This window comes from Sapajus apella, unplaced genomic scaffold (genome assembly GCF_009761245.1).
Source record: "Sapajus apella isolate SASKATOON/1434 unplaced genomic scaffold, GSC_monkey_1.0 scaffold12, whole genome shotgun sequence".
In the NCBI taxonomy this organism is placed as follows: domain Eukaryota; kingdom Metazoa; phylum Chordata; class Mammalia; order Primates; family Cebidae; genus Sapajus; species Sapajus apella.
Window position 1 is genome coordinate 7,350,392 of NW_022436952.1, and position 68,949 is coordinate 7,419,340.

At 50.3% G+C, this 68,949-nt stretch overlaps 4 protein-coding genes, 1 non-coding gene and 1 pseudogene across 13 annotated transcripts in view; 3 read left to right on the forward strand and 3 right to left on the reverse strand.

Annotated features, from left to right (window-relative positions):
* B4GALNT2 (beta-1,4-N-acetyl-galactosaminyltransferase 2) overlaps positions 1-602 on the forward strand; it is a 29,744-nt gene extending 29,142 nt beyond the window's left edge. Inside the window, exon 11 of the mRNA XM_032279920.1 lies at positions 1-602. This exon is cut by the window's left edge and continues 681 nt beyond it. The gene's annotated coding sequence lies outside the window, so the exon portion shown is untranslated.
* Positions 603-11,159: 10,557 nt separating this feature from the next.
* TRNAQ-UUG lies at positions 11,160-11,231 on the forward strand. The gene has a single exon. It is a non-coding gene; the product is annotated as a tRNA-Gln (tRNA).
* A 16,594-nt stretch (positions 11,232-27,825) lies between these two features.
* Positions 27,826-32,199, reverse strand: GNGT2 (G protein subunit gamma transducin 2). 3 transcript variants are annotated; one of them, XM_032279932.1, is made up of 4 exons: positions 32,040-32,199; positions 30,464-30,573; positions 28,913-29,012; positions 27,826-28,461 (listed from the first exon to the last, which is right to left on the reverse strand). In XM_032279932.1, the coding sequence occupies exons 3-4, from the start codon at positions 28,994-28,996 to the stop codon at positions 28,336-28,338; spliced, it is 210 nt and encodes a 69-aa protein (XP_032135823.1). In that variant the 5' UTR covers positions 28,997-29,012; positions 30,464-30,573; positions 32,040-32,199; the 3' UTR covers positions 27,826-28,335. The 3 variants fall into 3 exon arrangements, with proteins under 3 accessions (XP_032135823.1, XP_032135822.1, XP_032135821.1); XM_032279931.1 differs by lacking the exon at positions 32,040-32,199 and adding an exon at positions 31,521-31,771; XM_032279930.1 differs by lacking the exon at positions 32,040-32,199 and having other exon boundaries at positions 30,464-30,796.
* On the forward strand, positions 31,872-45,839 carry ABI3 (ABI family member 3). 3 transcript variants are annotated; one of them, XM_032279921.1, is made up of 8 exons: positions 31,872-32,481; positions 39,173-39,340; positions 40,692-40,868; positions 42,795-42,880; positions 43,110-43,205; positions 43,423-43,580; positions 44,709-44,843; positions 45,168-45,839. In XM_032279921.1, the coding sequence occupies exons 1-8, from the start codon at positions 32,365-32,367 to the stop codon at positions 45,329-45,331; spliced, it is 1,101 nt and encodes a 366-aa protein (XP_032135812.1). In that variant the 5' UTR covers positions 31,872-32,364; the 3' UTR covers positions 45,332-45,839. The 3 variants fall into 3 exon arrangements, with proteins under 3 accessions (XP_032135812.1, XP_032135813.1, XP_032135814.1); XM_032279922.1 differs by having other exon boundaries at positions 32,216-32,481; positions 43,426-43,580; XM_032279923.1 differs by lacking the exon at positions 39,173-39,340 and having other exon boundaries at positions 32,304-32,481.
* Positions 45,840-45,975: 136 nt separating this feature from the next.
* On the reverse strand, positions 45,976-53,296 carry PHOSPHO1 (phosphoethanolamine/phosphocholine phosphatase 1). Of its 5 annotated transcripts, none has more exons than XM_032279926.1 (3): positions 52,978-53,296; positions 49,216-49,327; positions 45,976-47,608 (listed from the first exon to the last, which is right to left on the reverse strand). In XM_032279926.1, the coding sequence occupies exons 2-3, from the start codon at positions 49,258-49,260 to the stop codon at positions 46,850-46,852; spliced, it is 804 nt and encodes a 267-aa protein (XP_032135817.1). In that variant the 5' UTR covers positions 49,261-49,327; positions 52,978-53,296; the 3' UTR covers positions 45,976-46,849. The 5 variants fall into 5 exon arrangements, with proteins under 5 accessions (XP_032135817.1, XP_032135815.1, XP_032135818.1 ...); XM_032279924.1 differs by having other exon boundaries at positions 45,976-47,732; positions 52,978-53,275; XM_032279927.1 differs by having other exon boundaries at positions 49,216-49,297; positions 53,087-53,169.
* Positions 53,297-64,629: 11,333 nt separating this feature from the next.
* Positions 64,630-64,755, reverse strand: LOC116553619 (annotated as a pseudogene).
* Positions 64,756-68,949: the final 4,194 nt, after the last annotated feature.

Below are 68,949 nucleotides of genomic sequence, written 5' to 3' on the forward strand. Positions count from 1 at the left end.
ACAACCCAGGGTCCTTGCCTTGAGGAGGTTTGCAGCCTGGTTCAGTTAGGTCCAATCACAGAATTAGGCAGCCGAGGTCAGAGGATGAGAGAAGCGAAGGGGTCACCAGGTCCCAGGCAAGAGAGGAAGGGTCGGTGGAGTGAGCTTGTTGGGACCCAGGCATCCAGGCATCTGAGAGGGGAGAAAGGCCCTGGGGCTGTCCCACTGTCTACCAGAACAAAGGCGGTCGGCCCTGGCATCAGACTCGCTCCAGGCCCATTCCAAAATGCCAGGGATTTAACTCGGGGCCCATGCCAAAGTGTGATGGCGAACAGATAGCATGAGTGCGGTGACAAGCCGCCAAGCTTCAGGGACTGGAGGCCAGTTGCTGATCACTCAGCACTCATGTCACTTACAGAGTGCTTCCATCCTCTTGTTGGATAAGCCTTCCTGCTGCCTGGAGGTTGGCAGATTCCGTGACCCCTCCAGCCCTGCCTTCACAGTTTCTGTTTACCTGGAGGCTTTTTCCTCCTGGACGTGGCCTAGGGTAGTTTGGGATCGCTAAAAATGTGTTCTCTGAGATATCAATAAAAATTCCTGAAAAACAGATTTACAGCAAAATCGATTTTGGTGCTCAAATAATTTTGAGAAATTCCGCATGCTGCGTCTCTTTCTTGGCAGGCCGCAGTTCACATTAGTGTAGTAAAGCCTCTGAGAAATCCTGAGGTAAGCGAATCTCTTAATTCAGCATTTCTCAGGTATGGGTAGAGACTCGCAGACATTTTTTATTCTCCCAAAACAGAACTGAGCACGTGCCTGGTTCACTGTATGTCATAAAGATTATATTGCGACAGCTTTAATGGCTTTAACTAACACGCAGAATCCTGTTGTGCAATAGTTCATGCATTTCTGTGTACGCTAACGTCACTACAGTCCGGGCACAGTGGCTCACGCCTGTCCTCCCAGCACTTTGAGAGGCCGAGACAGGAAGATTGCTTAAGTCCCAGGAGTTTGAGGCCAGCCTGGGCAACATAGTGAGACCCCATCTCTAAAAAAAAAAAAAAAAAAAAAAAAAGACAAACAGCCTTTGATTAGAAGGAAAAATAAGCTACACAAGCACGGCTATCTAGGGAAACAGCATTGTGTTGTCCCATTCCAACACAGTCCCATTTGACTGCCCTTAGATCCAAGCAAGAAGAGCCCCTACCTGGACCTTGTGCTCTAGTGTCCCCTGCATTTCACAGACACGCACATTTACTGGACTGACGAAGCCCAGGGCATCTCGGTCACTTAGGATCCTGTGCTAGTACTGCATGACTGGTAACCCTAAACATCCACCCTTGGGACTAATGCTATTCAGGCCCCAGGGGAAATGTTTCTCCACATCTCTTGCCTTGTGATGTCAGAAGGCGATTGCACCTAAATGCAATGAAAGTTTGTGGGCGGTGCTTTGGAGTACTGGTAGGATTTCAGCTACAACGTGCTTAGGTAAAAGGAAAAGACAAATTTTAAATTTGCCTAATTCTGCCGGGCGCAGTGGCTCATGCCTCTAATCCCAGCACTTTGGGAGGCTGAGGTGGGTGGACTCCTCGAAGTCAGGAGTTTGAGCCCAGCCTGGCCAACATGGTGAAACCCTGTCTCTACTAAAAATACAAAAATTAGTCAGCTGTGGTGGCATGCACTTGTAATCTCAGCCACTTGGGAGGCTGAGATAGGAGAATCACTTGAACCCAGGAGGCAGGGGTTGCAGTGAGCTGTGATCCTGCCACCATTTTCCAGTAGCCTGGCAACAGAGTGAGACCCTGTCTCAAAAACAGAAAGAAAGACAAGAAAGTGTCAGCCAGGCACAGTGGGTCATGTCTATAATCCCAGCACTTTGGGAGGCAGAGGTAGATGTGGGATGATTGCTTTAGCCCAGGAATTCAAGACCAGCCTGGGCAACCTAGTGAGATCCTGTCTCTATATTTAAAACTTTTTTTAAGTAAAAAAAAAAAAAAAGTAAAGTTTTGCTATGAAAAAAAAAAAAATAGCTCAACTAAAACTGTGATTAGGGATTCTGGCACAAGCCCCTTATCCCATTGTAGGCTGATGATAAACAGCTCCCAGACCAGGCCTCAGAGCACACTTTAAGTAGCATTGCTTTAGATTAGGGAGCAGCAAACATTTTTGTAAAGAACAGGTAGTAAATATTTTAGGTCACATAAGGTCTCTGTCACATATTCTTTTAAAAAGATAACTCTAAAACTGTAAAAGCCATACTGAGAGCTTATGGTTTCCTTCAAAAACAAGCACAAGCTGCATTTGGCTCTTGGCTGTAGTATGCTGCTTTACTTAGAACTGCTCTTAGAGTACAAATTATATGAAAAATCTTGATTATAAAAGCATAATTAGTGATTTTGCTGACATAAAAGCCAGAAAATTAAATTATGTGGCATAAATATATGATAATTTACAAATTATACATATGTGTGTGTGTCTTTGTTCTTTGTTTTGAGACAGAGTCTCACTCTATTACCCAGGCTGGAGTGCAGTGTTGTGATCTTGGCTCACTGCAGCCTCCGCCTCCCAAGTTCAAGCGATTTTCATGCCTCAGCCTCTCCAGTAGCTGGGATTACAGGCACTCGCTACCATGCCCAGCTAATTTTTGCATTTTTTGCCCACCTTAGCCTCCCAAAGTGCTGGAATTACAGATGTGAGCCACCGCTCCCAGTCAAGTGGTGATTTTTTGAACAATTAAAAGTAGGCAACATATCAAGCAATGGAATTTAATTATTATTATACATACCTTGGAGTTCAGTTGATGGATTATTGATGTTTGGATAAGTAAGAACAAATGACTTGGTGCGATGGCTCATGCCTGTAATCCCAGCACTTTGGGAGGTTGAGGGGGGTGGATCACCTGAGGTCAGGAGTTGGAGACCAGCCTGGACAACATGGTGAAATCCTATTTCTACTAAAAATACAAAAAATTAGCTGAGCATGGTGGCGTGTGCCTGTAACCCCAGCTACTCAGGAGGCTGAGGCACGAGAATCGCTTGAACATGGGAGACAGAGGTTGCAATGAGGTGAGATTGTGCCACTGCACTGCAGCCTGGGCAACAGAGCAAAATTTCATCTCAAAAAAAAGAAAAAAGAAAAAGAAACCCCCACAACTTTACAGTTCTTTTTAATTTTGCCACTATAATGACATCTTTGTTAAGCTAAAGAGGATAGAACATTAAACAGTTTGCTAGCTTTATTTTTTATAGCTTTAAATATTTAGACATAAGGATGTTGGTTTTCATGAGTACTCTTTTTTTTCTTTTGAGGCAGAGTCTTGCTCTGTTGCCCAGGCTGGAGTGCAATGGCTTGATCGAAGCTCACACAACCTCTGCCTCCCAGGTTCAAGCGATTCTTGTGCATCAGCCACCCGAGTAGCTGGGACTACAGGCACGCATCACCACGCCCAGATAATTTTTGTATTTTTTGTAGAGATGGGGTTTCACTATGTTGTTGGCAGGCTGGTAAACACCTGGGCTCAAGCAATCCTCCCACCTCAGCCTCCCAAAATGCTGGGATTACAGGCTTAGGCGCCTGGCTTGCTTAACCTAATTTGAGTTGGTTCCTGTTACCAAAATGTCCTAAATTATACAACCATGCTGTACAACTGCCTGTTTCCAAAACAAAAAGGCATACATAAATAAAAGGTTTTCTGCTTTGGGCTGTTTGGAAGCAAAAATCAGGTCACAGACAGTACCAGCCACATAGGCTTTCCTCCAGCCTTGAGTTTCAGACACAACCAAAGAGCCTGGACCAAACCAATGACAAAGCTATTCTTCCAGGACAGTGAGTGGTCCCCTGATGCTTTCTGCTAAATTCCAAATTTCAGAAAAGCGGGGTGCTGATAGCCAAATAATTGCATGAGCCTCCAGGGGGCGCTCAAGCCTGACCTCTCTGTTTCCTCTGCTTCTTCCCCACCCGCTTACCCAGGAAAGGAAAGCTGCTGCGGTGCTTTTGGAGAGGGCAGATCTTATTGGCTCCTGGGCTACTGGCCTTTTACTTGCCTGTATAGGCGCGTCCATTTCCTGCGGCTGAAGTGGAAATTGGGTCTGAGGTCAGCTGTTTTCAGCATACTCTCTTCTCCACCCTTGGAAGGTTTTTGATTTTTTTTTTTTTTTTTTTTTTTTTTAGTCTGGCTGTCGCCCAGGCTGGAGTGCTGTGGCGTGATCTTGGCTCACTGCAACCTCCGCCTCCCGGGTTCCAGCGATTCTCCTGCCTCAGCCTCCCAAGTAGCTGGGACTACAGGCGCACGCCACCACGTCCAGCTAATTTTTGTATTTCTAGTAGAGACGGGGTTTCACCATGTTGGCCAGGATGGTCTCGATTTCTTAACCTCGTGATCTGCCTGCCTCAGCCTCCCAAAATGTTGGGATTACAGGCATGCGCCACCGTGGTTGGCAAAAAATCTCATAATGTTTTAAGAAAGTTTACAAATTTGTGTTGGCCGCATTCAAAACCGTTCTGGGCCACAGATTGGACCAGCTTGCTTTAGGAACAGCCCCCCTGTCCTTTACCTTCCAGATCCACATCTAGTGGGCAGTGGGCAGGTTGACCTTTCTGAAACCTACACACAGCTTTAATTGCTCACTTCCTGTTAGTGATGTTCACAGGCGTGGGCATGACTGTAGGAGTAAAACTCATTAGCTGTTAACAGTAGGGGTTTTAAGGAAACTGAATTGCCAATGAAATCTGATTGGCAGTTCCTTAGAACTTACAGGTTTCCTGTCACTTCCAGTCACTTCCAGACATCTTGTCTAGACATATTTTTGAGACTGGGGAATCTATTCTTGTAACCACAGGCCACTACCCAGGCCTCTGGTGCTCAGTTAAATGGCTTCTGCCTTGAGGCTATTCACAATAGTCGTCTCTAGTACAGAGGGACCATCTATAATCTGCTCTTTGCCCCAGTTTTTCTTCTTTGTGGGCGGAAAATGTTTAAAGCATTGCAATGCAGCAAGCAGGAGGCAGGGTAAGAACCCAGGAGGCAGAGGTTGCAGTGAGCCAAGGTCATGTCACTGCACTCCAGTCTGGGTGACAGACTAAGACTCCATCTTAAAAAAAAAAAAAAGTGAAAAGGCAAGCCACAGGCTGGGAGCAAATGTTCACCACACATATATTTGATAAAGGACTTATATCAGGATATATAAAGAATTCCTGTAAATTAATAAGAAAAACTTTTTTGTAAGACAGGATCTTGCTCTGTTGCCCAAGCCAGAGGGTAGTGGGACAACCAGCCCAGCTAATTTTTAAATTTTTTGTAGAGATGGGGTCTTGCTATGTCGCCCAGGCTGGGAAAAAACATTTTTTTTCTTCTTTTTTCCAAAGTTTTAAAGGCAGATTTTGACAACAGGGAAAAACACTTTTTAAATGATCAAAGTACTTGAAAAAGTACTTAGAAGATATCTAAACAGCTAGTAAGTATGTAAAATAGATGTTCAACATCTTAACTATCGGGGAAATACAAATTAAAACCATAAAAAGAGATCACTATACACCCAACAGAATGGCTGAAATTTAAGAGATAATAAATAATACCACCACCTGGCCAGGTGTAGTGGCTCATGCCTGTAATCCCAGCACTTTGGGAGGCCAAGGTGGGCAGATCACAAAGTCAGGAGTTCGAGACCAGTTCGGCCCAACATGGTGAAACCCCACCCTACTAAAAATACAAAAATGAGCTGGGTATGGTGGTGCACACCTATAATCCCAGCTACTCAGGAGGCTGAGGCAGTAGACTACTGGAACCCGGGAGGTGGAGGTTGCAGTGAGCTGAGGCCACTACACTCCAGCCTAGGTGATAGAGGAAAACTCCACCAAAAAAAAAAAAAAAAAAAAAAAAAATACTACCTACTAACAAAGATGTAGAACTGGAACTCTCCCATATTCTGCTGGTGGGAGTATAAAATAGTACAAGCGTCTTGGAAAACTGTTTGGCAGTGCCTAATAAACTTAAGTTTACACACAGCCTGCAGCCCAGCAATTCTATTCTTCAGTTTATATCTAAGGCCGAAAAAGGGTTGTACAAGAGCGGTCATAGCAGATTTATTTATATTAGCCCCAAACTGCAAAACCCCCAATGTCCATCAACTGGAGAATGGATCAATAAGTTGTGGTATATTCATACAATGCAGTACTACTCAGCAATGAAAGAACGTACTACTGATATATAAAAAGACATGGATGAGTCTCAAAATTATTGATTTAATTTTGTTGATTGATTTTGTGACTGGCAAAAGAAGCCAGACACGAAATATACTATATGCAAGTGAATTTCGTATATGTAAAATTTAAGAGCAGGCAAAAGTAATTTATGGTGATAGAAACCAGCATAGTGGTTCCAAGGAGGAAGGAGGTAATAGCTGGAAAAGAGTACCAGAGAATTTTCTGGGGTGATGGAAATACTTTATATCTTGATCTAGGTGATGGTCACACAGGTGTATACATTTGTTTAAAAAAATTATTGGTGTCTTAAGATTTGTGTACTTTCCATTATATAAATAATACTTCAATTACATAACATTTAAAGGGATAAGGCTGGCTTCAGTGTAATCCCAGCACTTTGGGAGGCCACGGCAGGAGGATCACTTAAGGCCAGCCTGGGCAGCATAGCAAGACCAGCCTGGGTAATACGGCAAGACTCCTGTCTCTATTTTAAAAAATGAGGCCGGGCACAATGGCTCACTCCTGTAATCCCAGCACTTTGGGAGGCTGAGCTGGGCAGATTACAAGGTCAGGAGTTCGAGACCATCCTGGCTAACACAGTGAAACCCTGTCTCCACTAAAAATACAAAAATTAGCTGGGCATGGTGGCGGGTGCCTGTAATCCCAGCTACCTGGGAGGCTGAGGCAGGAGAATTGCTTGAACTCCGGAGGTGGAGGTTGCAGTGAGCCAAGATCGCGCCACTAGCCTGGGCAACAGAGCAAGACTCCATCTCAAAAAAAAAAATGAGATAGATTATATATATTCTGTTATGGAACAATCCTCGGTATATGCAACATATGGTACTAAGTAAATAAAGTGCAGAGCAGTGTTTTGAATTTTTTTTTTTTTAAGAAAAGGAATATTTGTTGGGCTCAGTTGCTCACATCTGTAACCTTGTCACTTTGGAAGGCTGAGGCAGGAGGATTGCTTGAGCCCAGGAGTTCGAGACTAGCCTGGGCAACATAGCAAGACTGTCTCTACACAAGAAAAGAGAAAAGGAATATTCATATACATGTATATTTGTATAGGAATACAATTTCTCTGGATGGAGACTATTAGAAATTGCCATGAGAATGGAAAATGGTAGTCAGGAAGTTTTATTCACCTGTGCATTTCCTTTTATACAATTTTATTTTTATTTATTTTTATTATATTTGAGACAGGGTCTTGCTCTGTCACCCACACTGAGTGCAGTGGTGTGATCTCAGCTCACTGCAGCCTTAACCTCCCAGGCTCAAGCACGTAAATGGGACTACTAGCATGTGCCACCACACCCAGCTATTTTTTTACTCGGTGTAGAGACAGAGTCGCACTATGTTGCCCAGGCTAATATCGACTCCTGAACTCATGCAATCCCCTTCTGCCCCCACCCCACCTTGGCCTCTCATAGTGCTGGGATTACAGGCATGAGCCACTGGGCCCAACTCTACCTTTTAAATTTTGTATTTTGTTCAGGAATGCCAGACCCTTCTGGGCAATAGGGGTTGAGGTGGAGAGGGCAAGCCCAGAAACTCAGGGCATCCCTCCTCACTCTGCACAAGGAGGTGCTTGCAGCTTGTCTGGTCAGCCGAGATCCCAAGGTAAAGTTGGGGATTTGTGGCAGGTATCACCTAAACTGGGTGATAAGGACACAGAGCAAGATAGATTCTATGTCAGCTAACTGTGAGCAGCTTCAGCATGGACAGAGGAAATGGACTGAACATGGCTATGACAGTGAACAGGAATACTTTCCATTTAACTACTCAGAGCGTTATTGCACCTATGATTCCATCCACTACATATTTACAGGCTTACAAAAAACTTGAGGTCCCTGATCCTGGCCTTCAGGTCCTTCTTTACCCCTGGCCTCACTGTTCTCCCCCTCTGCCTGATTCAGCCCTCAGTCTCGGTGCCAGGGCTGAAGCCACACTGACCCCACCTCCAGCACAGCCTGGGACTCTCCATGCTTCAGGAGCCATTTTGGGAGGCTGAGTCTGTTCTCAAAGACGCCATGGGTTGCCATCTTTACAATGTCATGAACTGTGGCTTTATGTTAATGGAAACTAGCTATTCTGGGGAAGGAAGATTACATCCTGTCTCCCTTTTCTCTCTTATTAAAAAATTAGGTGGCCAGCCACAGTGGCTCAGGCCTGTAATCCCAGCACTTTGGGAGGCTGAGGCGGATGGATCACTTGAGGCTATGAGTTTGAGACCAGCCTGGCCAATATGGTGAAACATCGTCTCTACTAAAAACACAGATTAGCTGGGCGTGGCCATGGCTCACACCTGTAGTTCCAGCTACTCAGGAGGCTGAGGCAAGAGAATCGCTTGGACTTGGGAGGCAAAGGTTGCAATGAGCCAAGATTGTGCCACTGCACTACAGCCTGCACAACAGAGCGAGACTCCGCCTCAAAAAAAAAAAAAAAAAAGAAAGAAAGAAAAAGCTAGGGAATGAGAGTAGGAAGTGAAAGTAGGAAGGTGGAGTCACCTTTACCCTCACACTGGACAGAAGGAACTATCTCCTATACATTGTCAAAGAATATCATCATGCCACTTTAGGGTTTCTACAGTAGCTTTTGAGAAGTTAATTTCAGTGCACTGTCACTGGTGCTCACATAACCCTCGTAAGGAAGAAATAAACAGGAAAGCTGAGGTCCAAAGACGCTGAAGTCATTCAACTTCAGCCATAACAGCTCACCCTTAAGCCATAGGAGCTCAAGGGGAGATTGGTTTGTTTATCAAAATGGAAAATCTTTACTGTTTGTTCTGATAATATACAAGTGTTATAATTTTTTTTCAAGCAATACAGAAAAACAGAAAAGTCCTTATAAATTTACTCCCCAGAAATAAATTATCAACAGAGCATTTCAAATTTGGGCTACCATGCTGTTGACTACAGGCAACAGAAAAGGACTGGGTACATTAAGCAAGAAAAGAGACATTGGAAGGATGTGAGATAGCTCAGAGCACCAGAGGGGCTGGAAAAGTAAACTCGGAAAGATGGGCAAAGCCCAAGGAGAACACTGGGCAGCCAGGACCTCAGGCAACGTCAGGATCCTGGACTGTGTGTGGTTAGAATGCCAGTTCTGCTGCCAGTGGGCATGTCCTGGCTGCCTCCACTGCCCCTGGGACACTGGGTGTCACAGCCACCACTAGCAGCAGAATGAGTTCTAAAATACTCTTGCTTCTGGGTATCAGTCTCTGGATTTTAAGTCTAATTGGCCAAGCTACGTCTCATTCTGACTGCTGAGGACTGAGTATATCTGCCTTGGGGGACAGCTGCTGTCACCAAGATCCACACAGTGTTGGCACCCTCAAGAAAGGGAGTCAGTTGAGAGGCTGAGGCAGGCAGATCACGAGGTCAGGAGTTCGAGACCAGCCTGGCCAACATAGTGAAACCCCCGACTCTACTGAAAAAAAAAAAAAAAAAAAAAAATTAGCCAGGTGTGGTGGTGCATTGCCTGTAATCCCAGTTGCTTGGGAGGCTGAGGCAGGAGAATTGCTTGAACACAGGAGGTGGATGTTGCAGTGAGCCAAGATCGAGCTATTGCACTCCAGCCTGGGCAACAAGCATGAAGCTCTGTCTCAAAAAAAAAAAAAAAAAAACCCACCAACCAAACAAAAACAACAAAGGGAGTCAGATGTCACACGTCAAATAAATGAAGTGTTCATTAACACACATGCATAACTTTCTGTTTGTACATAAGTCATGGGCTATTATACACATTACTATATATCATTAGTATATATTATATATGAATTAGATATTAGTATATATTTTAAAGGGTGTATTTTATTAATATATAATTAATATATGTTATACACATTAATTGGTACACCATTATACATACAATTGGTAAGTAGCTTTTACCTACTATTATATTGTTATACATACTAATTGATATGTATACATACTAATCGGTAAGTCGATTTTATTATTATTATTATACAAATTGGTAAGTAGATCTTTTGTTTAGTCCTGTATATCTTATCATTACAATAAGTTATTCCCTAAATTCTTGCACAATATTTATTGTGTCAATATTGTCATTGTTTAACCAATTTTCACTTGGACGTTTATTTTCTATTTTTTACTATTATAAACAACACAACTGAGAACATTGAACATAAGTCTTGGCACTTGCCTTACTGTTTCCGTAGGTTAACGTCTCAAAGGTGAAACTGCCGAGTCCAATGGCGTGTAAAAATTTCATGTTGCCAGATTGACCTGCAAAAACATCCGTTTACACACGCGCTCACTAAAATGTGGGAGAGAGACCGGAGGGGACTGTCTTTTCAACTGATCTGATTTAATCCTAAAATTAAGGATAATCGCCCAGCAAGGAAGGGTATCTGGGTGTTAATCTCAGCAGTTCCACCTGGTGGTTTTTAATTAGGCGCACTCGCAAGTGGAGGCGAAACTTTGGAACAGTTTTCTCGTGAGCTTCAGCCACGTGGAACATTAGGACTCGCACCGACGCGGTCAGGCTGGGGGCGCAATTATAGTTTCCGTTCTCGCGTCCCTAGGGCACCTGGGGTTTGAACCCTTATCCCACAACGTCCCAGTCCGCTTCCCTCCCCGCTCGGCCAAAATACTCCTCCTAAGGAACTCCCCAGGTAAATAAATAAATAAACAACCCAGGCTGCGGGCGCCGCGCCTCCTGTCCCGGGGCTGGGGCTGGAGCGTGATTTCCCCGGACCCAATCGGGCCCCACCTCGCCGACCTCGCCAGCCTTCTGCCTTTCCGACCTCCTGGCCCCTGGAGGAGCACAGGACGAGAAAATATCCCCGGGATCAGAAACGACTGGAACGCGAGGGACGCGGAAGCCCTCACCGCGCCGCTCGTGGGGCCCGGGCCCAGAGCCCAGTCGGGCAAACCCAGACACTGCCGCCCCTCCGGAAAGGCCGCCCAGCGTCCTCGTGGCTTGAGGAGACTCGCGGCCGCTTAAAGCAGCCAGCAGGTCCCATGGTGTAATGGTTAGCACTCTGGACTTTGAATCCAGCGATCCGAGTTCAAATCTCGGTGGGACCTCACTGAACCTTTTGGTCCTCCAATTCCTGTTTTGCGGACCGCTTCCGGCAGCGGCCACCTCGGGCTGTGTGGGTGGCCCCGTTGACCTACCGGACTGCGGCTTAGGGTCCCGCCCTCTCTCTCAAGATGTTTTCATTTCAGAGCCGTTCTGGGGGTGTCGATGCGCACGCGCGGGAGTCTGGCAGAAAAATAAATGTGCTGAAGGGAGATTGAACGCGACTTTATCCTGGAGGGAAACTTCCGAAAGAACCCGAAGGGTGCTGCTTCGGGCGGGGCATAGCTAGCTCTGCCGGTCTAGGAGGGCCCTGGTTGCCGAAGGTGCCAGCATGTTTTTTATTGGTTTCTGAGCGAGGGCGATTCGTTACTGCTCCCTGAGCCGCCAATGAAGTAGCTCGACTGAACCAAGGGGCGGGGAAACAGCGCCCGCGGAACTCCAATTGGTCACGAACAACAACTAAGCTGCCATCCTCAGAGGGGTGTGTGTTTGGGGGTCTGGCATCCACCCTCGCGTGTTTGTCTTGGTTGTCCGGTGCTCAGTGAGGCCATCTGTGGCTGTGAGTCAGAAAACAGCCCCTTTAGGCCTGATGCGGTGGCTCACGCCTGTAATCCCAGCACTTTGGGAAGCCGAGGCGGAGGGGTCAGCTGAGGTCAGGAATTGGAGACCAACCTGGCCAACATGGTGAAACCCAGTCTCTACTAAAAATACAAAAGTTGGCCGGGCGTGGTGGCGCGCGCCTGTAATCCCAGCTACTGGGGAGGTTGAGGCAGGAGAATCGCTTGAATCCGGGAAGTGGAGGTTGCAGTGAGCCGAGACCGCGCCAATGCACTCCAGCCTGGGCGACAGAGCGAGACTCCATCTCGAAAGAAAGAAAAAGAAAAAAGAAAGGAAAGAAAAGAAAAGAAAGCGGTGGGGGGGGGGGGGAGAGGAGGAGAAAACAGTTCCCTGACTAAGGGACCGGTTCTTCAGCCCGCCAGGACGTCTAAGGGAGTCCTCAACCTGACCGAGCGCGTGTCTTTGGGCCAGTCTGTCCCGGATCCTTGGTTAGGGTGCTGAGCAGGTGCACGTGCTTTGCGGGAAAGGGCGTACCTTTAGCATTGTAAGAGAGAGATGTGTGTGAAGCGGCTGCTTTGGACCAGCATCTGGGTTTTGAGAGGTGCCTGTCCCTCTAGGATAAGTGACAAGGAACCCTCTGACGCATTTATGATCTCCCTACAGGGTGATTGGCACTGTGGTTATACGTTCCCGCCCCCTGGGAGGATGCTATGGAAACAGAGAGGATCCTCGTGCTGCTCTCCCACCTCTCCCCTGAGCACCCGTCCTCCCCACCCCACCCACTCCCTAAACGGTTGAATGGATCTGCGTGTATGAGCAATCCCAGCCTCAAAAATACCTAGCCATGAGAGGTGGAAGGATTTGCTTTACCAGAACTAAAGCTTATTATCAACTGCAAGCTATAGACATTGAGGTAGTTCGGGCTGGGAGCGGTGGCTCACGCCCGTAATCCCAGCACTAGCACTTTGGGAGGCCGAGACCGGCAGATCACCTGAGGACAGGAGTTCAAGACCAGCCTGGCCAACATGGCAAAACCTGTCTCTACTAAAAATACAAAAATTAGCCGGGCGTGGTGGCACATGCCTGTAATCCCAGCTACTCGGGAGGCTGAGGAAGGAGAATCGCTTGAACGCGGAAGGCGGAGGTTGCCAATGCACTCCGGCCTGGGTGACATGAGCAAAACTCTGTCTCAAAAAAAAAAAAAAAAAAAAAGAGAAATTGAGGTAGTTGGGTACTGGTGCAAGAATAAGAAAATATGCCAACCAGACAGAGTAGGGAACCCAGATTCCGCCCCACACGTATCTGGGCAGTTGATTTATGACAAAGGTGGCACAACAGAGGAGTGGGGAAAAGAGCTTTCTTTTCCTTCCATCCTTTCATTCTTTCTCTCTGTTTTCTCTTCCTCTTCCTCCTCCTCCTCCTCCTCCCTCTCTTCTCCTCCTCCTCCCTCTCTTCTCCACCTCCTCCTCTTCCCTCCTCCCCCTCCTCCTCCTCCTCCTCCTCCTTTTTTTTCCCCTTCTCTTTGACAAGGTCTTGCTCTGTGACCCAGGCTGGGGTGCAGTGGCACAGTAACAACTCACTGCAGCCTCGAACTCCTGGACTCAAATGATCCTCCCACCTCAGCCTCCTGAGTAGCTGGGACTACAGGCTTGCACCACCAAACCCGGCTAGGACCTACTTTTTGTTAAATTGTTCTGGGGTGATTGAGTGTCCATATGGAAAAATCTGAAATCGAATTCCTCCCTAACTTACATCAAACAGAGAATAAATTCCATGTGAATTGCAGAATTCAATATGAAGAAAAACCAATAAAGCTTCTGGGAGACAACATAGAAAAATATCTTCATGACTTCATAGGAAGGAAAGTCTTCCCCAAAAAGACACAAAAAGTTCTAAAAATTTTATATACTTCACCATATTAATGTGATATTATATGTTCCTCTTGTCAAAAGACCCCAATAGTAAAGTGACAAGGTCAGCCACAGAATAAGAAAAGATATTTGACTTTTTTTTTCCCCAACAGAATCTCACTTTGTCTCCCAGGCTTAAGTGCAGTGGCCTGCTCTCAGCTCACTGCAGCCTCAACCTCCCAGGTTCAAGCAATCCTCCTGCCTCAGCCCCCCAAGTAGCTGGGACTGCAGGCATGGACCACCACGCCTGGTTAATTTTTGTATCTTTTTTTTTTTTTTTTTTTGAGACAGGGTTTTGTTCTTGTTGCCCAGGCTGGAGTGCAGTGGTGTGATCTAGGCTCACTGCAACTTCCGCCTCCCAGGTTCAATCGATTCCCCTGCCTCAGCCTCCTGAGTAGCTGGGATTACAGGCCTCTAGCTAATCTTTGTATTTTTAGTAGAGACTGGTTTCAGCATGTTGGTCAGGCTGGTCTTGAACTCCTGTCCTCAGGTAATCCACCCACCTTGGCCTCCCAAAGTGCTGGGGTTACTGGCACGAGCCACTGCACCCAGTGTAATTTTTGTATCTTTAGTAGAGATGGCTTTCACCATGTTGCCCAGACTGGTCTTGAACTCCTAAGCTCAAGCAATCTGTCTACCTCAGCCTCCCAAAGTGCTGGGATTACAGGTGAGACCCACCTCGCCCAGCCAGGAAAAGATATTTGTAATGCATAACTGACAAATAAATATAGATTACAATAGAGGAATCCAGCTGGGAGTGTTGGCTCACACCTATAATCCCAACACTTTGGGAGGCTGAGGCGGGCTTTGCTTGATCCCAGGAGTTCGAGACCAGCCTGAGCAATATGGCAAAACCCCATCTCTACTAAAAATACACAAATTGACTGAGTATGATGGTGTACACCTGTAATCCCAGCTATTCAGGAGGCTGAGGCAAGAGAATCACTTGAACCTGGGAGATGGAGATTGCTGTGAGTGGAGATCACTCCATTGTACTCCAGCCTGGGCAACAAGAGCAAAACTCCATCTCAAAAAAAAAAAAAAAAAAAAAAAAGGGAGGGGGGGGGGCATTGGATCAAGCCTGTAATCCCAGCACTTTGGGAGGCCGAGGCAGGCGGATCACCTCAGGTCAGGAGTTCGAGACCAGCCTGACCAACATGGAGAAACCCCTGCCTCTACTAAAATATGAAATTAGCTGGGCATGGTGGCACACATCTGTAATCCCAGAAACTTGGGAGGCTGAGGCAAGAGAATCGCTTGAACCCAGGAGGCAGAGGTTGTGGTGAGCTGAGATCACGCCATTGCACTCCAGCCTGGGCAACAAGATTGAAACTCCATCTCACAAAAATAAAAAGAAAAAAGAAAAAAAAGAGAAGACAGCCTAATGGAAAAATAACAAAAGGCTTGAACAGGCACTTCACTGAAATAGGAAACTGGTAATAACTGATAGACATATGAAAAGATGCAAGAGATCATTAGTCATCATGAAAATGCACATTAAAAACTCAATCAGATACCACTACACACTCACCAGAATGCCAATGCTGATGTTAAGAATGTGGAATAGGCTGGGCATAGTGGCTCACGCCTGTAATCCCAACACTTTGGGAGGCCAAGGCAGGTGGATCATGAGGTCAAGAAATCGAGACCATCCTGGCCAACATGGTGAAACCCCATCTCTACTAAAAAATACAAAAATTAGCTGGATGTGGTGGCACGTGCCTGTAGTCCAAGCTACTTGGGAGGCTGAGGCAGAAGCATTGCTTGAAACGGGGAGGCGGAGGTTGCAGTGGGCGGAGCTCACCACTGCCCTCCATACTGACACCTGGCAACAGAACAAGACTCTGTCTCAAAAAAAAAAAAAAAAGAAAAAGAAAAGTTTGTCCACCAAGGGGAAGTCAGGATAACAATTCTCTCCTTTGGGCCAGTCAAACCACATTTGGAGGATTGAGATCAATTCTAGTTATCACACAGACATTGGTAAATTTAATCTGGCCACTAACTGGCTGGGTAATTTGGATAAGTGATTTAAGTGTTCTGAGCCTCATATGTATAGGACAATAATAGTACCTTTTGCATAGCAGTGTTGTAAGAATTAGTAAAATAGAAATGAAAATTCCTTATATCTACATCTGATCCATAATATAATCAAGAATGGTAACTGCTAGAGAAACAACTAGAATAGTGAAGTCTATGGAAGCTTAGATACTTGAGAAACACAAATACTTATACTAGGAGGAAAATGAAACTCAGAGGGCACAGGATAACTTTCTTAATGTGGGAACTAGAAAAATTCCTCTTCAAAGTTTCCTTTCTTGTTAAAGAACAATAATAATAAATGTTAGAAATAATAGTCTCGGGCTGGGCGCGGTGGCTCAAGCCTGTAATCCCAGCACTTTGGGAGGCCGAGGCGGGTGGATCACGAGGTCAAGAGATCGAGACCATCCTGGTCAACATGGTGAAACCCCGTCTCTACTAAAAATACAAAAAATTAGCTGGGCATGGTGGCGTGTGCCTGTAATCCCAGTGACTCAGGAGGCTGAGGCAGAAGAATTGCCTGAACCCAGGAGGCGGAGGTTGCAGTGAGCCGAGGTCGCGCCATTGCACTCCAGCCTGGGTAACAACAGCGAAACTCCGTCTCAAAAAAAAAAAAAAAAAAAAAAGAAATAATAGTCTCAGCTGGGCACAGTGGCTCATGCCTATAATCCTGGCACTTTGGGAGGGCAAGGCAGGCGGATCACAAGGTCAGGAGTTTGAGGCCAGCCTGGCCAACATGGTAAAACCCCATCTCTACTAAAAATACAAAAATTAGCTGGGCATGGTGGTGCATGCCTATAATCCCAGCTACTCGGGTGGCTGAGGCAGGAGAATTGCTTGAACTGGGACCCAAGAGGTGGATGTTGCAGTGAGCCGAGATCGTGCCACTGTACTCCAGCCTGGGCTACAGAGCAAGACTCCGTTTCAAAAAAAATAAATAAATAAACAGGCCGGGCGTGGTGGCTCACGCCTATAATCCTAGCACTTTGGGAGGCCAAGGTGGGTGGATCACCTGAGGTCAGGAGTTCAAGACCAGCCTGGCCATCATGGTGAAACCCCATCTCTAAAAATAAATAAATAAATAATAGTTTCTTTTAAATACTTTCTTCAAAGGCTTCTTGCTAGTAGCTCTTTGTTAAACTCTATCCTATGTAGCTGTTAGACATACTGACAGGCACGTAGGACATTCTATGTCCTTGTACTGTAACCAAGATACCTGTGCTGGTCATGCTCTCAGGCATTTCCCAGCTCACAGTCTATGCCTCTTCCTTATTTGGACTTCCTTTTTGTTCTCCATTCCTTTTACCTGCTTAGAAAAGTTTTAAGTTGTTAGCCAATCAAATTTTACTTTCCGATTGTGAGGTCTGGCTCCAGCCAGCGGAGATCAGACACAGCAGTAAGGATGACCCCAAATACATAAGGGATAAATATGTCTGCTTTTCCTTTGTTCGTTGTACACTTGTGGCAAGATAGCTAATGAGAGCACCCTTTCTGCAGAAAGTAAAGACTGCCTTGCTGAGAGATCCTTTGTCTCAGTGCTGATTTTTCTTTGTGGCACCAAACATCTGTTTCCAACATTAGTTTATTTGCCTATTTTTTCCTAGTCTGGATTACAACAGAGGCAGAGAATGAGAACTCATGGGTGGAAGTTAGGGGGGCAAAGAGAATGAACTTTCTAATAACTTGAGCTGTCCATTGGCAGAAAATCACCCAGGGGGTTCTTCCTGATCCCTGCACAGACCAAATCAATTCACCAAGACCTCAGCATTACATTAAAGAAAGAGTTCAATTGACATGAGTTCATTTCCCTACCATGTGGGAGATGAAGATATTACTCACATTGGTCTTCCTAAAGGCTCAGAAGTTGGGGCTAGGGAATGGGCGCTGCTGACTGGTTAGGGATTAAATCATAGGGTGTGGAAATGGTCCTTCTGTGCTGCATCTGCCTCTGGATGGGGCCACAGGCTCAGATGAGTCATGAATCACTGATCTAGATGGGGTCTGTCAGTTGCCAGAATGCATTTCAAAAGACCAAGCCTAGTTTTTAAAATAGTGATGTTTTCTATGGGGTCAAATCACAAATCTTGTGACCTCTGGCCACATGACCCCCGAGCAGTGAAGAATTATACAAACTACACCTACATTTTTGGTCCCTGAACAAGGAGGAGGTTAGTTTTAGGGAGGGACTATTATCATCCTTTCTTTTAAGTTAAACTACAAACCAAATTCCTCCCATGTTTAGCTTGCCCTATACTAGGGAATAAGCCGAAGACAGTCAGTCTGTGAGGCTAGAAGCAAGATGGAGTTGGCCATGTCAGATTTCTCTCACTGTCAGAATCTTTGCAAAGGCGGTTTCAGCAGCCTTGAGAAATGCGGAGATGCTGGAGCCTAAAGTCTTCCAGGGAGGCTCAAAGCTCCTGTCAGTTGGGAGTGTAGGAAGATTTCTGTACTCAGATGGAGACCAGGCTCCACAAAAGGTACCCTGCCTTCCTCTCTGAGGTTTGGTTCAGCTGTGAATCCTCATTCTCAGTTTAGGACTTTACTCACCATGAACTTTTTCATTATTTCTCTTATGGCTTTCACCATTTTTTGTTTGTTTGTACTATGACCCTCAGTAAGATATCTATTTTTCTTTTTTGTTTTAGATGGAGTCTTGCTTTGTCACCCAGGCTGGAATGCAGAGGCACGATCTCAGCTCACTGCAACTTCCGCCTCCTGGGTTCAAGTGATTCCCCTACCTCAACCTCCCAAGAAGCTGGGACTACAGGCACGTGCCACCACGCCCAGCTAACTTTTGTATTTTTAGTAGAGACAGGGTTTCACTGTGTTAGCCAGGATAGTCTCGATCTCCTGACCTCGTGATCTGCCCACTACGGCCTCCCAAAATGCTAAGATTACAGGCATGAGCCACTGTGCCAGCCAATGTCTATTTTTCATCAGAAACCAGGGCACACATATACACATGCACAAAACTGAAATAAAGGTTTAAGAAATAATATGTACTCCACTCCCACCACTTCACTTGATTAACCTTTCAAAAACAAACAAAAAAAATAGTAAATTAAAATAACATTTGGCCAGGCGTGGTGGCTCATACTGATCATCTCAGCACTTTAACGGAGCCTAGGTGGGAGGATGAGCCCGGGAATTTGCGACCAGCCTGGGCAATGTAGTGAGACCTCATCTTTACAAAAAATTTAAAAATTAGCTGAGCTGCCAGGTGCAGTGGCTCACGCCTGTAATCCAAGCACTTTGGAGTCCAAGGCAGGCGAATCACCTGAGGTCGGGAGTTCAAGACCAGCCTGACCAACATGGTGAAACCCCATCTTAAAAAAAAAAAAAAAAAAAAAAAAGAAAATTAGCTGAGCTTAGTGTCACGTGTTCCTGTAGTCCAGTGTCTCAGGAGGCTGAAGGAAGAGGATCACTTGGGCCCCGTAGGTTGAAGCTGCAGTAAACTGTGATCAGTTGGCCACTATACTCCAGCCTGGGTGACACAGCAAGACCCTGTCCTGAAACTAAATACATTAAAAAAATATTTACCCTTACACATGCGAAAGTACACTCTGATATTTTTTTCTTTTCTTTCCTTTATTTTTTTGAGACAAGGTCTCACGCTGTTGCCCAAGCTGGAATGTTGCCCCCCACCTCATCCTCTCCAGGAGCTGGGACTATAGGTGAGTGCCACCATACCTGGCTAAATTTTGTATTTTTACAAAAATTTCACTGTGTTGGCCAGGCTGGTCTCGAACTCCTGACCTCAGGTGATCCGCCCATCTCGGCCTCCCAAAGTGCTGGGATTACATGCATGAGCCACCACACTCAGCCTCTGACATTTTCTATGTATTTTATTTTCTTGAAACTGATCACAGTCTACTAACTTGATTCTAGAACCCAGTTGGTAAAACACCTAGGCACTCACTACCATCCCAGCTAGCCTTCTCCTCCTAGCTCCAGCTTCTCCAAGACCTCCTCCACATTTCCTTCTCTTTCATGCCCAGTAGCGTAGGGAGAACATCTCTTTCCTCACAGCAGTCTGAAAGCCTCTTCCAATGTTTTTATTCCGCTGAAGGGGCCTGGGGGAAGGCATTTTCTGGAAGGGAGTATCTGTAGTATGTTGTCCCAGGCCAGAGTCACCGGCAGAGGGCAGAGCACTGGCATCCGGGACTAGCCTGGCCACTTGGGCTGCTTGGCCCCAAGGTTGTCCATTCATCCTCTTCTTTGTTTATTCATTTGAATGTGATGTAATGTGTGTGCAGTACTTATCACACTGCCTAGCACACGGTAAGCCTATACATCATCATCATCATCATCATCATTATTATTATTAGAGACGGAGTCTCCCTCTGTCGCCGGGCTGGAGTGCAGTGGTGTGATATCTTGGCTCACTGCAATCTCTGCCTCTCAGGTTCCAACGATTCTCCTGCCTCAGCCTCCTGAGTGGCTGGGCCCACAGGTGTGGACCACAGGCACGCACCACCACACTTGGCTAATTTTTTGTATTTTAGTAGAGAAGGGTTTCACCATGTTGGCCAGGATGGTCTCAATCTCCTGCCCTCGTGATCTGCCTGCCTCGGCCTCCCAAAGTGCTGGGATTACAGGCATGAGCCACCGTTCCCAGGAGTCTGAGCCCAGCCTGGCCAATATGGTGAAACCCCATCACTATTAAAAATACAAAAATTAGGCAGGGTGGTGGTGCATGCCTGTAATCCCAGCTACTTGGGAGGCTAAGGCAGGAGAATCGATTAAACCTGGGAGGCGGAGGTTGCGGTGAGCCAAAATCGTGCCACTGCACTCCAGCCTGGGTGACAGAGCGAGACACTGTCTCAAAAAAAAAAAATAAATAAAGCCAGGCGTGATGGCCCACGCCTGTAATCCCAGCACTTTGGGAGGCCGAGGCAGGCAGATCACCTGAGGTCATGAGTTCGAGACCAGCCTAAGCAACATGGAGAAACCCTGTCTCTACTAAAAATACAAAATTAGCTGGGCATGGTGGTGCATGCCTGTAATCCTAGCTACTTGGGAGGCTGAGGCAGGAGAATCACTTGAACCTGGGCGGCAGAGGTTGCGGTGGCCCGAGATTGCACCACTGCACTCCAGCCTGGGCAACAAGAAGGAAACTCCGTCTCCAAAAGCAAACAAACAAACAAAATAAATAAATAAATAAAATAAAGACTTGCTCTCTGCCTTCAAGGAGCTTGAAATCTTGACCAATAAATCAGACTAAAGTGTGGTGTAAAATGAAAAGCAAGGCTCAGGAGTACATGTGGACGAAATGTAAGCAAAATCCAACGAGGTAAAGTAAAAAAAGAAATCCAGACAAAAGCTCAGAATAGCGTGGGAGTGCTACCATTTGTGTAAAAAGGAGAGAACATTTATATGTATTGGCTTGTGTGTGCATAAAATATCTCTGCAAGGCTGCATGAGAAGCTGGAAACATTGATTTCTCCAGGAATGAAACCAGGGAGAGAAAAGGAGGTTCACTGTTCACTGTATACCCTTTTCCACCTCTTGAATTTTTGAACCCCCTAATTTTTAATTACCTCTTCATTCAGTCACAAAGTCTCTAGGGACTCAAGGAGCCAGAGGAAGCTTAAAGTGATATTTAAACCTGCTTGTGACTCACTCTCCAGATTAGCTAGATGAAGAAGCCGTAGCAGGCTGGGGGTGTTTCACGTCCTGCATGAACTGGTCAAGGAATGAAAGAAGCTTCATATCGAAGCGTGGAGGCCAGGGCGCCAGGGTAGGGGCTGGGGGTGAGTAGGAGGCAGAGCTAAGGCCCCAGAGGTAATAAGGGCCCCTCATGCGGAAGGGCCTTGGCGGTCCTGGTGCCCAGGAGTGAAGAAGGTCATTAAGCTAGGGAGCTACAGAAAACCCACTAGCAGCCGAGGGCAGAGTGGGCCGCAGCTGGGCTAGGAAGGCAGGGAGTTCTGCAGAAGGCTGTGGAATCATCAGGGTAAAAGGTGACTGGGCTTTAACTGAGGACCAGGCAGAGGGAGTAAAGCGATAAACAGATGAACATGTGAGAGCTTTAGAAGGTGGCTCCACCAGGAATTAGCTTGGTTAGGAATTAGCGTGATTAGATGGGCTACGGGGCTGAGCAGGGGAAGACGGCAAGACGGTGCACGATTCTTCTTCCTTCTCTCCTCTCCCTGCTTCCCTGGTCCCTGCTTCCTCAGCCCTGATGCCACAGGCCATGAGTCACTCACCTCTCCCATTTCCGTGGTCTGGTAGAGAATCAGAAAATCAGACGGGCCAAGGGGACATTGAGTAACTACTCCAAAGTCGCCTCCCTGCCCCTCTCCTGCCCCAGCTTCTGACAGAAATGAGGGAGGAGGGAGATGAGGGCAGGGAGCAAGATCTTTCTGGTGCTTAATTCAAACCCCACCTGCAACTCTGCCCTTGCATGAATGTCCTGCCTCCTCCGTCAGACCAGGGCCTCTGTCTCCCTACATAGGACCAGCCGTGGGATGTGTGAAGCCCAGTGTAAAATGAAAACGTGGAGCCCTTGTTCAAAAATTATTATGAATTTCAAGATGGGACAGGAGAGTGTTAAACCCAGCATGCGCCCTTCTAAGCAGGGGACGCTGTGTGGCAGCAGAGGTCGAACGTCCGTAAAGCTAGTTCTGTCCTCCAGGCCTCAAGGTCAGGTAGGGAATTGGGTGGGGCTGGGAGGAAAGAGGCTGTGACTTACTTTTCCAGGGATGCTGAGGTCATGGTGGGGTAATCCCTGTCCCCACCTCACTCCTTGCTGTCTTCATGGGTAAGATCCGGAAGGCCCAAGGGTGGGAGGGGCTGGGCTGCCCGACCCACTAGGAAGGATTTTGAGTTGCCGTCAGCTCCAGGAGCTGAGGCCACATTAGCCAGTCAGCTGTTCCCCCTCCCCGCCTTCTAAGGCCGAGGAATCCCATCCTGGGAGTCTTTGGTGCAGTGTGGAAGGAGGGTGATATAGAATTTGAAACTTGAGAATGATTCAGTTCCATGTTACTTGACCAGGAAATCAAGGAGTTCAAGAGCATTCCCTCCCGCTGACTCCCTTTTCCTGGCTTGGCATCCTTTTATTGCAATTATGTGGTTTCTGCTGGTGGTCTCACTCCTCTGACCCTCTGCGCTTGGTCCTCTTCACACCCGTCTGCCCTCACCCTAGCCTGAGTTCCTGGAGTTCCTCCAAGCTCTGTTCTTGGCCCTCCTTCTCTCAATCCACACAGTTCTCTTGGTCAATCTCGCCCACTTTTGTTGTATCTGCTACTACCTCGCAGTGATCCCCCACAGGGGTGCAAAGTGGGGAGAAGCCTATGGAGTCACGTGGAATCACCTGGTGGGGAGGGCTTTCCAACTGGTGACACTACCATTCACCCAGTCATCCACGGAGGAAACTGGAAGTCATCCTTGATAATTTCTTCTCCAGCCTTCCAACATTCAATCAATCTCTAGGTCCTGAAAATTCTGCTTCTTCACTACCTCTCCAGTTCATCTCCTCTCCATTCTTACCCGTCCTCCCCAATTCAGTTCCTAATCACGTCAAGTGGCTGGATCGTAGCGATTCTCCTTTCTTTAGAAACTGACCTTCTGAGAGTGGCCCTGAAAGTCAGCAGAGAAAGGAATTTCTTCCTGTCCGATTCTTGAGAAGCAATTAAGGTTTGAGTCAGAAGATCAAGATCTTGGAGCATTGCCGGGCGTGGTGGCTCACGCCTGTAATCCCAGCACTTTGGGAGGCCGAGGCAGGCAGATCACCTGAGATCAGGAGTTCGAGACCAGCCTGACCGACATGGTGAAACCCCATCTCTAAAAAAATTAATTAATTAATTAAAAAGTGTAAAAAAAAAAAAAAGATCTTGGAGCATAAGTGAATTGATGACAAGGAGATCTGGGGAGAGCTTTGTGGCTGGATCTCTTTAGGTGAGCCTGGAAACTGAAAATACATGTCACAAACAGGTTTACCAGAAGGTGCAGAAGTGGATCTTCATAAGCCATAGACGGGATGACCCAGGGGCTGTCTAGGGCTCATGAAGCAAAGCAATCAGAGAAGCAGGAATAGAGGCTCTGCCTGGGTGGAACAGCATGGACTTCTCTTTATCAAGGCCAGTGTAGCTCCACGACCACCCAATGAGCTGGCAACAGTGAAACCCTGAGCCCCTCATACAGTACCAGACCTCAGTGCAACCATCCAGTTTTCTGGTGGCAGTAACTGTCCTCATTGGAATAGGCACTTATTCAGGGATTGAGTTTGCATTCCCTGCCAACGCCACCATCTATGGACTCATGGTGTCCTAGACCAGGCTAACTCCAACCAAGAAGCTCTTCCCAGCAAAAGAAGTAAGGCATGAAATGTAATGTGGGTCTTGGAACAGAAGCATGGCGTTAGTGAAAAAGCTAGGAAAATCCTAATAAAGTCTGGAGTTCAGTCAACAGTGTTATGCCAATGTTAATTTTTTAATTTTAAAAGTAACATGGTTAGGAAGATGTTAACATTAGGGGAAGCTGGGTTAAGGGTCTATGGGAACTCTCTGCACTAACTTTGCAACTCCTCTGTAAATCTAAAATTCTTCAAGATAAAACTGCTGAAGAAACATAAAGAAACACAGCTGGGGCTAATGTCAACAGGATTTGCTGATCTCATCACATGTCTGTTACCTAGAAGCAAGTGGCTTTACAGAGTGACAGGCTGGCCTAGTAAAGACCCAGGGTGGTGCCAGGTAGGTGGACACCACTTTGCAAAGACTAAGTATTGTCAGAAATGTTGCCGGCTGTGCTAGGAATGGAACCAGAAACAATTCACCGTGTTTTCCCTTCATGGCTAAACAACTCACGGGTCTATAGGCTAGAGGGGGGAAAGGGTGGTTCAGCTGGCATCAATGACCCACTCTCAGAATGATCATTCTTGTCCTCCTTATTGATAGTGTGAAGGTCTGGGCATGCAAGAAAGCAATGCTGCCATAGGGCGCAATGTCATAATCCCTTTAGAAGCTGAGATTTCTACCCTGCCATTTGAGGCTCCTATGGCATTAGGAAAAGACAGAAAAGGAGGTCAGAGTGTCAGGGTGATGACCAACCTTGAGACTCAGGGAGTCTTGTGATTGTTGCCACACCTCAGGGAAGCCAGGAAAGGTACAGGAGGAACCAGAGAACACCTGGGTCACATTCCCCCGCGGAACAGTGGGCTAAGAAACTGCTACTCTTAGCCAGGCGTGGTGGCTCACACCTGTAATCCTAGCACTTTGGGAGGCTGAGGTGGACAGATTACAAGGTCAGGTGTTCGAGACCAGCCTGGCCAACATGGTAAAACCCCATCTCTACTAAAAACACAAAAAAATTAGCCAGGCATGGTGGCTCATGCCTGTAATCCCAGCTACTTAGGAGGCTGAGGCAGGAGAATTACTTGAACCCAGGAGGCGAAGGTTGCAGTGAGCCGAGATCGTGCCATTGCACTCCAGCCTAGGTGACAGAGTAAGACTCCATCTCAAAAAGAAAGAAAGAAGGAAAAGAAACTGCTACTCTAATCAGAGACCCACCAAGGGTTCAAGAGCCTCAGGAACAGAGGTTAGAGTCACTGCTCTGGACCCAGAACCCCAACCAGTGAAAGTCTGCCTGAAGACAAGAGAACACGGGGCAGGCAGGTGGAAGAAGGAAGCTGTAGCCGCACGGCCGAAGGCCGCATGACTGGTGCTCCCATCTTTTTTTCCCTTTCTTACTGCTGGAGTCCTATGGAATATTTACCTTTCCCCATTTTTTGAAGAAAGAATTACTGTCTTTAAATGTTTTCTCTTTCTCATTCCTCATCTTTTCCTTCTCAGAGTATAGGGAGAGTGGTTGAATTGAGACTAGCTTGCAGAATGGTGAGCTGGAGTCAGGGTGGGATTGGGAATTGGAGACATCCTGGATTTTGACCACCGAGGCCCTGTGACCTCACCCTCGGCATTTGGGCTGTGACCTCCTAGGGAAGGGAGGGTGCAGCTGTAGTACTGTAGTATGCAGGACGACTGTATTAGATTAGGTTTGTTTTCAGAGACTCGCTTTCATTTCTACCTAGTAAACCCTACAAGCCAGAAACTTGGATGCCATCCTTGACAACTCATTCTCCTTCACTCATAACTCAAAGAAATGTCAAGATCTGAAAACTTTATTTCCCAAAGAATTCACCAACTTGCCTACTGTCCCCCAGACTCATGGCCATTGCCCTAATTCAGGCCTTCCTCACTTCACCCCTGATGGAACAATCACCTCCTTAACTGCTTCTCTGCCTTCACTCTCCCCCTGTTCAATATCGTTTTTTGTTTTTTTGAGACAGTCTCGCTCTATCGCCAGGCTGGAGTGCAGTGGTGGAATCCCAGCTCACTGCAACTGCCATTTTCCAGTTTCAAGCAATTCTCCTGCCTCAGCCTACCGAGTAGCTGGGACTACAGGCATGCACCACCATGCCCGGCTAATTTTTTTGTACTTTTAGTGGAGACAGGGTTTCACCATGTTGGCCAGGATGGCCTTGATCTCTTGACCTCGTGATCCGCCCACCTCAGCCTCCCAAAGTGCTGGGATTATAGGTGTGAGCCACCACGCCCAGCCCTCTGTTCAATATTGTAAAAAGCAAATTTCCAGCCAGGCTTGGTGACTCACACATATAATCCCAGCATTTTGGGAGACCAAGGCAGGAGGATCACTTGAGGCCAGGAGTTCGAGACCAGCCTGTGCAATATAGTGAGACCCTGTCCCTACAAAAAAATGTTAAGGATGAGCATGATGGCTCACGCCTGTAATCCCAGCACTTTGCGAGGCCAAGGCGGGTGGATCATGAGGTCAGGAGATTGAGAACACCCTGGCCATGGTGAAACCCCATCTCTACTAAAATACAAAAAATTAGCCAGGCGTGGTGGTGCACACCTGTAGTCCCAGCTACTCAGGAGTCTGAGGCAGGGGAATTGCTTGAATCTGGGAGACAGAGGTTGCAGTGAGCCAAGATCGTGCCACTGCACTCCAGCGTGGAGAAAGAGCAAGACTCAGTCTCAAAAAAAAAATTTTTTTTAAATGAGCCAAGCGTGGTAGTATACACCTGCAGTCCCAGCTACTTGGGTGGCTGAGGTGGGAGGCTTGCTTGAGCCCAGGAAGCAGAGGCTGCGATAAGCCACAATCATGTCACTGCACTCCAACCTGGGTGACAGAGCAAGACCCTGTCACCCACCCCCCAAAAAAGAAAATTTCCTTTTAACATTACCAAGTCACTCCTAGCAAATAAATTTGTTTAGTTCAGCAAGCAAGACCCCTCTGGTCACCTCCAAGCCCTCTCTAGCAGCAGATCCTAAGGATTTAGACCTCTTGACATTCCCACTCCAACCTGATTGGTGCTCCCATCCAAACCATGGTCCTTTCTCATATCTATGCCTCTGTTTATACTGGCTCATCAACCAGAAGTGCCATCCGTCCACCCATTGACAACTTAACCCTTTAGAACTCAGCTCCAGATATCATCTCCTTCTAAAAGCCTTTCCTGTCTTCCTTCCCAGAACTCAACGCACCCCTTCAGCAGGATTAGGTAGCCCTCCTATGGGATTCCATCAGATCCCTCGCAGACGTCCCTGACGTTGCACTGAGCACCTTGTATCATGAGTGCTGGTTTGTCTGTCGCTCTGTCAGATGGTCATTTCCTTGCTGGCAAGGCCCAGGAATCAGTCTCATCCATCACTGCATCCCGTCTTTAGCAGGAGCCAGCCTCCCTTCTGCTAATCAGAATCTGCTTAAATACTGTCCTAGGCTTCCTATTGCCCTTAGGATGCAGAAGAAAGTTCCTACTGAGCTCACAGAAAGGTCCTTCAAGACTTGACCCCAATCTCCCTCTCTAGCCACATGCTTTTCCAGCCCCCATTCTGCGCCCCTCGGAGGCATTTACATTGACCTTGCTCGCTGCCTGAATGTCTCTCTGCGGTGTGTTCCTACACCACCCTTGACTCTCCCCATTGTAGCGCTTATGGACTTAATTGTAAATCTTTTCATGTCTCCTCCACTAAATTCCATGGAGATGGGAGCCACATTCGTCTTGCTCACTCTTCCATCCACAGTGCCCAGCACTAACAGGCTACTCAACAATATTAAACAAAACATGAAATCATAACTTCACAAACTCTTGTTGTCACCAGGCCACCTGGGGTGATCTAAATGATTAGGAACAGGACCACAGGGTAAGACATGAGATGGGGGGACGGGATCTCCCCAACCCTTGCTCCCAGCTCAAACTACTCTGGTGTGGAAATGCTTTTTTCCTAGGGAGAGAGTGGAGGGAAAAGACGGAGGGGCTCTAAGGAGATGTGAGTGCTTCCCAAGGACTGCCCTTTGAGGTCTCAGGGGATCCTCACACCCCACCACCAATGGGGCCAACCGCCCACCCAGTCACACTGTCCTCAGAGTTCCCAGCAAGGTCAGCAGAGACCCAGCAGGTGGGGGAAATCATGGGAGAAAAGATTTGAAGGTGGGAATGGGGAATGATTCACAGTGCATTTGTTCAGGGGTCTTTACTCATTCTGCGATGAAGAGAAGGTGACAGTTCACTGGTTCCCTGGGGGTCTAGGAGACTTGGGCTCGGCTGAACAGGGACAGACACTCAGGGCGGGGCTCCGTGCCATCAGCTTATCAGACAGCCGCCTTTCTCCTTGAAGGGATTCTTGTCTTCAGGGATGCCTTTGATAAAAGGGTCGTTTCCTGCTTGGGCCTCCACATACTCCTTGATTTCCTTTCCCGCTTTGGAAACCTGTGAGAACACAGAAAATGTTTATGGTGCTTGTTACTTTCTCTGAATCCATGATTTGGTCAGCTGGGAAAACAGGCTTCCCGGCAGGGTGGAGACAGTGGCCGAAGAGGAGAAAGACACAGGGGACAGACAGGTGTTCGGACTGTGGGTTCCTGGACCTGACACAACACTGACCTTGACCTTCATGGAATGCTTGGCCAGGACCAGCCCAGACAAGGGGCTGGACGTGCTGAGCTCTCCAAGGCCCTGAGGCTTTCTCCTGTGCTCAGGGAGGCTGGCACCTTCACGGGGTCAACCCCAGCCTTTCTCTGCATCCTCCCCCATCCCAGAGGCACCTCCTGCTGCTTCTGTAGCCCTGGAACAGTCCCACCACCCTTTCCGGTCACTTCCTCCTTCCCAGGACTCATCAGGAACAGGAAGGGAAGAGCAGGGACCGGGCGAGGAGGCTCACCGGGATTCTTGTGTTTTTCACTTCCTTCTTTAGCTGCTCGACCTCCATCTTCAACAGGTCCTTCTCGCTGAGATCCTGGGCCATCCTGCCCTAGACAGACCTGGTCCCGGAAAGGATTCAGCAGCCAGGATCGTAAATCCCATCAGCTCTTCCAGCTCCCTCCACACCTCGACTTCTAGCCTCTTCCCTGCCATATCCCTCAGTTCAGGCCCCTCATTATTCAACAGATATTCACTCCATCTCTGTACGCCCTGCATCTTCATGAGTCTGGGCTCAGGAGGGGAGGAAGCTCCCAGTCTGATGGGGAGGGACACAGTTTTTGCCTTTGGATTGTCTGTCTGTGGAGGAAATTTAAATTGTCTGTCTTCAGAGACCTCTGTCTGTCTACAGAGGAAACAGAGGAGGAAAAAAAGGAGGGGGCACCTTCCTTTTGGTGAGGAAGATCTGGGAAGCAATGTTATTGTTTTGTATAGTGACTCAGGGAGTTTTTCTCTTTTTCTCCAGGTCCAGCAGGGGAGAGTATACAATAATGGTCAGGAGAAGGAGGTCTTGGCTGGGCGTGATGAGTCACCCCTATAAGCCCAGCACTTTGGGAGGCCAAGGTGGGAGGATCGCTTGAGCCCAGGAGTTCAAGATCTGCCTGGCCAACATGGTGAAACCTCATCTTTACAAAAGATACAAAAATGAGCTGGGCGTGGTGGTGAGTGCCTATAATCCCAGCTACTCAGGAGGCTGAGGTACGAGAATTACTTGAACTCAAAGGTTGCAGTGAGCCGAGCTCATGCCACTGCATTTCAGCCTAGGTGACAGAGCTAGATTCTGTCTCAAAAAGTTTAAAAAAAAAAAAAATGCCGGGCTCAGTGGCTCATGCTTGTAATCTCAGCACTTTGGGAGGCCAAGATAGGTGGATCCTGTCTATAGAGGAAATTAAATTATCTGTCTTCAGAGACACCCTGAGGTCAGGAGTTCCTGACCAACCTAGCCAACATGGTAAAACCCCATCTCTGCTAAAAATACAAAAATTAGGCAGGGATGGTGGCTCACGCCTGTAGTCCCCGCTACTCAGGAGGCTGATGCAGGACAATCAATTGAACCTGGAAGGGGGAGGTTGCAGTGAGCCGAGATCGAGCCCCCTGCACTCCAGCCTGGGTGACAAGAGTGAGACTCATCTCAAAAAAAAAAAAAAAATAAAAGAGAGAGAGAGAGACAAGGGGATCTGGAGCTTGCCTGACTCCAACTCTGATCCCGGCTCTGTTGCTTCCCACCTTAATGTGGCCTTAGGGAAGTCACTCAACCTCCTTGAGTATTAGTTTTTCCAGCTGCAAGATGGGCATTAGAAAACCTACCACATACAATTATTATAGGTCCTGAGAAAATAATGCAAGTAAAATATAATATACTACCTGACACATAATGAACACTTAATACATTTATTATTGTCACTAATAATGCTATTGTCATTATGATCACCGCAGGGTTATCAGGAAGGCCTGCCTGGTGCCTAACCTCTAAGAGTAGATCCCAGCCCAGTGCAACCTCAGCCCCTCTCACCTGCCACAGAAGAGCACGCTCTCCAAGTTGCTTGTCCTGAACTCAGGTGAGACAGTGCTTGAGCCTCCTAGTTATTCATCAGCTGAAAATCTTCAGATAAAGCAGATGGCCTGGAAACCAAAATCTCTGATGCCTAAGCTGATCATAGGCTCAAAGTTCTAAGCCCATCACCCGCCTGAGCCTTCAAGCCCTCACTGCCGCAGAGCAGAGAGACGGACATTCTCCCTACAAAAACAAATTAGAAAACAGAAAACACCTTCTCACCACCTTGCCCTGCATTAGCCTCACTCTTTTGGTGACCTCACTAGCTTAGAGCCCCCAGCGCTTCTATTTCCCCGCCTCCCACCCCGCAGCCTCACCCGCCCTTCTTCGCCTGCTTTCTCCTCCTTCCCTCCCCACCTCCGAGCATGCGCTGAGGCTGTCCTTCCTCCTGCGGCAAGTCCTAGACCGGCCCCTAACCTAACCAAGACGCCCGATGTGCCCATTGGACCCCCACAGTTTCATCTTACCAGGCTCTCCTAGCTCACTCTTCATCCACTTATTCAATAAAAACGTCCTTGCTCACCATGCTGTGCCGCTTAGTACTTGGGGAGTGGCCCCCTCTAATGCCTGTGTTCAAGCTTCTTTGCTGCCACGCCTCCCTCTGAGCCCTGAGTGTGGGTTCCCCAGCACAGGGCCCACATCCTGGTTTTTATCTTGCTCTGCCCCCCAAGACCACCCAAGGGCTATGCCATTTAACACTTTGTGCTCCTGCTCTGTGTTTGAGCCTCCTTGTTTTTGACACTGCTCTTTGACACCTGCCCAGTGACAAAGGATCCAATGGAGGAGCAGAATTTGAGGGACCAACATGGTCAGTGGGAGGTCCTCTTATTCTCCTCTCTCTAGGATGACAGGCTTGATGGTGGGAGGGGCAGAGAAAAGGGTGGCCATCCTAACTCCCCTGCTCCAGAACCTAGTCCCACTCACAGCTGGGAGTGCTAAGAATTTGGCATCAGGACAGGATCGTGGAGATCGTCTGGTCCAAGTGTCCTGTTAATGCATGAACTACAGCCCATACCTCCTAGGCAGGCTCGCTGCTCTGTCCACCGCTGCTTCCTAAAACCGACAAGTTGATCTGGAATTTGAACCTGGTGCTTCTCAAATCCAAGTTCTTCCTGTTGTCTAATCTGAGTTCCTCAGATTACACTTGGTCAATTTCATCTTGTTCTGCCTTCATCAGCACAGAGCATGTAGGGCAGCTCTTCATCACACACGGCCGTTCGCAGGCTTGCTAACACCCCTCTGGAACCTCTGGCGGTGTCTTCCCGATGTCCACCCTGGCTCCTCTTGCTGCTGCATTGGCCGTTTTCTATTTTTGTTGTGCTGCTGCCCCACAGTCCTCTCTGGTATGACGGGTCTCCATATCCTATCCACCCTCCACGCCCCTGTCCCTTGGTGACTCATCCCCGAGCTTCCCAAGGAAGCCCCCACCCTCTGCCCTTTCCTCCCGCCTTCCATAAGTGGAAAATCCACCTCCACCCCCTATAGCAGGCCAGCCCCCTTCCTCCCCACTCTCCCACCCCATCCCCCCACCGACCAGTTTCCTCTCCAGGACCAGGGAGCAATCACAGCTGCCCCGACCCTGGCTTCCTCTGCTGGGTGGGACTGGGGGCTGGGCCCCCAAATGGGCCCCTGGCTTCCCCCTTCCTCTGGGCAGGGGACAGAGAGGCGCAGGGTCAGGGAGCAGGACTGACTTCCTCTTGTCCCGGAATGAGCATGCCTGCCCTTTGCAAGCAGGTTTGGGTCTCACACAGAGGAAACCAAAAGCAGTAAGAGGGAGGGAAGGCAGCGCAGCCAATCAAGGGCAGGGTGAGGCTTAAAACGAGCGGGCTCCCTGGGGAGCCAGAGAGAGGTTGAGGGTGATGGCGGAGCTGCAGCAGCTGCAGGAGTTTGAGATCCCCACGGGACGGGAGGCTCTGCGGGGCAACCACAGTGCCCTGCTGCGGGTCGCTGACTACTGCGAGGACAACTATGTGCAGGTAGGTAGAGCAGGCACAGGCCTGACACCCCAGCCCTGGAGGGGGGACCCTGAGCCCAGCCCCAGGTGGGGCCTAGGGAGCCATCCTGGCAGTGCTTGTCCTGGGCTTTGGCTGAGATATCTTCCTACTCCAGGCTTCAGCTTCATCCCAGACCGCAACACTTAACCCAGACCCCATACCACCCAAGCCCCCACTGTGCCCCTTCTCGCTCTCAGAGCCTCAGAGATGTCTGGGACAGACAGTGCGATTCCATCCTGTTCTCAGGCCTCACCCCACGTTCATCCTTCTTAGTCCCCCAGGTTGGTCCAGAGACCCAAAGCCCCTGTCCTCACACAGATGCTGGTGATCATTCTATTTCCAGGCCGGCTCTGGGAGAGGCTTCGGAAGAACTTCCCAAACAGCACAGTGAACCTGAGATGGACCAGGGAAAGGCTTTCTCTGAGATTTGAGGAAGAGTGGTGTTAAGGGAGGGCAGGCTGGGCTAAAGAGAGGGGGTCTCAGGCAGAGGCAGGGGGATGGCCCACATGACTGCTGGGAGCAGGCTACCAGCAGAAGATGGGGAGGTGGCATTGTAGAACAGTTTGTAAATAGTGTGGTTGTCCTGGGGCTGAGAACATAGATTCCTGGATTCAGGGAGGAAACGCAAGGCAACTTAGCCATGATGGAAATAACTTCTGTTATTTCATTAATCTGTACAACTACCTTGTGAGACGTGTAATTCCTGTTTTACAGATGAGGAAACAGTAGCTCAGGGAGGTGAGGTGACTTGTCCAAGGCCACATAGCTCCAATCAGCAGAGCCAGACATTCCTTTGTTTGTTTGTTTTTTGAGATGGAGTTTGCCCTTGTTGCCCAGGCTGGAGTGTGATGGCCTGACTTTGGCTCACGACAACCTCCGCCTTCCATGTTCAAGAGATTCTCTTGCCTCAGCCTCCTGAGTAGCTGAGATTACAGACATGCACCACCACACCCGACTAATTTTGTATTTTTAGTAGAGACAGGGTTTCGCCATGTTGGTCAGGCTCAGGTGATCCACCCATCTCAGCTTCCCAGAGTGCTGGGATTATAGGACTGAGCCACTGCGCACTGCCACATTTTTTTTTTGAGACAAGGTCTCCTCTGTCACCCAGGCTGGAGTGCTATGGCATGATCATAGCTTACTGGAGCTTTGAACTCCTGGGCTCAAGCAATCCTCCCACTTCAGCCTCCTGAGTAGCTGGGAGTACAGGGACATGGCACCATGCCTGGCTAATTTTTTTTATTTTTTGTTTTTTAGAGACAGGGTCTCAATATGAAGCCCAGGCTGGTCTTGAACTCCTGGCCTCAAGTGATCCGCCCACCTTGGCCTCCCAAAGTGCTAAGATTACAGATGTGAGCCACCACACTTGGGCCTCCCTGACTTCTGATGCCAAGCTCTTTCCTCTCCATGTTTCTGCCTCCCGACTTGCTGTGTGACTTTAAGACAGTTTATTTTCACTCTCTGGCCTTGATTTCCTCTGCTCCCTGAATTGCTGCAGGCTAACATTATTACCCCTGGGGCAAAACTTTATTTTTCTAACCTGTACTAACCAAACTATGAGAACAGGCACAGGGACCTCCTAGCATAATAAGAATGTTGAAAAAAAGAAATAAATGAGGAACATGCACTCATGGGAAATGGCAGATTAAAGAGAGTCAGTGATGACAGCAGTTAAAACACTCTGGACCCTTCCTTTGGGCCAGACATGTTACCAGCTTCGCCTCCCTTCATCCTCATGTCAGGTCTAGTGAGGCGAGTACCATTCCCACTTCGCAATGAGGAAGCTGAGGTTTGGAAAGGTGAAGTCATTTTCCCAGAGGTCTCCAAGCTAGTGGTAGAGCCCAAATTCAAACCCAGAAATCTGATTCCAAAGCCCATTCCCTATTCCACTAACTGAAAATGCTACTCTGGGTATCATTTCCATCTGTTTGGATGTTGAATGACCACCTGCAGATGAAACAGAACAAGGCTTGCAAACCAGCACATTCTCCTAGCATAGAAAAGCATGTCCCCCCGCCAGGCGTGGTGGCTCAGGCCTGTAATCCCAGCACTTTGGGAGGCCGAGGCGGGTGGATCACTTGAGGCCAGGAGTTTAAGAACAACCTGGCCACATAGTGAAACCCTGTCTCTACTAAAAAAACAAAAACAAACAAACAAACAAACAAAAAAAAAAAAATGAGAAGAAATAGCTGGGTGTGCTGGCGCACGCCTGTAACCCCAGCTATGTGGGAGGCTGAGGCATGAGAATTGCTTGAACTCAGGAGGCAGAGGTTGCAGTGAGCCAAGATCGCACCACTGCACGCCAGCCTGGGCAACAGAGTGAGACTCCGTCTCAAAAAAAGAGAAAGAAAGGCATGTTCCCTTTATGGACAAGGATCCAAGCAGCCCTTTCCATTCTTCCCATAACTTCTGCACGCCTCAAAGAGCTTCTGCTCATTTGTACACACAGTGCAGTCTGGGGTCACAAAGACCAAAGTCCAATTTCCAGCTCTGCCACCTACCAATTATAGGAACTGTGGCAAGTTTTTCCTCTGATTCTCATGCCTGCCTTCAGGGGTGGCTCCATGGGCTTAATATAAAAATGTATCAAGGCGTTTAGCCTAGTGCCCGCCCCTTCAGAAGAGCAGGATAAATGGCAGCTCTTACTGTGACTATCGTCACCATTATCATTCATTGGAAAGATGAATAATAAGAATCAGTTCTAGGGAGTAAAAGCTGTCCTTGCAAAAATATGCAGGGCATCAGAAGCCCTGACCCAGGCTGGGATCCCTGGACTCCTGCTTCCTTCATGCAGAACACTAACTACTAGAACACACAACCTGTCACCTTTCCTGGCCTTTTTGAGGCTCTTTGGGCAAATGCCTAGGAAGTTTCTGAATCTCAGAATTGCCGTTACATAAGAGCTGATTCCCCTACACTCCCCTGTCACCTGCAGCCCTTCTCTCCCCACACCACTGAGATGTTAGGAAACCCACGGGGAATTAGGGAAGGCAGACCAGGGGTCACCTGCAGAGTTCTTGGCCAGGGTTGACTGAGTTTACACACAGGGTGATTTGCATGGCAAACAAGCACTCAGCCGCAGAGATGGATCCCAAACCCTTGTCCCTGCAGACCTAACTGGGCCAAGAGCAAAGCCAGGGGCCAGTAGGTGTTCAGGCTCCAGGTGCCCAGAGCTGGGTGCAAGCAGACACTTTTCCTGTTTGGGCCAACAATTCCACATGTCAGTTTGGGGAGGAAACTATACAGGAGAAGACAGGCAAGCTAAGCAATCTGGGTGGACTGGCGACAGAGCAAGACTCCATCTCAAAAAAAAAAAAAGAAAGAAACCTGGGTGGAGATGGAGGAGTAGTCACTGCTACTTCTGGGCCTGTTTCCTCATTGAGTAAAGGAAGGTCCTGAACTAAATCAAGACCTGTTACCCTGTCTGGTTTTACTATCCTGGGTTGATTTCTTTGCCTATTCAAAGTTCTTGGTGACATAGGCTGAGGAGATACAAATTTTGTTGCATATGCTGATGAGATGTAAATGAACATGCAAATGAGCATCTCTTTCCCACTGTTGGAAAAGAAAGACAGGGAAGAGAGAGCTACCGCCTGGGCTTCCCAGAAGTTCTGGCTCAGGCTCCATTAGAGGCTCCCAGGTGTCTTAGACCCTGCTTTTAGAGGTTGCAGATCTGCTGTCCATTGACAGGCCCTGAGGGGCACCCGTGGGCTCCAGCAAGGGGACTCCAGTGTGCAGCCTGGCCTGTTGGCCCACTGCCCCTACCCCAGTGTCACCCTGGACTTGCCCCCTACCTGCCTTAGAAAGGTACAGGCTGGAGTATGGTGACTCCACTACCCGACCAGAGATGAGGAAGCTGCCTGCGGAACCAAAAGACCAGAGAAGTTTTGTCCCAGCCCCCACAGCCTGATCTTGCACCCAAAAAAAACTTCTTTCCTTCAGCCACTGCCTGCTCACCCCTCCTGCACTGACTGGCAGTGTGACCCTGGCCAGCGCCTGGCACCGTGCCTAGAACACAGTGGGAATGTGCCCAGAGAATGTTTGGGTTCCCATTCGACCTGCTAATTAACTCACAAGTGCATATTTATGAAGACTCTTCTGTATGTTGGGCGCGATTCCATGACGGGATGCAGGATGAAACAGACAAGCTCCCTGCTTTCACGACACTTCCATTTAAGGGAGGGGGGTAGATAATGGAAAACTGCATGGATGGTGTTTGATAGTGCTAAAAACCATGAAGAACAGAGAACAGGGTAAATATGAAAAAGAGGCAGGGAAGGGGTGGGCGGGGGCAAATCTTGGTGTGGGGAAGGAAGGTGTCTCTGAGAAGCTGAGGCCTGCTAATAAGAAGATTCTGAGGGCTGAGTGCGGTGGTTCACACCTGTAATCCCAGCACTTTGGGAGGCTGGGGCGGGCGGATCACGAGGTCAGGAGATCGAGACCATCCTGGCTAATACGGTGAAACCCTGTCTCTACTAAAAATACAAAAAATTAGCCAAGTGTGGTGGCATGCACCTATAGTCCCAGCCACTTGAGAGGCTGAGGCAGGAGAATCGCTTGAACCTGGGAAGTGGAGATTGCAGTGAGCCAAAATCATGCCAATGCACTGCAGCCTGGGTGACAGAGTGAGATTCCATCTCAAAAAAAAAAAAAATGAAAAAGAAAAAAAAGAAGGATTCTGAAAAAAAGCACAGCAGTGCCAAGGCCCTGAAGCAGAAACACTTCAGCTTGTTCAGGAACAAAACCCAATGGCCAATGTGGCCGGAGGGAGGGTGTGAGAAGGAAGTGGTAAAGATGGATTTGAGGAGATGAAGGTGAAAGAGAAAGGAGCCAGACCTGGAGGGGCTGTCGTAGGCCACGGTTAGAAGCTTGGATTTTATCCTCAGGGTATTGGAAAACCATTAGAGGGAATGAATGAATACAGTCCCACTGTTCTGGGCCTCAGTTTCCTTATCTGAGTTCCCAAATACCAATCTGCAGACTGGAGCTAAACAAACAGCACAAGAGTCACATGGAAAGCTTTTTTTTTTTTTTTTTTTTTGAGACAGGGTCTCACTCTGTCCCCCAGGCTGGAGTGCAGTGATGTGATTTCAGCTCACTGTAACCTCCACCTTCCAGGTTCAAGTGATTCTCATGCCTCAGCCTCCCGAATATCTGGGATTACAGGCACGCACCACCATGTCTGGTTAATTTTTAGTAGAGACAACATTTCGCCATGGTAGCCAGGCTGGTCTCAAACTCCTGGCCTCAAGTGATATGCCCACCCGGGCCTCCCAAAGTAGTGGAATTATAGTCGTGAGCCACTGCACCTGGCCATGGTTTGTTTCTTTTTAAGAATGTCGGCCGGGTGCAGTAGGTCACGCCTGTAATCCCAGAACTCTGGGAGGCTGAGGCAGACCTCACCTGAGAACAGGAGTCCAACTCCAGCCTGATCTACATGAAGAAAAACCCCGATCTCTACTAAAAAAAAATTTAAAATTAGCCGGCCATGGTGGTGGATGCCTATAATCCCGGCTAGTTGAGAGACTGAAGCAGGAGAATGCATGTGCACTTGAACCTGGGAGGGAGAGGCTGCAGTGAGCCGAGATCGTGTCACTGCACTCCAGCAAGGGCAACAAGGGCGAACCTCTGTCTCAAAAAAAAAAAAAGAATGTCTGCTTGGCCAGGGGCAGTGGTTCATTCCTGTAACCCCCGCACTTTCAGAGGCCGAGGAAGGTGGATCACTTGAGGTCAGGAGTTCAAGACCAGCGTGGCCAACATGGTGAAACCCCGCCTCTACTAAAAATATGGAAATTCACTGGGCGTGGTGGTGCACACCTGTAATCCCAGCTGCTCAGGAGGCTGAGGCAGGAGAATTGCTTGAACTCAGGAGGCAGAGGTTGCAGTGAGCCGAGATCATGTCATTGTACTCCAGCCTGGGCAACAAAGTGAGACTCTGTCTCAAAAAAAAAAAGATTGTCTGCTCTAGCCAGTATGGCCTTCCTCTTTCCTTTCTACCATTCATCCCCACTCCAGCCCCTAAAAGGACAGCCTATTACTGAATTCTTCAGGAGGGTTGTACCTCATCTCCACTCAGTCCTCGGCCTGGCTATTTGAGAATGGGCATCTTTCCCTCCCTTTGCATCCATTCCCCAAGGCCGCAGATTCACTTTTTTTTTTTTTTTTTTTTTTTTTTTGAGATGGAGTTTCGCTCTTGTTAACCAGGCTGGAGTGCAATTGCATGATCTTAGCTCACCGCAACCTCCGCCTCCTGGGTTCAGGCAATCCTCCTGCCTCAGCCTCCTGAGTAGCTGGGATTACAGGCACGTGCCACCATGCTCAGCTAATTTTTTGTATTTTTAGTAGAGACAGGGTTTCACCATGTTGACCAGGATGGTCTCGATCTCTTAACCTCGTGATCCACCCGCCTCGGCCTCCCACAGTGCTGGGATTACAGGCTTGAGCCACCGCGCCTGGCCCAGATTCACTTTTTTAAAGTGAATTTAAAGTGATATTGTAGCAAGTCCCTCTTCTGACAATGTCCTTCTGCTGGAAGCTACCTCAGATATCTGAGGGTTGCTGCTGTCTTCCAATCCAGCCCCTACTTTCCCTATATCCTCTCCCATCCCACCCCAGCCAGCCAAGGACCCAGTGGAAGATGCTGGCCCTGAGGCCAGGGCTGTGTGTATTTCAGGCCACAGACAAGCGGAAGGCGCTGGAGGAGACCATGGCCTTCACTACCCAAGCACTGGCCAGTGTGGCCTACCAGGTGGGCAACCTGGCTGGTCACACTCTGCGCATGTTGGACCTGCAGGGGGCTGCCCTGAGACAGGTGGAAGCCCGCGTAAGCACGCTGGGCCAGGTAAGGAGCGTGGGAAGGCATCTTGAGTCAGGCCTCAACTCTTCAGCCTGACTCAGACATTTTCTACAGCAAAAGTTCCTTCCTGCTTTCCTCCATGTCCAAATGCCCAACTCTATGGCAGAAGGTTGGCACTTCCCAAGCTTCTCGGGCCTCCTTATCTCCATGGCTACACTACAGATTCCCCGAAGGCAGAGCTCTTTCTTTCTCGGAATTCTATCCTGGACATTACGAAGTGCTATCTACCAACCACAGCAGCGGCATACACAATAAAGAAGCAAATGAACCCTGCTTGCATCTCAATACAAGCAGTGTCTTAATAAATATCCTAGACCTGGCTGGGTGCAGTGGCTCACGCCTATAATCTTAGCACTTTAGGAGACCGAGGCGGGTGGATCACCTGAGGTCAGGAGTTCAAGATCAGCCTGGCCAACATGGTGAAACCCCGTCTCTACTAAAAATACAAAAATTAGCCGGGTGTGGTGGCGTGTGCCTGTAATCCCAGCTACTTGGGAGGCTGAGGCAGGAGAATCGCTTGAACCCAGGAGGCAGAGTTTGCAGTGAGCCAAGATTGCACCATTGCACTCCAGCCTGGGCAACAAGAGAGAAACTCTGGCTCAAAAATAAATGAATAAATAAATGTCCTAGACCCAGGATGCTTGCTTGACAAGGTCATCTTCAGCCCTGGAAGCACTGCCACCACCATACCGTATACACCCTCCACCCCCCACCCTCACAGTGTTCCAGCGCACACACCCTCCTCCTTCCTTCCTGGATCCTTGACCGAGGAATTGCCCCATAAAGCACATGCACAGATCCCGCCACACATTCGGCCTGGCCTGTGCATCGCCCACATGTTCAGTGTGTGGGGTGTGTCTTTTCCTCTCCCCGGCAGACCAGAGTTCCCACCCTTTCATACTGTAGGCTTCTCCATGGAACATTCTGAGAGGAAGTCAGTTCACTTATTTGTCCCCCAAAAGGGAGAGCTGCCCCAGCCACTGTTCTCAGCCACCTCCATATTCTTCCCCTCTGCTCCCAAGCCGGCCTGGCGCTTTCTCTTCTCAGCATCCCCAGGGATGTTGCGTTTTCTCTTTTCCTCCTGTTTCTGCTCAGCTAATAATAACCCTTATTCTCTTTCCACCAGGAAGTTGCTCCAAAGTGGCTTCATCCTTTCCTGATACTTTTCCCAATTGCTATGTGGCCTGGGGGGTGGGGAAAGGCCCTCTTTGTCTAGACCTCGCTGCCTCTCCCGTCCCTACCCCCAGTCCAAAGTCTCTATCTTCTTCCTGCCTTAGAGGGAAGGCCACTGGACACAAACCACCCCCTGAATGTCACCTCGAACCCTGTCATGCAGATGGTGAACATGCATATGGAGAAGGTGGCCCGAAGAGAGATTGGTACCTTAGCCATGGTCCAGCGGCTGCCCCCCGGCCAGAAGATCATCGTCCCAGAGAGCCTACCCACTCTCACGCCCTACAGCAGGAGACCCCTCAACTTTGGCTGCCTGGATGACATTGGCCATGGGATCAAGGTAGAGAGAGCCCTCCTCCTTCCCTCCAACGCACCCTCTCCTGCCTCGTGGCCCCTTTGCCTGCAGACTCCAGTTATCCTGCACATTTTGCCCAACTTGCCACTCCATCCCACCCCCCACCGCTCCCTGAAGCCACTCCTCTGAGCTCTCCTCCCTCTCCCCGGATTTTGTAATCCTTCCCTCCAAAACTGGTCTGTACTGTCCTCAGAGGATCTGCTGAGTGTGAGATCCTGAGCACCCCTTGCCCCCCTCCCTGCCCCCGTGGGCACTAGGCATGTGGGAAGGGGAAGAAGGGGAAGGGAGGATGTCAGGGCGTGCATGAGAATGGCTCCCAGCCACATGAGAACAGCAACTTCCTCTGTCTGGGGGTTTGAGGTCACTTCACTGAGCAGTCGCCCCAGAGCTGCTGTTGGTGAGAAGCGGGGATGCAGCCACACAAAGAGGACTTGGAGCATGGCGAGGGCGCCTTCTCAGCCCGTGTCCTTGTGTGAGGTCGGAGACATCCACTCACACCCGTCCCATTTTCACTTCCTGAATCCATACTTTGACACTTCTGTATCTAAATGAAGCCCTTGATATCCTTAACTGATCAGCCCCCTCAAAGGGGAAACCACACTCTCTCCTCCAGCCACCAGGCCTCCTTCCCACCAGTAAGGCCTCTGTTGTTTAACTTACATTCTTTTTGCTTCAGCTCGACTCCCTTTTGTTTGCCCCTGGTGACATGAATGAGGTAACACTGTATGAGCCCCTTGGGGAAGCCCCAATGGTAACAGAAGTACCCTCTTTCTTCTTTTTTTTAAAATTTAATTTTATCATTATTTTTTGAGACGGAGTCTTGCTCTGTCACCCAGGTTGGAGTGCAGTGGCACAATCTTGGCTCACTGCAACCTCCGCCTCCTGGGCTTAAGCAATTCTCCTGCCTCAGCCTCCCGACTAGCTGGGATTACAGGCACCTGCCACCACATCTGGCTAATTTTTTGTAGTTTTTAGCAGAGACAGGGTATCGCCATCTTGGCCAGGCTGGTCTTGAACTCCTGACCTCGTGATCCACCTGCCTGGGCCTCCCAAAGTGCTGGGATTACAGGTGTGAGCTACTGTGCCTGGCTCTTTTGGTTGGTTGGTTGCTTTTGAGATAGAATCTCACCCTGTCGCCCAGGCTGGAGTGCAATGGTGCAATCTTGGTGCATTGCAACCTCGGTCTCCCAGGTTCAAGCGATTCTCGTGCATCAGTCTCCCGAGTAGCTGGGATTACAGGCATGCACCACCATGCCCGGCTAATTTTTTGTATCTTTAGTAGAGACAGGGTTTTGCCAAGTTGGCCAGGCTGGTCTTGAACTCCTGACCTCAAGTGATCCACCCACCTCGGTCTCCCAAAGTGCTGGGATTACAGGTGTGAGCCACTGTGCCTGGCCGAAGTGTCCTTTTTCATGTTAGCTTGTGCCCTGTCATTTGCACATCCCCCTTAAGTGGCCTGGGTCCTGCTCCTCTCTGCCCTAACTCCCCCAAGCCAATTCCACAAATCTGTGAAAATGACAGGTGAGACACTTCTAAGGGTGATATGTCCTCTCCTTTCCCCACCCCCCCCAGCCCAATCAAGGTTAGGGAGCACCAAATTTAGGGCCCCAGCTTCCTGGGCTCTGAGATGGTCTGCAGGAGGGACGGGGGTGCTGGGCCGACTCAACACGCTGTGGCTGTGCAGAGGAAGTGGCTGTCGGCTTTAGCAGAATTGAGTCCCAGAACCCAGGCAATGACAAAGGGGTGGGGTGGGGGAAGGGTAGGAGAGGAGCCTGAGAAGTGGAAGTAGGAACTGGCCATGCCAGGCTCTCCCTCCAGGTTCTCATCTGCCCCCCCCATTTCCTCTTGGGGATGAGGGCAGGGAGCCGCCCCTCCCCCCAAATGTCAGCCCTACCTCCAGCTTCCTCGCAGGACCTCAGCACGCAGCTGTCAAGGACCGGCACCCTGTCTCGAAAGAGCATCAAGGCCCCTGCCACACCCACCTCCGCCACATTAGGGTGAGACCTCGCTGAGACTCCAACCAGCCTGGCCCTGCCCCGCGCGACCCTGAAACTCTCCTCCCCCGCCTCACCACCCACCGCTGGCGCCCGGGTGCTGAGGCCGTCTTGCTGGATGCCCGGCGCCAAACATCCCCCTCGGCCAGCTGCCCTTCCTGCTTGCACCCGACCCCTGCTGGCCAGAAGTCTTCCTCCTCCCTCCTAATACCCACTCCCCGTTCCCCGACAGGAGACCACCCCGAATTCCCGAGCCAGTGCACCTCCCGGTGGTGCCCGATGGCAAACTCTCCGCCGCCTCCTCCGCCTCTTCCCTGGCCTCGGCTGGGTGAGACCTACAGGCCCACGTGGATGGGTGGAGGGTGGGAGGTCGCTTTTGAGAGGGGCCTCCTGCCGGTGGTCATAGTGACTCCTGGCTTGAGAGGACTCTGGGTCGCACGTGCGGGGCTGCATTCAGGACTGGAGGAGTGGGGCCAGTTGGGGATGCTGCCGCGGGGAACGTGTGTCTGCCAACCCGGCCGAGCCCCGCTTTCTCTGGTATCCAGCAGCGCCGAAGGTGTCGGTGGGGCCTCCACGCCCAAGCGGCAGACGGCACCCCCAGCCCCACCTCTCCCCAACTCCTTGGACCCACCTCCTCCACCAGCAGCCGTCGAGGTGTTCCAGCGGCCTCCCCCGCTGGAAGAGTTGTCCCCGCCCCCACCGGGTAAGGAGCTCCGCCCCTTCTACGTCCCAACCGCGGGGTCGCTTTTCTGTCTCTTGCCACTCCTCAGCCCACCCTCCTTGGGTCTACCCCAGCTAGCATCAGTGAACTGCTCCTCCAAGGAGGGCAGCGCGCCAGCGAAAGAGGCGGAGGAAACGAACTAATATAACTTAGTGCCTGCTAGATACCAGGTCCTATGTTCAAAGCTTCTCATCCATTTGCTCATTTAAACTGAATCCTGAGGACCAGGTGGGATGCCTCACGGCTGTCATCCCAGCACTTTGGGAGGCCATGGAGGGCGGATCACTTGAGGTCAGGAGTTCGAGACCAATATTGCCAACATGACTAAAAATACAAAAATTAGCTGTGCATGGTGGCACATTCCTGTAATCCCAGCTACTCAGGAGGCTGAGGCAAGAGGATCACTTGAACCCGGGAGGCGGAGGCTGCAGTGAGCTGAGATTGCCCTACTGCATTCCAGGCTGGGTGACACAGCAAGACTCCCTCTCAAAAAATAAAATAAACTTCATCCCGAGAGGGTCTTTATACTCTCCCTTAACAGACGAAGCCACTGAAGCTGAAGTTCAGTGACTTGCCCAAGGGTCACCCAGCTAATAAGAGGCAGAGTCTGACTGTCCTCTACTCCTGGATGATCTTTCAGGGTCTACTGAGCACTTACTACGTGCCAGCAGCACTGTGGGAGGACAGGAGCAGGCTGGAGGAAGATTGCATGAGTTGGGTGCATTTTTTTTTTTTTTTTTTTTGAGAAGGAGTCTCTCGCTGTCATCCAGGCTGGATGGAGTGAATCGGCGAGATCTAGGCTCACTGCAACCTCCATCTCCCGGGTTCAGTGATTTTCTTGCCTCAGTCTCCCGGGTAGCTGGGACTACAGGTGTGTGCCACCATGCCCAGCTAATTTTTAGTAGAGACGTGGTTTCACCATGTTGGCCAGGCTGGTCTCGAACTCCTGACCTCAGGTGATCTGCCTGCCTTGGCCTTCCAAAGTGTTGGGATTACAGGCGTGAGCCACTGCGCCTGGCAGGTGGATTCTAGGGCCCAGCTCTCTAACAGTTCCCTGACACACTGGAGTTTCCTGTGCCACACTTAGAGCCTTTCTGCTTTTCCCCCAAGACGAAGAGCTGCCCCTGCCACTGGACCTGCCTCCTCCTCCACCCCTGGATGAAGATGAACTGGGGCTGCCCCCACCGCCACCAGGCTTTGGGCCCGATGAGCCCAGCTGGGTGCCTGCCTCATACTTGGAGAAAGGTACCTGACTTCTGGGACTGAGAGGCACCGGATCCCACTCCCTGTTGCTCTGACCCCCATTCCCCTCCCTCTGCAAAGGTGTGGGCCCCACACACAATTTTCCTGATGAATTCAGAATAGAGCTGGGGAGAGGGCGGCTGGCCTGGTATTAAATATTAACTAAGTTGGGGAGGGGTCCTGAAAACTTGGAAGAAGTTCCTCTCCTACATACAGCCTTCTCCCCTGGAGTCTAGTACTTGAGATCCTGCCTCCCCACGGCAGTGGGGGGTGGAGGGGAGAGGGCAAGAGGCACATCTCACAGCACCCTCTTCTCTTGGCCTGCAGTGGTGACACTGTACCCATACACCGGCCAGAAGGACAATGAGCTCTCCTTCTCTGAGGGCACCATCATCTGTGTCACTCGCCGCTACTCCGATGGCTGGTGCGAGGGCGTCAGCTCAGAGGGGACTGGATTCTTCCCAGGGAACTATGTGGAGCCCAGCTGCTGACAGTCCAGGGCTCTCTGGGCAGCCGCTCTCTGCACTGAGTGGGTTTCATGAGTCCCAGGCCAAAACCAGCTCTGGTCACAGATGGACTGACTCTGCCCACCTCTTGGGCTGTGAGCCGTGTTCTGTCCCTCCTCCCATCGTGGAGGGGAGGGGGTCGTGGGGAGAGAGAACTTTACTCAGAGGCCTGCTGCAGATGGGAAGAGCTGGACCCCAAGAAGCTTGTCCACAGAGGACCCCTATTCCATGCGGGGCGGGGTCTCCTGCTGCAAGTGCCAACTCTGAATAAAACGGATGATGTCCTGTGACTGCCCCACAGAGATAAGGGGCCAGGAGGTATTGAAAAGCATCCCAGTTCTAAGGCTGCTGCTAATTACAGCCTCCAACCCCCAACCCACCAGCTGCCCCAGAAGCAGCATCTCCCATCCCCTCGGTACCCACAAAGTGCAGGCCACATTGGACCCAGGACGCCCCTCTGCAACCATTGACCGCAGCTTGCTCTTTTGCCCACCGCTCTCTGTGCGCGTGGTGTTCATATGTGGCTGGGCACTTGCCCAAGAGTGGGGACGATCTCCCTGATTTAAGCAGGGCTCTCCGAGAGCACCTCACTCTCAACTCAGACTGATGTGCAAGAGATCTGTCATTTCTTCCCCCTTCACCTCCTTTATAGTTCTAAAACGCCAGAGGAAAGAGGGGCTAGGGTTTCGTTGGTTCTGCTTAAAAACATCATGGCTTTCTGTTCCATGGGGGTAGTGCGCGGAGGGCTCAGCCCGCGAGGGCGACTTTGAAGTCCCTGGTCTCTTGCTGTATAGACGAGGCTGGGGTGCAAGGAGACACCGTCGCGCGCTGCGAAGTTACTGGCTGGCCGGACCCGAGCCGGATGGTGCGCTACGTCATACCACCACCAGGAGGCGATTGTTCCCTCTGGCTTTTCCTTTGGGGGGTGCTAGAAGGGAGTGCGGGGATCGGGAGGCAAGAGGGTGTTGACAGCACAGAAACAGTGTGGGGTCGCGGTGGGTGAACCAAGATCGCGAAGGCCTGGGACCCTAGGCGGAGACCCTCCTCTGTCTCCGCGGGGAGTCCTTGCGGCCACGAGGATTTCAGGATCCTGGGTTCCCTCCACAGAAGACTGGAGGGGGACAGTCACGTGGTCCGAGGCAACAGTTACAGCGGCGGGAGAAGCTCCTTCTCTCACCTGCCGGGCCCCTTTCTCCCAGTTGGGAAGAGCAAGAAACACTGCTGCCTTCCAGGGTTTGCGCGCCACCCCGCGATGGGTCAGACTCCCTAACCCAACCGTGCGCCGTGGAGCGGGGGAGGCGGCTGAGGCGGGTTAAATGCATAGATAGGGAAGGCCCTGAGTCCCCTCCCCAAGCCACCAACTGGACGAGATTCCAGAAATTCCCAGAGGGACATAGCAAAGCCAAAGGGAAAGGGAAGTAGTAAAACTAACTTTGTCTTTCCCGAATCCCCACTCCCCGCCCCTCCGCCGCTGGCTCTGGCGCCCCCTGCAGGCGGCCGTCCTCAGCACGACTTCAGCACCTGCTGCAGGTGTTGGCGCACGTCGGCGGCGGTTTCCCAGGGCACCACGCTGGCGCGGAACGAGCTGGGCTCGGCCTTCTGGGCCTCCTGGATGAGGCGGTGCATGGGGTAGCCGCGGCGCGGGAAGGCCACGTCGCCGCCCGCCAGCAGCCCCATGGGGCAGAAGTCGTTGGCGCCGTCGCCCACGTAGAAGAGGCGCTCGAAGTGCACGCCGTCGTGGGCCCGCTCGCGCAGGTAGTCGCTGAGCACCTTGTGCTTGCACATGTTGGCGGGGCAGCGCGCGCAGCTGTGTGTGTGGAACGGCCGCAGAGCCAGCAGTCCCCGCGCGTCGGGCCCCGACGGGTTGCTGAGGATGCGACGAAACAGGCTGTGGTGGCCGGCGGCGCGCAGCGCGCTCTCCACGCCAAAGGTGTTGGCATCGGAGATGAGAATCACCTCGAAGCAGGAGCCCTGCTTAGCCACAAACTGCAGCAGGTCGCCCATGCCTGGCGACAAAGGGATGGCTTCGTAGATGGCGCGCAGGTCCCGCGGTCGCACGCCCTGCTCGCCCAGGTATTTGAAGACGCGCTGCATGTACTCGTTGTAGAAGCCCTCGCGGTAGGTGGCTCGCAGGCTCTCTGGCAGCCGCTGGCCCGGCGCGGCGCGCACGATCGAGTCGTCGCTGTTCTCGTCCACGATAGTCTCGTCAAAGTCGAAGGTCAGGAGGAAGCGCGGTGCGCCCTGCGCGGCCATCCCGCCGTCCTGGGAGCAGGGGGGAGAGCAGCAGGAGGAGGAGGAGGGGGCAAGCGAGAGGAGGCGCGGCGGGAGCCGGCCGGGGAGAGGCTGATTAGCGGGCCGCGGCCAGAGGCGCTGGCACATCCAAGACCTGAGGAGGACCCAAGGCTGGTTAAGCTGGGAGGAGTACCCAACTCCACCACCCCTATCCCCAGCCTTCCCTGACTATCCCAGTGGCACCTCTCAGTTAACCGCAATATGCCCAGAAGGCTTCCTCGGCACCTGTTCCCACTACTCTCATGATGGGCCAATGGGGCTTAACAAGAGTCAACAGAAGGGAAGAGCGGTTTCCAATGATCAGGACTTTGGGGAAGCTTCTGGACTGGACTGTTTTGGAGACTTCCAGTGGCCCCTGTTGTTGGTGTGGATTAAGATAGGGCGGTGGGAATGCTTCCCTCCCTCATTCCCTGAGGCAGAGTCAAGGGAAACCACCCATCCACCCAACTGGACCAGCTTCCTCATTCCCTTTTTGGGCCATGGGGAATCTATGGCTCTATGGGAGCTGCTTCCAGCCCAATGCACTGGACAGGAGTGTAGGGATGGGATGGGATGGGGCACAGCTTCTCCAGGGAGTTTTAGGGCCCTATGCTGACAGCTCATCACTAATCACTTGCCAATTCCCCAGGAGGAACGTGTCAGCGGGTGGGGTTTCTGTCAGAGTCCGAAGCAAGCGGGCAGCAGGAGAAGCAGTGGGGCTTGGGGAGGTAGGAACCTCCCACACCAGGCCACGACATACCTGGGAGACAGGTAAGGGAGAAGAGAGAGAGCAGCAGTGGCTGAAAAGGCAGAGGAGTGGGAGGGGGCAGGCAGTGGGGATTTGGGGGTGTGGAGGAGAGGGCTAGGAGAAAGCCATGCCAGACCGCTGGACAGGAAGACACAGCAGGGATAGGGGTAGGGGAATTCCAGGAAGTGGAGGCCTTGGGCCAGAGTCATGCTGGAGGGGAGGGTGGTAGGCAGCATGGGAGAGGACAGAGGACAACAGGGGACCTGGCTGGGCACAAGGAAAGGCAAGCAATGGAGACAGCCAGAGCCCTCAGCAGCAAGTCCCAGTCACCTTTGCCTGCCAGTATGTGAGAGGGGCAGAGGGGCAGAGTTAGCAGGTGACATGCAGCTTCCAGATACCCACACACTGCCTTTCTCCCACCCAGCTCCTCCTGCAGTTCACTGAGAAGGGAGTGTTCCTCTGGTTTCTTCCTAAGCCCCTCTGTCATGTTCCTGGGGTGCTTATGGCCTGGCACACCTCGGGAAACAGAAGCCCAATCTCCTCATTTCAGAGCTGGGATTTCGACTGGCTGTCCACCTCCCTAACCAAACTGTCCCTTCCACCTCATCCCTAGAGTCACCCTCTGATCATCAACATCGAGTGGGCATTTCAGTGGCCCAGGGTCCTTCAAATTGCAGATATAAAGCCTCGGGACCCCACACCTGAGACGGAAGCTTCTAGGGATTAATGAAGCCCCAGTAGAGGGGAGGGCAAGCCTAAAATGGGCTGGCTAGGGCTTCTCCTAACTGGAGATGGAAAACGGGGGGGGCTGAGGCCTCATCCTAGGAGACCCCTGGAGGGAATCACTTACCCTAGATAGGCACCGGAGGCCAGAAACTGGAAAACAGCCACTCATTGTTGGTGCATCACAGGGGGCACCACCTGTAGGGACTCTGTTGGCCTCCAGCCGTCGTCACGAGTTCCTGACAACCACAGAAGTTCATTTGACGGTGTCCAGCCAGCTGCTTTGCTTCCACCACCAATACCCACCTGGCCCTGGTCCTTCTGCTGACCCCCAGGAGGCACTCCCACGGTCTCAGCCAAAACAACTGCTCAGATAGGCCCAGAGCCTACGGACCATAAAGCACTTGCTAGGTATCCTCTTAACAGTCCCCTACAACTCTAGAGAGGTTCCCTACAACTCCAGATGGCATTGGAGACCCAGAGAAGTTAATTGAGTTTTCCAAAAGTCACCCACTGTAAATGGCAAACAGACTTCAAGCCCAGATCTGATCCTGAGACCAGTTTTTTTCTCAGGTATCATCATTGTCCTTTAAATGTGTTTGATAAATCATCGTTTACAAATCACCTTCACCCGTATTCTCTCACTACTCATCAGTCATGAATTCAGCCAATGAGAAGGGCTCAGAGAGGTTAACTAACCAGCCATGATGTTTACCTGGAGCAGAGACTGCTTCATGAATGCTTGACCACAGCTTTGCATTCCCCATGCCCTCAAAAAGGAAGGAGATGACCAAAACTTACTATACCATAGCTAGGGGTCTGGGACCCCCAGCCGGGTCTCACAGATGATCTGGGAATGGCCTCCCTGGTGCTCTAAGGGGTCTGGCAATCAGACAGGAGAGTCAGGTTGAAATCTCGGCTAGACTTTGGTGTGGCTTTGGGGACTGGGTTTAGCCTCTTGGGGACTTCACCAAGACAGCGGCAAAGGACATCATCTACAGGTTCCGGTGTCTTTCTACTCTCCCACCCATGCTCCTGGGGTTGAATGAGACCACAGGCAGCTGGGACAAGATTTGGAAAGATACAGAGAGCCAGGAGAGGAGACCCACAGAGCAAAGGTCTGGCTGGCTGCTGCCCTCTGGTGGCGACAATGGTGACACTGTAACCCCCTCTGTCAAGGTGACACTCTCCCGTGACTATTCAGGAGGGAGAAGCAATTGCCCCAGGACCGAAACTGTGGCATCCCAGGAGCAGGCACAGGCTCTAGCACTCTCCATCTTGCAGTACCCCCTTCCTTACAACACCCTGCCCACACATGTGTTCAGTCCTTCTGCAGGGATGGAATGTGGCTCTCAGTTTTTTCCAAGAACTTCTAGTCTAGGAATTGGAAGAGGTGGTCAAAGCTGAATAAAGCAGTGGGCAGAGAGGGTGGGGGATGGGAGAGGAGGCAGCTCAAGGAGGAGGTGGGAGAGAAGGGAAGGGTTGCATGAGGGACAAGGAAATGGTATGAGTTGGAGCAGTCCCAGTCTCTATCTGGAGGGACTTCCAACCTTCCAGAATCCCAGCTGATATCACATGTCCAACCTCAGCCAGGTAAGTTATAAGAGAAAGGTCAGGGATGCTACTCCCCTTGTAAAAGCAAACAGGACAGGCATGTGCGTCACCTGGAGAGAGGCAAGGGGCAGATACAAAATTCCAAGGGGTCACCAGCAGCTACCCAGAGACCAGCTTTCATCCCATATAGGAGGATTTCATTACTTTGCCCTTGTTTCTTTCTTCCTTTTTTTTTTTTTTGACTATTCTATCGATTATTAATTATGGTCAAATCTTCTCATTTTTCAGTCAGGCAGGGTGGCATAAGCCTATAATCCCATCTGGGCATGGTAGCTCATGTCTGTAATCCCTGCACTTTGGGAAGCTGAGGCGTGTGGATCATGAGATCAGGAGTTCGAGACCAGCCTGATCAACATGGTGAAACACCATCTCTACTAAAAATACAAAAATTAGCTGTGCATGGTGGTATGCGCCTGTAATCCCAGCTACTCAGGGGGCTGAGACAGGAGAATCGCTTGAATCTAGGAGGTGGAGTTTGCAGTGAGCCGAGATCATGCCATTGCACTCCAGCCTGGGCAACACAGCAAGACTCCGTCTCAAAAAAAAAAAAAACTTGTAATCCCAACACTTTGGGAGGCCAAGGCAGGCAGATCACTTAAGTCCAGGAGTTCAAGACCAGACTGGGCAATATGGCAAAACCCTGTCTCTATACAAACAAAAATTAGCTGGGTGTGGTGGCTTGTGACTGTAGTCCCAGCTACTTGGGAGGCTGGAGCACGAGGATCACTTGAACCCAGGAGGCGGAGGTTGCAGTGAACTGTGATGGCACCACTGCACCCCAGCCTGGGTGACAGAAGGAGTAACCCCATCCCCAAAACACACAAAAAACTCATTTCTCATCATTAACGACAGTTACATTTTTCTGCTAATAATAGTATCTAGGGAATTCAGTTTGGTGAGTTGTCCTTGTTTCTTTTAGTCTCCAAAGCAGAAGGCCAGGCATCTTGGGTTTCTTCCCCTGGAAACTGAGAAGGCCATGCGGTGACACCTCGTCCTCACCCCACAGGAGTCAGAGGAACCCCATCCCAGTTGGAATTTGGCTCCTGTGATATTCCAAAAGGTCTCTCACCTCTGACACCTTTGTTCTGAGTCATCAAATCCTTTTGTGGTCACCAAACAGAGTCCCTTAAAGTAGGGAGAAGGATCTGAGCTTCTCCCACAGGCTAGAGCAGGGAGAAGGGCTTCTGGGGGGTTGTAGGGAGTCCATATTCTTGTCCCATCTAAAAGCAGCGCCTGACTCCCTGATTCTGCACCGGGTCACACATTCCTGCCTGCTTCCTCCCGCCTTTCACACAAATGCTCTTAGATTAAATCTGTGGGAAGGGGGTGGCAGAGAAACAGGCCCCTCTCTGGCTTAGGCTCTAAGTTTGAAATTCTCCTCTTACTGGGTGGATGGAGTTCCCAGGAAAGTTTTGGGATCGTTTTCCACAGGAAATGTGCAGAATGAGAATAGGGAGGCAAGGACCCCTAAAAGACCACAGTAACAAGCCCTTTCTGTCCAAAAGCAAGTCACCTTGTATCAATCACTAGAAATCAGATCCGACAACTAAGCTAGAATTCCCTCCCTCTCCCAGACAGTGCCCCCCAAAGTGACTATCTTCCATGCTCACCACGCCTGAGCGAGCACCAGTTAGGAAAAACAGAGGCCCAGAGAGGTCAAGCTAACATCCCGGGGGTCACACAGCATCTGAACGGGGATTAGAACTCAGGAGTCTCTGGCGCCTCTTGGGAAAATTGCAGCTGGAGCTTCCCCCTTGGCTCTGGAGACTCCCATGGGCTGGGAGCTTGCGGTCCTGATCAGCTGGCGGTGGTGGCCCTGCGCCCTGGTGCCAGGGAGGCGTCTGGGAGTAGCAGTCACCTCTGGGCACTCCCTGGCTGGGCGGACAAGCTAGGAGGGGATCCTAGGGGCAGGGAGGTAGCAGCTGCCGGTGGGGTTGGGGGAGAGATATTTTTAGAGGTGACTGGGAAGCCAGCACTCTGGCGCACCCCCAGCTGGCGGGCGCTGGGCTCCCATGCGGACGGGGGGTGCGCGGCTCAGGGAGGGGTATTGTGGGTGGCAGGGAGCAAGGGGACACCAGTTCCTTGGCTTTGCCGGAGCCGGGGACGGAGGGACACCCCGGCACTATGTTCCTGGGTAGGAGAGAGAAGGGGACTCACTCCAGCTCTCTAGAACTCCCCCACTGCCACGCGCGTGAAGGAGCGCCTCCAAACTCCACAGCCCCCACCCCGCGCCGGGACCCCAGCCTTCCCCTACCTCCCGGAGCCCAGGACTCACGTGGGGACGGCGGCGGCAGAGGTCTGTCCCAGCTGAGTTTGGAGTATAAGGAATGGGGAAAGGGACTAGCTGAGGTATTGGGGCGCAGGATGGAGCAAGGGGTGCTTACGGGAATTGGAGGGGACGCGGTGTCTTTTCCACCCCCGGATTTCTGGGCTCCGGCTCACGAGTCCCTCCAGTCCCGAGGGACCGAGGATGACGTGCGTCTGAACCGTCCCCTCCACTTGCCCCCCATCCCCCCGGGCAGTCGCCACGTCCCCTTTAAATGCCCGGGAGCCGGAGCCGGAGCCGGAGCGGCGGCCGGCGCTGCGGCTGCTGCAGCAGCGGAGCCCACCGCAGTCCCCACACGTCACAAGCGACTGTCCAATCACAGCGGGGCCGGCGCATATCAAAGGGGCGGGCCGCCCGAGGCCACGCCTCCCGGCTGTCCCGGAGGCTCCCGGAGCGCCAGCCAAGGTGGGATTGGGTGCTGGGGGAAAGGGTAGGAGGGTGGGGATGGAGCGCTGCCCTTCCTAGGAGCGCGGGCGGGGGCACCCTCACTAGAGCGGCTGTTGGCATACGCTAAATCCCTGCCCACACACCCAGAATTGCCAGGGCTGTGCACTTTCTCATCCGCCGTCTCCAGGGCTCCGACTCCTGAGATGAGCAGAAGTGGACCTCCACCTCCTGCCCGTCCCGTTCTGGGGTCCTAAACCCAGTGGGAGGCCCGGGATGACCCAGCGGAGTCGCAGCGTCCCGGCCCAACCCTCGGGACCCTTTCCCCAGGTTACAGGTTATTGAGGATTGCGGGGGGTGGCGGGGGGAGTGACTCCCCCACCCCGTAAAGTTGGTGGAGGGGCTGGTGACAGAACAGTTTGCCCCTTTGCAAACGGCACTATAAATAAAAAGCGCTTCCCCTGCTTCCTAAGAGTCGGTTTCTCCCCCACCCTAATCTCCTCCTTTTGGCCCTCCCAGCCTGCTAGTGAGGGGGAGGAAAGAAGACTGTGTTTAGAGAGGAAAGACGTGAAACTGGCATTTACTGAGAACATACTATGAAGCGGCATTCAGGCTAGGTCACTGCGTTTATGGCTGAATGGTCACAACGCTCGAGAAAGTATTTGCCTAGCCCTTCAAACCCAGACACACCTGACTCCATTGGGTCACAAAGGGGTGTGCAGGTGGGGAGAATGCTGCTGCCCCCATGCCTGCGTCTGACTTTAGCCTTTCTAAGTCTTCCTCTGGTTCCCTCCCGGGAGAGCCAGATCTGGAAGCCAGTGGGGCTGGAAATCAGAGGGAATGAGGGCTGGCCAGGAATTACCCTAATCTCTGCATTAGGGGGTTGAGAGTTCATTAATAAAATAAGGCAAATGGTGCTATGTTTCCACATCATCAAAGACGCATGAATGCAGTAAAACTGCAAACGTGATCATGTCACTTCTTTCCTTAAACTGGCTTGCTGCCCAGCTTCATCTCACTCACACCCCTGTCTTCATCCACACCCCTTTTCCTGCTCTCCAGCGCACCCTGCTCTTTCTCTCCTTGGGATCTCCCTCCTTCAGAACCATGCTTTTTCCACATGCTGGACACACTCAGCCGTCAGCCTCAACATCATCTCTACCAGCTTTGCCTGTTACACATCTCCTTCTAATTGCAATGGTCATACATGTACTACCTGAGCACTGGGAAGGAGCTGGAAATATTTTTGCATGCGTCAACTTGTGTAATCCCCACCACCCTATGAAGTGGGTGCAGGTCAGATGCATTTTACTGTTGGAAGGTAAGGCACAAAGAGTTGTTGAGCTTGGCACGGTATGTTGGCTCACGCCTGCAATCTCAGCACTTCAGGAGGCCAAGGTGGGAGGATCACTTGAGCCCAGCAGTTCAAGACCAGCGTGGACAACATAGGGAGACCCTGTCTCTACAAAAAATTAAAAAATTAGCTGAGCATTGTGACACACGCCTGTAGTCCCAGCTCTACTTGGGAGGCTGAGGTGGGAGAATTGCTTGAGCCTGGGAGGTCAAGGCTGCTGTGAGTTGTGATCATGCCACCATACTCTAGCCTGGGTGACAGAGTGCGTCCCTGTCTCAAAACAAAAAAAGTGAGTTTGTCTGGGGTCTCCCAGCTGGTGAATGGTAGGCTGGGGTATCCACCTGGTTGCCTTATCCATTAACCCAAACTGTCCCTCTCATAGAGTGTCTGTCACCCCTCCTCTCCTATAAGCAGCATGAGGACCATGTTTGTGTTATTGATGTACCCCTATCCCCTAGCATAGGCAGCCTGGCTGGTGCACAATGGGCCTTAGATGTTTGTGGAATGAGGCCAGGTGCAGTGGATCATGCATGTAATCCCAGCACTTTGGGAGGCCGAGGAGGGTGGATCATTAGAGGTCAGGAGTTTGAGACCAGCCTGGCCAACATGGCCCCATTCCTACTAAAAATACACAAAAAATTAGCCAGGTGTGGTGGCATGCACTCGTAATCCCAGGTACTCAGGAGGCTGAGGCAAAAGAATTTACTGGAACCCGCAGGTGGAGGTTGCAGTGAGCCGAGATGGTGCCATTGCACTCCAGCCTGGAAGACAGAGCAACACTCGGTCTCAAAAGAAAAAAGAAAAAAAAAACTGTTGAATGAAAGAGGTGCCCTGCTGTGTTGTGTTCCTTCACTTTATCTTTACAATAGCAGATTGCTCCAGTGTTATCCCCATTTTATTTTTTAAATTATTTTATTTATTTATTTATTTATTTTAAGATGGGGTTTCACCATGATGGCCAGGCTGGTCTTGAACTCCTGACCTCAGGTGATCCACCCACTTCGGCCTCCCAAAGTGCTAGGATTATAGGCATGAGCCACCACGCCCGGCCCCCCATTTTATTTTGTTTATTTATTTTTGAGATTGAAGCCTCACTCTGTAGCCCAGGCTGGAGTGCTGTGGCATGATCTCAGCTCACTGCAACTTCCCCGTCTCGGATTCAAGCAAGTCTCCTGCCTCAGCCTCCCAAGTAGCTGGGATTACAGGCACTTGCTCCCATGCCTGGCTAATTTTTGCATTTTTAGTAGAGATGGGATTTCACCATGTTGGCCAGGCTGGTCTCGAACTCCTGACCTCAGGTGATCAACTCACCTACCTAGGCCTCCCAAAGTGCTGGGATTATAGGTGTTAGCCACTGTGCCCAGCCCTATCCACCCCTTTTTATAAAAAAACTGAGACTCAGAGATAAAAGGACTTGTTTAAGGTCACACAAGTGCCCTGGAGGGGACTGATTTAAATCCTAACCTTTTGAGGCAGTTAGCAGCAGTTTCAACCGGGTTTCCAAATTCTCTGATGAGGTTAGGGGAGGGCAGGCAGATGACTTCCTGTGGCCACTGGTGGCCTCAAGTTTTTACTGCCCAGTTCGCCTTCCAGCCAGGTAATGGGAATGCCAAAGCTTATGGGTGCTACCTAAAAACCACCTTTGTGAGAAAGCTCTAGAAACTCCTAAAAGCCAGCTGGGTATGATGGTTCATGCCTGTAATCCCAGCACTTTGGGAGGCCAAGGCAGGCAGATCATGAGGTCAGGAGTTTAAGACCAGCCTGGCCAACATGGTGAAACCTCGTCTCTACTAAAGATACAGGCTAGGCGTGATGGCTCACGTCTGTAATCCCAGCACTTCGGGAGGCTGAGGTGGGTGAATCACCTGAGGTCAGGAGTTCGAGACCATCCTGGCCAACATGGGGAAACCCCGTCTTTACTAAAAATACAAAAATTAGCCGGGCATGGTGGCAGGCGCCTGTAATCCCAGCTACTTGGGAGGCTGAGGCAGGAGAATTGCTTGAACCTGGGTGGTGGAGGTTGCAGTGAGCCAAGATCGTGTCACTAACTCCAGCCTGGGCAACAGAGCAAGACTCCATCTCAGCGGTGGTAGGTCGGGGCGGGGGGAGAAAAAAGAAAGAAACTCCTAAAAGCCAAAAGCATTAGGACACAATCCTATCTCTCTTTCAGCTTTCTTTACTTTCCCTTTTTGTTGTGCCCGTCAGTTGGACGATCAGTCATATACCTAAACATGGGGACAGAAGGGGAATGTGAAGCCCATCCGCCATTTGTTGAGACCTCTGCCCAGCACATGGGCTGCAGATACTCTTCTCCTCATGTGAGTTTCACCTTAGGACTCAGGTCAGCCAGCCTGGCAGACAGCTTGTGAACAGGAGTTATCTTAGGTGACAGTGTAACCGCCCAAGGGGTTCGCCTTGGCCACTGCCTCGGATAGCCGATTTGTCAAGACAAGGTAATTGTGATAGCGAAAGAGTAATGCACGCAGAGCCGGCTATGCAGGAGACTGGGGTTTTATTATTACTCAAATCAGTCTCCCCGAAAACTCGGGGTTCAGAATTTTTAAGGATACTTTGGTGGGTAGGGGGGCCAGTAAATCGGGAGTGCTGATTGGTTGGTTCAGGCATGAAATCACAGGTGGTGGAAACTGCTCTCTTCTGCTGAGTCAGTTCCTGGGTGGGGGGCACAGAACTGGTTGTCGGGTCCAGAAGGGGTCCCCCGGCTGTTAGAAAAACCTGAAAAGACATCTTGGCCGGGCATGGTGGCTCACACCTATAATCCAAGCACTTTGGAGGCCAAGGCGGGCGGATCACCTGAGGTCAGGAGTTCAAGACCAGCCTGACCAACATGGTGAAACCCCGTCTTTTAAAAAGAAAAAAAACCTGAAAAGACACCTCAGAAGGCCGATCTTAGGTTCACAATAATGTTACCTTCAAGAGTAATTGGGGAAGTTGCAAATCTTATGACCTCCGGAATCATGGCTGGTAATATTTAGAATTCCAGCCCTTTTCATCTTGACTTGGTGAGTGGCGGCCTTTCATTCATTTTACAAGAACAGTTTAGCCCTTTGGGAAGGGCTATTACATAAACTATATGCTAAATTTCTTTTCAAAGCTAATTTGGCCTACGCCTAGGAATGAACAAGGACAGTTTAGAGGCTAGAAGCAAGATGGGGTCAATTAGGTCTGATCTCTTTCACAGTCATAATTTTCTCAGTTGTGATTTTTGCAAAGCTGGTGTCAGCAGGGTTCACTTGTGCTCTGGTGAACTCTGACTCAGGCTGCCAGGGACAGCTTAATCCACCTGGTCTTCACAAAGAGGGTGTGTCACTTGCCCAAGGTTTCAGTGTCAGAGCCAAAGAGGCCAAGAGTCCAAGAATGTGGCCGCCTGCTCTCCAACTGGCCTCCTTCCTGGTGTTGGGAGATGCAAAGGTGAGAGGGAGGGGCAGATGGGCATGAGTTCAACCCGCACGCTGCCCCTGGGTAGGAGGAACAACTTTTGAGAGCCGACTAGATGCCAGGCACATGTTCCCCCCACCACCCTGACAGATGGGGGTTAAGCACAGCATTCCTATTTTCTTCTTCTTCTTCTTTTATTCATTTATTTTTTAGACGAAGTTTTGCTCTTTTTGCCCTGGCTAGAGTACAATGGTGTGATCTTGGCTCACCACAACCTCCACCTCCCAAGTTCAAGTGATTCTCCTGCCTCAGCCTCCCAAGTAGCTGGAAGTACAGGCATGTGCCACCATGCCCGGCTAATTTTGTATTTTTTAAAGTAAAGACCATGTTTCACCATGTTGGTCAGGCTGGTCTTGAACTACCACCTCAGGTGATCTGCCTGCCTTGGCCTCCCAAAGTGCTGGGATTACAGACATGAGCCACCGCGCCCGGCCAGCATTCCCATTTTCACACAGGAAAAAAGCAGAAGCTCTGGGACGTTAAGAAAGCATCACTGAAGTGCAGTGAGTGGCACAATCTTGGCTCACTCCTTGTGGGGAGCAGGGAGGAGGGGCCAAGCTTGAAAACCCACATATTGGGTACTGTACTGGATTCCTGGGTGACAGGTTTAGTCACACTCCAAACCTCAGCATCACACAATATACCTTTGTAATCCGCACGTGTATCCCTGGAATCTAAAATAAAAGCTGAAAGACAAAAACCAAACAAACAAAACACAACAAAGAAAGCATCTTGCCCAAGGAGTCTGTGTAGCAAGCGGTGGTCAGGCTGGATGGTGCAGGTCTGCCCCCCAAAAAGGACAGGGCCCTCCCATGATCTGAGGACTGATGAGGGTGGGCTTAAGAGAAGAGGCCACCAAGGGTGTCCCCGTGCTAGCAATTCTGCAAGATCTGTTGCGGGGCATTCTGTGTCTAAAGCCTTGTGCTGGGGGTTAGTGACCAGGGCTGACTAAACCCCTTTCCTGCTTCACAGTCCCCTTCCATGACAGCGAAAATCATGTACTGCCTGCTAAGCACTCATCTACTCATTCTCCTCTTTTACAGATGAGAAACATGAGGAACAGAATGTATGTAACTTGCCCAAGGTCACAGAGCCAAGAGGCAGCTGAAGTCAGGCTTGAACCCAGGCATTCAGCTAAGAAACTGCATTCTGAAGCAAAACATCACAAGACCTGCCCTAAAGAAAGTGTTCCTGCCTCCCGCAAGGCAAGTGGATGCCCTGGGGGAAGGGAGGAGGAGAAAGGCTTGTGTTCTTAGATCAAGTATTTTCTTTAGGGGTCACAGCTTTTGACCTACTAAGGTTGGGAATTCCTTGAGTTTTGGCTTAGAGAACAGTCTGACTTGCAATCAGGATAGCTGAGTTTGAACTTGTGTGACCTGAAACATGTTACGCCCCTTTGTTTTATTTATTTATTATTTAGACAGAGTTTCACTCTGATGCCCAGTCTGGAATGCAGTGGCGTGATCTTGGCTCGCTGCAACCTCCACTCCCAGGTTCAAGCCATTCTCATGCCTCAGCCTCCCGAGTAGCTGGGATCACAGGGGTGCACCACCACACATGGCTAATTTTTGTTTTTTTTTTTTTTTTTTTTTTGAGACGGAGTTTCACTCATGTTACCCAGGCTGGAGTGCAATGGCGCGATCTCGGCTCACCGCAACCTCCGCCTCCTGGGTTCAGGCAATTCTCCTGCCTCAGCCTCCTGAGTAGCTGGGATTACAGGCACGCGCCACCATGCCCAGCTAATTTTTTGTATTTTTAGTAAAGACGGGGTTTCACCATGTTGACCAGGATGGTCTCGATCTCTTGACCTTGTGATCCACCCACCTCAGCCTCCCAAAGTGCTGGGATTACAGGCTTGAGCCACCGCGCCCGGCTGTATTTTTTTTTTAAGTAGAGATGAGGTTTCACTGTGTTGGCCAGGCTGGTCTTGAACCCCTGACCTCAGGTGACCTGCCCACCTCAGCCTCCCAAAGTGCTGGGATTACAGGCATGAGCCACCGCGTCCGGCCAGAGACAAGTTGCTCTCCTTTGTACCTCATCTCCCTACTTGGGTAGAAGTTTGTCAAGATCTGACTGGTTTTGAGGATCCGCTGTTATTTACGAGAGAGGGAGTCTTGGTGGCTCCCCCTCTCCACAGCATAATGGAAGCCAAACTGCCCCCAAGAATCCTCATTTCTAAATTTTTTTTTTTTTTAGACGGGGCTTCACCATGTTGGTCAGGCAGGTCTTGAACTCCCGACCTCAGGTGATTCGCCCACCTTGGCCTCCAAAGTGCTTGGATTACAGATGTGAGCCACTATGCCCGGCCGAATCCTCATTTCTAAACCAAACCTAGCCCCAGCGTTCCCTCTCCTCAAAGCCCTGGAAGAGCTCCAAAGGGCAGGGCCAAAGCAGGGACAGGGGCTAGAGGGACCTCAGGCAGTACATGAGGAGCTGGAGGCAGAAACATCTCTGCTCCCCTCTCTGCGCAGGCAGCAGCCTGCCTGGTCGCCTGGGTCCCCAGCCCAAGGGCGGCTTGGTAATAAACACTTTTGAAATGATCTGGCCCGAGTCCTTCAGTTCCCCAGACGCGCAGAAACCTGTCTGCTTTTCCTGTGGCACTCGGACCTTCCCCAGATCTGCCTCCCACCTACTCTCCCATAGGGAAAGGCTTAGTTTATTTTCCAACCCTGGGCTGTGAATTGGCCCTCCAAAGTCTAGTGCTGGCTCACATACCACCCTGTGGCTCTGGCTAGCCTGCTAAACCTTAGTTTCGAAGTGACCTTTAATTGCTCTAAATGGGCTACCCCACCCTCACCCCATCCTTGGAAGATTCTGGGAATGATATAGATCAAGGCTCAGATTTTTTTTTTTCCTTTTTGAGACGGAGTCTCACTCTGTTGCCAGGCTGGAGTGCAGTGGCGCCATTTCGACTCACTGCAACCTCTGCCTCCCGGGTTCAAGCTATTCTCCTGCCTCAGCCTCTGGAATAGCTGGGATTACAGGCTCGTGACACCACGCCTGGCTAATTTTTGTATTTTTAGTAGGGATGGGGTTTCTCCATGTTGGCCAGACTTGTTTCGAACTCCTGACCTCAAGTGATCTGCCCATCTCAGCCTCCCAAAGTGTTGTGATGACAGGCATAAGCCACCGCTCCCGGCCAAGGCTCCGATCTTTGGCGCTGGCTCCTGCAGGTAGCTGTGGACAGACTATATGCTCCTGCTCTCCCAGGCATGCCCACAACATGGCATCCATTTGTTTGTGCTCTCATTCAGTCAATGAATATTATGAATGTTAACTGCATCCGGCCCTGGGAGATATGATATTGAACAAGACATAGACCCTGCCCTCCAGGAGCCTTTTTTCTTTTTTTAGATAGTATCTCACTCTGTTGCCCAGGCTAGAGTTCAGAGATGCAGTCATGGCTCCCTGCAGCCTCGAAAGACTCATGCTATCTTCACACCTCAGCCTCCCGAGTAGCTGGGACGACGTGCATTACCATGTCCTACAGAATTTTTTTTATATTTTGTGTAGAGATGAGGTTTTGCCATGTTGCCCCGAATAGTCTTGAGCTACTGGGCTCAAGTGATCCTCCCACCTTGGTTTCCCAATGTGCTGAAATTACAGGTGTGAGCCACCTTGCCTGGCCTCAGGAGCTTATAGTCTAGAGAAGAGACCTGGCAAGTAAATAGCCCTTCCCAAACAAGCTTCAGGGAAGAACAACTGGCAGTCCGTGTGCCACCAGGGGAATTCTGTCTCCTGTCTCATCTTTTTTTTTTTTTTTTTTTTTTTGAGACAGAATCTTGCTCTGTTGCCCAGGCTGGAGGAATGCAGTGGTGCGATCTCAGCTCACTGCAACCTCTGCCTCCCAGGTTCAAGTGATTCTCCTGCTTCAGCCTCCCAAGTAGCTGGGACTACTGGTACGCATCACCACACCCGACTGACTAATTTTTGTATTTTCAGTAGAGATGGGGTTTCACCATGTTGCCCAGGCTGGTCTCAAACTTCTGACTTCAAGTGATCCACCTGCCTCAGCCTCCCAGAGTTCTGGGATTACAGGCGTGAGCACTGTGCCCGGCTCTGTCTTGTCCTTTAGCACATGAGGCAGCTGGGATCCAGGGGTGGGGTACCCAGAGATGCCACATCCTGGCCACCCTTCTATGCTGTCTCAGTCTTCTTTGCTGCTGCTGGCTGCCCACTCCCCTTTCCTTCCCTGTGCAGCCCAGAGACATCCCAGGAGAACCTGCCCACCTCCACTTGCCTCCCTCCCTCCCCACCTCCTCCAGCCCCAACCCTGTCTCCCTAGAACAAACCCTCCCTGCCCTCCCTCAATAAGCAGTGATGATGTGGCAGAGGGAGCAGGATAGATTGGAAAGAGTTCAGCTTTAAAGACCAGGTGTGCTCCTCCCTAGCTATGGAACCTTAGCTAAGCCACCTAGCCTTCTCCTTTCCGAGCCTCAGTTCTCTCAGCTGCAAAATGGGTGTACTGCTACCCTGCCTATCCTGCAAGCATGTTAGAAGATTAGGTGGGGAGGCCGGGTGCGGTGGCTCATGCCTGTAATCCCAGCATTTTGGGAGGCCGAGGGGGGTGGATCACAAGGTCAAGAGATCGAGACCATCCTGGCCAACACGGTGAAACCCCATCTCTATTAAAAATACAAACAATATTAGCTGGGCATGGTGGCACGCGCCTATAGTCCCTGCTACTTGGGAGGCGCAAGAATCATTTGAACCCAAGAGGCGGAGGTTGCAGTGAGCCAAGATTACGCCACTGCACTCCAGACTGGTAACAGAGCAAGACTCTGTCTCAAAAAAAAAAAAAAAAAAGGAAGAGGATTAGGTGAGGAAATGGATGTGGGAGGCCTGGTAGATTATATCAAAATGTCCCGCACATTTGTATGGGGAGGTGATACTAAGAGAGGCCCCAGTCTCTAATATTGTCCATATCCTGTCCATTAACAGATTTTCAAGGCTCCTCTGGAGTCTGGCAAGTGGAGGTTCATATTCAAGGGTTTGCCTCTCCTGGGCTGACCTCCAGGAAGGGGCTGGAGAAGTGGAGGAGGAAGCTGCCCTCCCCAAGAACAACTTTTTCAGACAGGACATTTCCAGTGAGAGGTGGCATCAGACGCCTAGAAAGAGGGCCTCTCAGCTGGGCACGGTGGCTCACACATGTAATCCCAGCACTTTGGGAGGCCGAGGTGGGTGGATCACCTGAGGTCAGGAGTTTAAGACCAGCCTGACCAACTTGGTGAAACCCCGTCTCTACTAAAAATACAAAAATTAGCCGGGGGTGGTGGCAGGAACCTGTAGTCCCAGCTACTCAGGAGGCTGAGGCAGGAGAATCACTTGAACCCAGGAGATGAAGGTTGCAGTGAGTCAAGATCATGCCACTGCACTCCAGCCTGGGTGACAGAGTGAGATTCCATCTCAAAAAAAAAAAAAAAAAAAGAGACAGAGAGAGAGATGGAGTCTCACTCTATCGCCCAGGCTGCAGTACAGTAGGGCGATCTCGGCTCACTGCAATCTCTGCCTCCCGGGTTCAAGAGATTCTCCTGCCTCAGCCTCCTGAGTAGCTGGGATTACAGGCGCACGCCACGACACCCAGCTAATTTTTGTATTTTCAGTACAGACAGGGTTTCACCATGTTGGCCAGGGAGGTCTCCAACACCTGACTTCAAGTGATCTGCCCTCCTCGGCCTCCCAATGTGCTGGGATTACAGGCGTGTGCCATAGCGCCTGGCTTCTTTCCTAGTTTCAAAAGAAAACCACGGGCCCTTTGCACTTGCTATGGCCTCTGCCCAGGGTGCTTCCCAACCCATCCATGGCTCCTCACTGAGCTCAGGGCTGGGCTACAAAGAAGCTTGTCCTGCTGACCCCGTCACTCCCTACCCCGAGATCAGGAGCAGCTCCCACATTACACAGCTCCACAGCACCTTTCCCCTTCTCCTGGGTGATTAATGTCTTCTGTCTGCTCCTGGAGGACAGGGATCATAGTGGCTTTGTTCCCATTGAATCTCCAGTGCCTAGCACAGGCCCTGGCCCATACGTAGCAGCTGCACAAACAATATTTGTTGCTTGAATGTCTGTAGGATTCTCAATCTAGTCAACTTGGATAGGCTGTTGTCTTAGGCCTGGAATGAGACCAAAGCAAGCTGGTCCAGCCTTAGTGGTGTCCTAATTTGGCCATCTGACTATGAATATGCTAACAGATGACTGCTTTAGCATCCAGGTTTCCATTCCTTCCCTGGAGCAAACTCCCCCACCAGCAATCCTCCCAGCCCTAAGGCGGGTTTTTGTTTTGGGGCCGGGGCTAGAGGCCGAAGGACTGGTTGATCCAATCACTCAATTCCTTTTGCCTAACTCCAGAAGCTTCTTCCAAAATGAGAGACCCTTATGTTTTTTTGGCAATTTTTTTTTTTTTAATTCAGCCTCCGTAGAGACTGTAAAAAATTGCCATTGCTCACTATATTTCAAGTCGTCATGGCGGGGTATTGGGAAAAGTTTTCGATTAGCAATAATTGTGCCTTGGATAAGCCTCATTGGCTACAATACTGTTTTTTTGGCATTTTTTAAAAGATGGAGTCTTGCTCTGTTCCTCAGGCTGGTGAGCAGTGGCATGATCTTGGCTCATCGCAACCTCTGCCTCCTGGGCTCAAGCAGTTCTCCTGCCTCAGCCTCCTAAGTAGCTGGGACTACAGGCGCCCGCCACCACACTTGGCTCTTTTTTTTTTTTTTCTGTATCTCGACGCTCTTCCTTTGTCCTTTTGAGATGGAGTTTCACTCATGTTACCCAGGCTGGAGTGCAATGGCGCGATCTCTGCTCACCGCAACCTCCGCCTCCTGGGTTCAGGCAATTCTCCTGCCTCAGCCTCCTGAATAGCTGGGATTACAGGCATGCACCACCATGCCCAGCTAATTTTTTGTATTTTTAATAGAGACGGGGTTTCACCATGTTGACCAGGATGGTCTCGATCTCTTGACCTCGTGATCCACCCGCCTCGGCCTCCCAAAGTGCTGGGATTACAGGCTTGAGCCACCGCGCCCGGCCTTTTTTCTGTATTTTTAATAGAGACGAGATTTTACCATGTTGGCCATGGCTGGTCTCGAACTCCCAACCTCAAGTGATCTGCCCATCTTGGCCTACCAGAGTGCTGGGATTATAGGCGTGAGCCACCAAGCTGGCAGAGACCTTTATGCTTTTAATGGTTTGTGTAGCCCACAAAACACCCTTTGTCATTCACACTATTTTTCTGATAAGGGAAATGAGACTGAGGGAGATGAAGTGACAAGTCTAAGATTATACCCTTAGGAAAGTGACTAAGGCAATGCTTGAGGTCTTGAGAAGCCAGCTGGCTTTCTTTTCTTTTTTTTTTTTTTGAGACAGAGTTTCCCTCTTGTTGCCCAGATTGGAGTGCAATGGCAAGATCTCGACTCACTGCAACCTCCGCCTCCCGGGTTCAATCAATTCTCCTGCCTCAGCCTCCTGAGTTGGGACTATATGCATGCGCCACCATGTCCAGCTAATTTTGTATTTTTGGTAGAGATGGGGTTTCTCCATGTTGGTCGGGCTGGTCTCGAACTCCTGACCTCAGGTGATCCGCCTGCCTCGGCCTCCCAAAGTGTTGGGATTACAGGCGTGAGCCACTGCACCCAGCCAGCCAGCTGGTTTCTGAAGGGGATGTGCTAACCAGCAATGATTCTCAGATTCTGGCCTTTTTGGCAGTTGATTCTTTTCTTCTGTTTATTCATTCACCAATTTGTTTGGGAGACAAGCTCCAGTTATTGCCTTCGAGGAGCCAAAGTCCCAGGCTGTCATTTTGAATCTAGGGTCTGGGAATGGCCTGAAATGATTATATATATATTTTTTAGTGTTTATGTACATATGTGCATTTTTCTTACAGACTTCCTTTTTTTTTTCTTTTTAATTGCTTGGCAGAGCATTGAACTTGCAAACTTTCAGAGGGTTTCATTACACCCTGTCCCCTGACCTCTCCTCATTGCAAAAAGGTTAAGAACTACTATAAGGAATGCTATGCAGTGTAAACAGATGGCAGCCATGTGCTCATCAGCATCTCCTGCCTGTTTGGGTGACTGAGGCCCCAGCATGTGACCATCTCTGGCCCAAGTGATAACTTGGGTGTCTGCACCATATGACCCATCTGTGGCACCGCTGACCTGGGATAGCTCCTTTTGCAAGATCAAACACATAGAAAGGTGCACGCACACACGTGCACACACACACGCACCCACCCACACACACAAGCATACACTCACTGACTCCAACAGCCCCAGATTCACAACTGCCCTTGAATCCAGGGAGATCCTGTAACCGTCTAATGGGTTCACCTTGACTGCTGCCTAGACAGAGCGGATTCCTCAAGACAGGGAAATTGCAATAGAGAGTCATTCATGCAGAGACAGCTGTGTGGGAGACCAGAGTTTCATTACTACTCAAATCAGAGTTTTATTATTACTCAAATCAGTCTCCCTGAGCATTCAGGGAGCACAGTTTTTAAGGACAGCTTTGTGGGGGGGCAGGAAGGGCGAGGCCAGTGAGCCAGGAGTGCTGATTGGTCAGGGATGAAATCATAGGCAATCGAAGCTGTCTTCTTTCTCTGAGTCAGTTCCTTGATGGGGGCCACAGATCAGATGAACCTGTTTTTGTTTTGTTTTGTTTTTTGAGACGGCGCTTCACTCTTGTTACCCAGGCTGGAGTGCAATGGCGCGATCTCGGCGCACCACAACCTCCACCTCCTGGGTTCAAGCAATTCTGCCTGAGCCTCCCGAGCAGCTGGGACTACAGGCGTGCACCACCATGCCCAGCTAATTTTTTGTATTTTTAGTAGAGATGGGGTTTCACCTTGTTGACCAGGATGGTCTCGATCTTTTAACCTCGTGATCCACCCACCTTGGCCTCCCAAAGTGCTGGGATTATAGGCTTGAGCCACCACGCCCGGCCCAGATGAGCCCATTTATTGACCTGAATGGTGCCAGCTGATCCATCAAGTGCAGGGTCTGCAAAGTATCGCAAGCACTGATTTTAGGAGCAGTTTAGGGAGGGTCAGAACTTTGTAGCCTCCAGCTGCATGACTCCCAAACCATAATTTCTAATCTTGTGGCTAATGTTACTCTTATAAAAGCAGTCTAGTCCCCAGGCAAGAAGGAGGTCTGCTTTGGGAAAGGGCTATCATCTTTGTTTTTAACTATAAACTGTAGGCCGGGCGCGGTGGCTCACGCCTGTAATCCCAGAACTTTAGGAGGCTGAGCCGAGCTGATCACCTGAGGCTAGGAGTTCAAGACCAGCCTGGCCAACATGGAGAAACCCCATCTCTACTAAAAATACAAAAAATTAGCCAGGTGTGGTGGCATATGCCTGCAATCCCAGCTACTCGGGAGGCTGAGGCAGGAGAATCCGTCGAACCTGGGAGGCGAAGGTTGCACTGAGCAGAGATAACACCATTGCACTCCAGCCTGGGTAACAAGAGTGAAACTCCGTCTCAAAAAACAAAACAAAAAACTATAAACTGAGTTTCTCCCAAAGTTAGTTCAGCCTATACCCAGGAATGAAAAAGGAAAGCTTGGAGGCTAGAAGCAAGATGGATTTGATTATGTTAGATCTCTTTCATTGTTTCAGTCATAATTTTGCAAAGGCAGTTTCAATCCCTTGATCTTTCTCTGGAGTATTATTGACACACAACACTGCCCATGATGACTGCATATATATACATATATATGTATATATATATATATTTGAGCCAGAGTCTTGCTGTGTTACCCAGGCTGGAGTACAATGGCATGATCTCAGCTCACTGCAAACTCTGCCTTCTAGATTCAAGGGATTCTCTTGCCTCAGCCTCCTGAGCAGCTGGGACTATAGGTGCGTGCCACCATACCTGGCTAATTTTTGTATTTCTAGTAGAGAGAAGGTTTCGCTATGCTGGCCAGGCTGGTTTTGAGCTCCTGACCTCAACTAATCCACCTGCCTCAGCCTCTCAAAGTGCTGGGATTACAGGCGTAAGCCAAGGCACCTGGCCTGCGACGGCTACTTATTGAAGCCTTAGTGTGTCAGATGCTATGATCATCACACCTTCATGTCTTATCTTTTCTATTTAAAAAAAATTAAGTGTTCATAGTAGTACTAACTTGCTCTCAAGTTTCTAAATGTTTTCTGTGCGTTTTGTTTGTTTGTTTTCCTTTGGGACAGTCTTGCTCTGTCGAAGTTGGAGTGCAGGGTTGCAATTGTGGCTCACTGTAACCTCTGCCTTCTGGGTTGAAGCGATGTTCCCACCTCAGCCTCTGAGTAGCTGGGACTACAGGTGAGTGCCACCATGCCTGGCTAATTTTTTTTGAATTTTTAGTAGAGATGGGTTTCCCTGTGTTAGCCAGGCTGGTCTCCAATTCCTGCCCTCAAGTTAATTCACCTACCCTGGCCTCTCAAAGTGTTGGGATTACCTGTGCGAACCAGCAAGTCTGGCCTCTCATTCCATATATATATATAGTTTTGCTCCCGGGTTCAAGCTATTCTCCTGCCTCAGCCTCCCAAGAAGCTGGAATTACAGGCATGTGCCACCATGCCTGGCTATTTTTGTAGTTTTAGTGGAGACGGGGTTTCACCATGTTGGTCAGGCTAGTCTTGAACTCCTGATCTGCCCACCTCAGCCTCCCAAAGTGCTGGGATTACAGGTGTGAGCCACCATGCCCAGCCCCCTCGTGTTTTATAATCCCCACAACAGGCCTGTGAGTTTTGG

Excerpts from the sequence above, each read along its gene's own strand:
- GNGT2 (XM_032279932.1), bottom strand. The coding sequence starts at position 28,996 with ATGGCCCAGGATCTCAGCGAGAAGGACCTGTTGAAGATGGAGGTCGAG. Across the intron at positions 28,462-28,912 it reads TGAAAAACACAAGAATCCCG|GTTTCCAAAGCGGGAAAGGA; the intron begins GTGAGCCTCCTC and ends GTGTTCTCACAG.
- ABI3 (XM_032279921.1), top strand. The coding sequence starts at position 32,365 with ATGGCGGAGCTGCAGCAGCTGCAGGAGTTTGAGATCCCCACGGGACGG. Across the intron at positions 39,341-40,691 it reads GCGTAAGCACGCTGGGCCAG|ATGGTGAACATGCATATGGA; the intron begins GTAAGGAGCGTG and ends CCTGTCATGCAG. Across the intron at positions 40,869-42,794 it reads ACATTGGCCATGGGATCAAG|GACCTCAGCACGCAGCTGTC; the intron begins GTAGAGAGAGCC and ends GCTTCCTCGCAG.
- PHOSPHO1 (XM_032279924.1), bottom strand. The coding sequence starts at position 47,725 with ATGTGCCAGCGCCTCTGGCCGCGGCCCGCTAATCAGCCTCTCCCCGGC.